This window comes from Garra rufa, chromosome 6 (genome assembly GCF_049309525.1).
Source record: "Garra rufa chromosome 6, GarRuf1.0, whole genome shotgun sequence".
Lineage (NCBI taxonomy): Eukaryota > Metazoa > Chordata > Actinopteri > Cypriniformes > Cyprinidae > Garra > Garra rufa.
The window spans coordinates 18,402,086-18,474,174 of NC_133366.1; the positions used below are offsets into that span (position 1 = coordinate 18,402,086).

The 72,089-nt window shown below is 37.5% G+C and overlaps 2 protein-coding genes across 2 annotated transcripts in view; both read left to right on the top strand.

Moving 5' to 3' along the window:
* Positions 1-6,210: 6,210 nt before the first annotated feature.
* Positions 6,211-58,035, top strand: htt (huntingtin). The gene is made up of 66 exons (XM_073841865.1): positions 6,211-6,505; positions 9,022-9,105; positions 10,402-10,522; positions 10,631-10,690; positions 11,418-11,497; positions 11,623-11,761; positions 12,729-12,870; positions 12,960-13,138; positions 15,190-15,394; positions 16,872-16,949; positions 17,155-17,522; positions 19,984-20,107; positions 20,212-20,330; positions 20,444-20,555; positions 20,699-20,836; positions 22,808-22,966; positions 23,051-23,148; positions 23,258-23,397; positions 23,546-23,609; positions 25,171-25,271; positions 26,400-26,546; positions 27,111-27,231; positions 27,432-27,577; positions 27,727-27,878; positions 29,022-29,224; positions 29,347-29,470; positions 29,578-29,702; positions 30,575-30,685; positions 30,783-30,860; positions 31,527-31,750; positions 31,866-31,944; positions 32,393-32,554; positions 32,649-32,704; positions 33,306-33,454; positions 33,710-33,846; positions 33,926-34,042; positions 34,156-34,278; positions 34,788-35,038; positions 35,935-36,077; positions 36,192-36,402; positions 36,679-36,814; positions 37,149-37,328; positions 37,429-37,605; positions 37,877-37,953; positions 38,042-38,180; positions 38,263-38,385; positions 38,464-38,674; positions 39,060-39,205; positions 42,030-42,207; positions 42,294-42,377; positions 42,458-42,639; positions 42,727-42,853; positions 43,798-43,901; positions 43,994-44,148; positions 44,227-44,366; positions 44,469-44,551; positions 48,023-48,153; positions 48,248-48,380; positions 48,483-48,638; positions 49,931-50,121; positions 50,644-50,758; positions 51,142-51,355; positions 52,237-52,342; positions 52,433-52,595; positions 53,865-54,025; positions 54,116-58,035. The coding sequence occupies exons 1-66, from the start codon at positions 6,408-6,410 to the stop codon at positions 54,327-54,329; spliced, it is 9,294 nt and encodes a 3,097-aa protein (XP_073697966.1). The 5' UTR covers positions 6,211-6,407; the 3' UTR covers positions 54,330-58,035.
* A 4,622-nt stretch (positions 58,036-62,657) lies between these two features.
* Positions 62,658-72,089, top strand: part of LOC141336855 (regulator of G-protein signaling 12-like) — a 20,179-nt gene continuing 10,747 nt past the window's right edge. Inside the window, exons 1-2 of the mRNA XM_073842582.1 lie at positions 62,658-62,717; positions 65,004-67,087. Of these exons, the coding sequence (XP_073698683.1) occupies positions 65,144-67,087 (1,944 nt within the window). The 5' untranslated portion in view covers positions 62,658-62,717; positions 65,004-65,143. The remainder of the gene's footprint in view (positions 62,718-65,003; positions 67,088-72,089) is intronic.

The window sequence follows — 72,089 nt, forward strand, 5'->3', positions numbered from 1 at the left end:
CCCGGGCTGCTCTCAAAAGCACCATGGCCCGTGCCACTGAGACGAGATCTCTTAACACAGGCGAACAGAACGATATGGCACCCCCAACCGGAATTGTGGGCGCTGCACGTTTGGGCTCTAGACGGGAGCCTTTAAGTCTCCCTGAGTCGGTTTTGAGTACTATTTCACAAGCTAGAGCACCCTCTACGAGGCGGCTCTACGATCTTAAGTGGTCTGTCTTTTCCGCCTGGTGTTCCACCCGCGGTGCGGACCCAATTTCATGTGACATATCTGCGATATTGTCCTTCTTGCAAGAGCTGTTGGATAAGGGGAGATCCCCTTCCACGCTCAAGGTCTATGTTGCAGCTATAGCGGTATTCCATGACCTTGTAAACGGTCAATCTGTGGGAAGGAACGACTTGGTCGTTCGTTTTTTAAAGGGGTCAAGGCGGCTTAATCCTCCTCGCCCCGTCACGGTTCCATCTTGGGACTTACCCACAGTGTTGAGGGCCTTGAAAGACCCTCCCTTTGAACCGCTTCAGTCCATAGGCCTTCGCCCCCTGACGTTGAAGACTGCCCTGCTATTGGCATTAGCATCAGTCAAACGCATGGGTGATTTACAGGCGCTCTCTGTGAGCCCCGTTTGCTTGGAATTCGGGCCAAATGACTCTAGGGTCATCCTGAAGCCAAGATGTGGGTATGTTCCCAAAAGTCTCTCTACACCTTTTAGAGACCAAATTATTTCCCTTTTGGCTCTTCCTCCTACGGAGCAAGACCAGGGATTTAACCCTCTCTGCCCCGTCAGGGCTCTGAGATGTTATATAGAGCGTTCTGCTCCTTTTAGGCAGTCAGAACAGCTGTTTGTGTGTTTTGGTGGCCGCACCAAGGGGTTTTCGGTCACAAAACAGAGATTATCCAAATGGATTGTGGAAGCCATCACGCTGGCTTACTCTTCTTTGGGCCTACAATGTCCCATGGGAGTAAGGGCCCATTCGACGAGGGGCATCGCCTCGTCCTGGGCGTGGTCTAGTGGGGTTTCTATTGCAGAAATTTGTGCGGCGGCAGGCTGGGCCTCACCGTCCACATTTGCTAGATTCTATAATCTGGACGTTCCAGTCTTACAGACTCGGGTCCTTTCCGCATAGTGGTATGTCTGTTACCAGTATGTTATGTATAGTGCACCTTGGCCTCTTTGGAGCTCCAAGTTGTACTTATTCCTTGGAACGGACGTTTATCAGGCTATCTGATGGAACAAATTGGCCCTTATTAGTCCTTTAGTGCTAGGGTCATGTCAGTCGTTCCTCTACCTTAGCAACGGCGGGATTGTACTGGTTCCCCATAAGCGTCTTTACGACGCAGTACGAGTGAAAGTATCGAAAGGGAACGTACACGGTTACTTTCGTAACCTCAGTTCCCTGAGATACGGGAACGAGTACTGCGTTGCTGGCCGTGCTAGGTAGCTGCACGACTCAGTCGTCGCTTCAGTCGAAGTACCTGAGTTCCCTATGGCGAAATGCTCGCTTATATAGCCAGATCCTCCGCCCCTTTTGGCGCGATCGGGCGCGAATCATCACCATAGGTTTGTGCATCTCCGCTGCCGAGCCATTGGTTCGTTTCTTTAACACTGCACGAACCAATGGCCGTGCAGTTACACTGCGTTATTGAAATGCTTCAGTCTCAGGAGAAAAGGAGCTTTTCCCATAAGCGTCTTTACGACGCAGTACTCGTTCCCGTATCTCAGGGAACCGAGGTTACGAAAGTAACCGAGTACGTTCTTTTCAAAGCTTAGCAAACAAATAAAGGGGAAATAAGAAAACTGAAATCTATATTTATTGAAGCTTTCATTTTTGATTTCTAGAAAGCAAAGAGGCTTGACATTGGGTTACAATGAATATTTGTTTGCTGTTACAGATAATCAAAATATATTGATCAGTTTGCTATTGTAATTTATTAATGAATTATTTGCAAAACATAATGTTGTCAGCACAACATTTGGTACAAAACAAATCCACAAACAATGGATTTATTTATTTCAATTGTGGAGGTCATGATTAATGTTTTCTAACAACAAAACAGGCTTCATCATGCCCATCAAAAGCAGCAGTATTTCAAATACATGCACTTTATAATCAGTTATTATTGTGATATTTTCCTTTGTTTACATATTGCTGGTCTACCACAGTTAATAACTAGTCACAAAATAGGCACTACTAAACTTATATATGTGATATATGTGACCCTGGACCACAAAACCAGTCATAAGTGTATATTTTTCGAAAATTAGTTATAAACAGAATCTGAAATATGAATAAATAAGCTTTCTATTGATTTATGGTTTGTTAGGATAGGACAGTATTTGGCCGAGAAAAAACTATTTGAAAATCTGGAATCCAGGTGTAAAATATTAAGAAAGTCACCTTTAAAGTTGTTTAATTAAGTTTTTAGCAATGCAGTTGTGATATCACGGTAAATAAACAAAATATCTTCCTGGAACATGATCTTTACCTAATATCCTAATGATTTTTGGCATAAAAGATTTTTTTTAAAATTTTGACCCATACAATGTATTTTTGGCTATTGCTACACATACCTGTGCTACTTAAGGCTGGTTTTGTGCTCCAGGGTCATATATTTGAAGAGATAGATGTTTAAACAGCTTGTCATTGGTATAGGGCAGCACTCAGCAACAGTTTCTAATTTGGTATCTGTTTGTCAAAGGATACAGTCAATTAAACATGTTTTCATGGTTTTGTAGTTTAGTGTGACAGAAAACAAAACCTAGTTACCACAGTTACTAATTTGTTCCTGTGAAGAGGAATGAGTATTTTATAGATGCTTTACCAAATAGCCATAAAGTTTCAAACTGCAGGCTGATTTTCACACAGGTATTAAACAGATATCAGTTTCAGTAGGTAAGATACAGAAATGAACAGAACAAACACAGTCGACTGTAGCAGCACATCTTTGGCTACATACAATCAAGAATTCACTGCTAGGAAGTCTCAAATCAGCCAGACCGAGCAGGAATCAGGTAAGATACAAAATAGAGTACATTTAATGAATATGGTATACTAAATGTAGACTAGCATATGTTTTCTTGTTCGTTTAGGCTCATCGCAGTTCTACAAAGTGGTGGTCGTGTGTCTGGCGTTGATGTTCGGTGTTCTGCTGGCTGGTCTTATAGCTCTAGCATTCAAGTACAGAACAGACACTGTTCAGTTAAAAACTGACTATGACCAGTGTATTGATGATCAGGACTATCTGAACAGACGTTACTACAATCTGACGATAGAGAGAGATCAGCTGCAGGCTAGTGAACAAATCCAAATAAAAAAAGTAGAGACTTTAGAAAAGCTGCTACTAATTGGTAAGTATTCAACTTAGACATTTAACTTGAATCAAATGCAATTACATTTAAATATTGTAGTTTTTTTCACCTCAGCATTACATATACAGTAATTTAACAAATATATTCTCTTAAGGATGCATGACAGGAATGAGCAACTTTTCTTCTCATCTTTATTGTGTCTCTGCAAAAATGTTGATGTGGAATGAGAGCAGACAGAGCTGTGCTGAGAACGGAGCTTATCTTGTGATCATAAATAGTCCAGAGGAACAGGTAAGTGAGAGAGCAAAAAGAAACAACCCTATTGTTTCACTAATCCAGATTTAATACAGAGTTTATATGTACCATTATCATTGGTTTCAAATAATTATGCCCACCTGGGTGCTAATTCTTTTTCTTTACATATGGGCTGCAACAGGAACTCAATTCTAATTTCCAAATGAATTTATGGATTGGCCTGTCTGAAAATATTACTGAGGGAGTGTGGAAATGGGTGGACAACACTGAAGTAATTAAAGAGTGAGGATCTGAGTTTGATTTCTTTTCAAATTCTAAAAATATATGCTCAATGTTTACAATGTTTATAGTGATTTCTTCTAATTAAAATTGTTATGTTTAGGTACTGGGCAATAGGAGAACCTAATGATTTAAATGGAAATGAAGATTGTGTGGAGATTGAAACTGGCTGGTCAAGCCAAAAAAACTGGAATGATTGTCCATGTGAAGACAAAAAACATTACATATGTGAATATGAATATTAAATGCTTATTTTTTAAGCCATGAAAGCATCACAGTATTATTATTCTGATGCATTTTTCCTCTATTTCTGACTCTGCTTTGTGTTGTGCCTAACAATGTTCTATAGCTGTGACTTATTCACAACACAGCACAGCCTCTTGTACCTTGTTGCTTGCATAAAGAAATATTCACATGGAGTTATATCATCTCACCTGTAAGATACACATTAGAGATTACTTCAATATTATATTTAGGGGTTCGAGCATCACAACTCTGTCACCAAAAATCACCATTCTGACAGAAAAAAAGATCAGGTAGACCACCCATAAAGCGTAGAGATTTGAAACTTTGAGGGTAGTACCCATCCCGTCTACAACGTCACCAATTGCTCATAACTCCTAAACCGCTTGTTGCATACTCAGGTGTCTTATATTATGGGAATCCGTGGCTCAGAATAAGCAAAAGCCATTTGATGGATTTGATAACAAAAATTTTGTCTATTTTAAATTGCAACCTACTTTTGCAGACTAGTGTTAGATTTGCCAAAGGGATGCCAAAACGTTTGAAAGAGGCAGGCAACTTTTAAATGGAATGAGATATGTGAGACCACAATCTGAGGTCACATTAAAGAAATTGCAGAGATTGGCTACTGTGTGGCACTATAATAGGAAAAAACATCAACATGGGTATAACTGCATCCGTTAGTCCGACTGAGAAGGAAATTCACATGCAGTATCTGTGTCCAAAGTGCCACGATTGTCTATGAGCATGCTTGTGTATTTCGAAAAACATGGAATAAGAAATAACCTATTAGATGGGGTTAATGAAGGCCCAATCAGAATGAAAATCGGTGGGCCTGTTTGACTTACGACCCCAAAGTGAGAAATGTGAAAGAAATCAGATAATATTGCATGTTTTTTCACACAGACATACAATATTCATAACATTTTATATAGATCTCCTCGTTCTGAACAACTTTGCCTCAAGATCCACTGCTGTATTCAATTTGTTTGTTAATTATTCTGGATTATTTAACTGACATGAAAAATGCCTTTTTCTGTGTTTAATTACTATAATCGTTGCATCTACCAACCCAAAAATGTGAAAAAGGACAACCCAGTAACTGTTTTGGTAAGTCTTTTTCTGCAAGCATGTGAAAAAAACAGATTTCATAAAAAATTTGCGAATAAATCAGTTTCCATCCAACAAGTCAAAGAGAATAAAATGGTCACTTACTAATAAACTGGCATTAAATATCAATATTTATTTAGCAAATGCATTTCCATATCATATTATGTTTGCACTTACGTCAAGTTTTGATGTAAAAAATTGCGAGTTTCGTTCGGTTCAGTGGCATTGTTTACGTTCAATATGGCTGATTGATGACGCGTCATGAAAACACTCTATTCAGATTAATTCTTTTTCACACAAGTCAAAAACCACCTTAGATAAACCTCGTTTGCGAATTAAGGGATCCCCCCACCCCACCCCAAAACTTGGTGTTTTGATTACTTGTTTCTGACTCAATACTTCAAAATGTGCATAAAACCAGGGTGATGAAAACACCCCAGTTAACCACACCAAATACTCTTTGACCACACCACATCAATTTGGGAGCAGCGTCATCTATTGGTCAAAAGTAATAAAACATTTAATAGTTTTACAGTGGTTTTTGTTTATGATTTTTCAGATATTTTGAGTACAATAATCTTGTCATCACTGTCTATAATTACTCAAAGGTCTTAAAACACTTGAATTATGAAGCGTAATAATTCAGACTTAGTATTGGTTTGCTGTCCAGCTCTTCCTATGGACTGAATACAGTTTTCAGAGCTGGTGGATAATTGCAAATGTGTTCTACTTTAGCCTGTATGGTTTTATGCTTTACATTCAAACAATAATAAAAAAAACATCACGAAAAAATACAGACATAACTAGGTGTATGTTTGTTCATTTTTTTTTGGAATCAAAATCGTCATAGATTTTATTATGACATAGAGGACTTTAATTTTGACAGGGGTTTTTATTAACCCGGAAATACAGCAGAACCGTTGCTCCCCTAACACTGCTTTAAGATGGCTTTCAGAACTGGACATATTTTCAACTACCTTCTGAATATTTTGTGTGAATACCGGTCATAAGCGGATGGTGTGTGGAAATTAGATCGGATTTAACGGGGTTTGGGCCACTGTGAGTGTTGTCCGATCTCGACGACACCTTCAGTTTCCCTTCGGCATTCTGCACAGCGCTCGACACCAGTGCTGTTACCCTGGCTGTGGTGTTGAGTTTGTAAATATTATCGGCTCTCCAATCAGACTCCATCTAGACCAGGTCGTCTGATAAAATGGCCACCATGGAGAAGCTGATGAAGGCGTTTGAATCACTTAAATCATTCCAGCAACAGCAAGGCCCGCTGTCGGCCGAGGAGCTCGTCCAGAAACAGTGAGTGTTGAACGGATGTTAATGCAGTTTTTAACGCTTTGATGCAGCCTCATCATCATCATCATCAGGGTGCTGACATCACCTGACACAGTCGCTATAGTAATGTTATCATCACATGCAGGAGGGCTGTGTGTTTTCTCTTATAAAGCTGGTTATTGTTGTTGTCTTGGGCTTAAAATCACATGACGCTCAACACGTTAGAAGTGTCACACAGCCTTGTTTGATTCTGCGTCAGTGTCGAGATAAAACAGAACGCACTTCTCTAGAAACCCTACGAGAAAGCTGTTGCATATAAAGAAAGCAAGGAAAAGCTGTATAATTCTTGATTACTGAAGCAAAAAAAGATACTCGGACATTTTCTATGAATCTGTTTGTCTCCTGATTTTTCTGTCTCTCCCAAAACGTATTTTTCCAACATCATCAGACACAAAAATGTCAGATTTTTGTTATACACCTTGACAAATCTAACATTTGAGTGAATGAAATGAGATTGTGGATGGCTCAAGCCGATTTTTAGCTCCATCTAATGAATTGTTACCATTGTCAGTCAAACTGAAAATCTTGGAATATTACCAACTTTTGTCTATGTATAAAATGCAAAAAACATTTAAATTGTCTGGTATGCCGTTCTTATTAGCTGATATATATATTATACAGTTACCAGTCAACATTTTTTGAACAGTATTTTTTTTAATGTTTATTAAAGAAGTCTCTTCAAACCTGCATTATTTAATTGAACAAAAACGGTAAAATTTTGAAATAATTTTGCTTTTTAAAATAACGTTTTTCTATTCGAATACATTTTAAAATGTAATTTATTCCTGCGATTTCAAAGCTGAAATTTTAGTATCATTACACCAGTCACTTGATCCATCAGAAATCATTCTAATATTGTTTTGCTGCTCAAAAACATTTATTCTTATTATTATGTTAAAAACAGCTGAGTAGAATTTTTTCAGGTTGCTTTGATGAATAGAAAGTTCCGAAGAGCAGCACTTGTAACATTATAAATGTCTTTATCATCAATTTGATGAATTTAAAGCATCCTTGCTAAATAAAAATATTAATTTCTATCATTTCTTCCCCCCAGAAATGATACTTGATAAAATTATAATGAATCCAAGCTTTTCAATGGTATATAGTGTATAATGTTACAAAAGTTTTTTTTTTTATTTCAGATAAATGCTTGTCTTTGAATCTTTCTATTCATAAAAGAATCCTAAGAAAAAATGTTCTCGACTGTGTTAAATATTGATAATAATAAAAAATGTTTCTTGAACAGCAAATCAGCATATTAGAATGATTTCTGAAGGATCATGTGACTCTAAAGACTGAAGTAATGATGCTGAAAATGTAGTTTTGATCACAGGAATAAATTACAGTTACATATATTCTAATATAAAGCAGTTATTTTAAACAGTATAAATATTTCACAATATTATTTATTTAGCTGTGTTTTACATCAAATAAATGCAGGTTTGGTGAACAGAAGAGACTTCTTTAAAAAACAATAAAAACTTAGTGTTCAAAAACTTTTGACTAGTAGTCTATATGATATATATTTTAATTCTTCTGAAGATATGGCCTGAGTAAAATCAGTTTTGAAGTATTTATTCTGCCCTCCAAAGGCAAAGCACAGTAACTACACATTTGGTCAAAATTGAGTTAAGGCTTAAAATGGACTTTGTGACAACTGTTTTGTCTTGTGGCAAAGTCTCCTGGTTCAATTGTGTCCCGTTTCAGAGAAACGAGAGTGTCAACATGTTTGACTAGCTGTTGTAAAAATTTTAAAGGCATTTTTCTCAGTTTCACTATTCACGTAGTTACTGCACTTTGCCTTTGGAGGGCAGTATTGATAGTGTGATATAATTTTGATAAAGAGAAACTTAAATGAACATTCTAGTGGTCATCGCTCGTTCATATTAAAGCGAAAGTGATATTTTAAAGTTTGTTAATTATTATTAACTACTTAATTTTAGATTAATGATACAGATTGACATTATTCTGGGTAAACATCCCATGATAAAATGTTTGGTACTCTTTTGGATGTTAATGCACCTGTTTGCCAAGGAGCCAAGTGATCATGAGTCAACCACTGTAATAGATGACCTATTACATATTTAGTTTTTCAAGGTTGAATGCTTATCTAAGTCTTTTGGTTGTGTTTAAATCAATTCAGATTTGTTGCAGATCCCCACTAGTGAGCAGTGATGTGGTGCAGAAGAACAGCTTTATTGCCGCATTGTTAGCAAGTTTACATTAACCTAATGGACTTAGGTAATCAGTATCGGAAAATAAACAGTATCCGGCTGACTACTGTGGTCCAACATGACTTTACGGATAAATGTTGGATTTTCAACCCAGTTTATTCATGTTAAATTGCGTGTTAGCAGCTCTTATGTGTTTTTTTGAAGACAGTATCTGCTGGAGATGTTATTCTTGTGTTAATCAAATGTTATAAGTTCTGTTTGTTTGTTTTTTTATGACATTCACAGTAATATTGTGTTCTCTTACAGGAAAAAAGACCTTGCTACAACCAAAAAGGACAGAGTGACGCATTGCCTGACGATATGTGAAAACATTGTGGCACAGTCGCTGAGGTATGCAGTAGTCAATAGATGGACACATCAGATTGAGGATAATCAGATCTGGTCACGTCTTATGAGTCATTGGCAAAAGCCTATTGATGCTGAGGCTAGACTGGCTTCTTTTTACCCTTACAATGCAAATTCAATGAAGGTATTCAAGATGAAAAATCCTAAATTAATATTAGATGCCTAGAAAATGTTAAGTTTAAGTTCTCAAAGTCAATTTCTTTTAGCTTGACTACACTTGAATACAAAAGAAGTGTGTTTGGAAATCAATGGCAAAATCTAAGATAATTGTAAGCTCCCAAAAGCCTGCAGAAATGTTTTGATTAGATCTTTTTGAATGTGCTGTCCTTTACCTGTAGCACTGTACACTACTGATCAAAAGTTTAGGGTCTATAACATTTTTGTTTTTTCATTGTTGGCTGAATATGTTCAATTAAAAATAGATTAAAATGACAGTTGTGTGAAATGTTATTACTATTTAAAATGACTGTTTTCTGTTATAATAAAAACCAAAACCACAAAACCAGTCATAAGGTTAAATTTTACAAAACTGAGATGTATACATCCCATGAAAGCTCAATAAATAAGCTTTCTATTGATGTATGGTTTGTTAGGATAGGACAATATTTGGCTGAGACACATCTATTTGAAAATCAGGAATCTGAGGGTGCAAAAAAATCAAAATACTGAGAAAATCACCTTTAGTTCTCCAAATGAAGTTCTTAACAATGCATATTACTAATCAAAAATTACATTTTGATATATTTATAGTAGGAATTTTACAAAAAATCTTCATGGAACATGATCTTTACTTAATTTCCTAATGATTTTTGGCTTAAAAGAAAAATCAATAATTTTGACCCATACAATGTATTTTTGGCTATTGCTACAAATATACCCCAGCGACTTAAGACTGGTTTTGTGGTCCAGGGTCACATATGTGAGGGCAAAGCTGAATTTGATGCTTACAAATCATTCCTTATTATTAGCAATGTTAAAAACTTCTTCATATTTTTGTGAAAATAGTGTTCCTTTGAGGAATACAAAGTTCAAAAGAACAGTATTTATTTAAAAATAGATTTATTGGTAACAATTTAAAAGTCTTTACTGTCACTTTTGATCAATTTAATGCGTCCTTTCTGGATACAAGATTAAAAAAAACCTTACTGACTCAAATCAAACCAGTCTTGTTTAACAATTATTAAAATACATAATTCATTATGCATTTGAAAGTTTTAGCCTAAACATTTTTAGCAAACTAGTGTTGTTATCACAGCTGTGTATGTCATGTGACTTTATCAGGACATCTCCAGAGTTCCAGAAACTTCTTGGAATCGCTATGGAAATGTTCTTGTTGTGCAGCGATGACAAGGAGTCTGATGTCAGGATGGTGGCAGATGAGTGCCTCAACAAAATCATCAAAGTAAGTCATGTACAGTTCATATGTCTGATATATATATTCATTTAGACTCTAATGATGATTACAATGGTAATTTATTGTAATATAATTTTGTTTTGTTTTACTTTGCAGGCATTGATGGATTCCAACTTGCCTAGACTGCAGCTTGAACTGTACAAAGAGATTAAAAAGGTGAATCAAATTGCATTCTCTTTATGTGATTTGGATGTATTTTCACAAAGAAGGCCAAAAGTTTACATACACCTTGCAGAATCTGCTAAATGTTAATTGTTTTACCAAAATAAAAGGAATTAAATTATAAAAATAACCCTGTTCAAAAGTTTACATACACTTGATTCTTAATACTGTGTTGTTACCTGAATTCGTGTTTTTTTTGTTTAGTGATAATTGTTTATGAGTCCCTTGTTTGTTCTGTTCTTCAGAAAAATCCTTCAGGTCCCACAAATTATTTGGTTTTTCAGCATTTCTTTGTATTTGAACCCTTTCCAACAATAACTGTATGATTTTGAGATCCATCTTTTCACACTGAGGACAACTGAGGGACTCATAAGCAACTATTACAGAAAGTTCAAACGCTCACTGATGAGTCAGAAGGAAACACGATGCATTAAGAGAAAGAAAAAATGGATACTTCATTAGGTTCAAAAGTTTACACCCCTGGCTCTTAATGCATCATTGTTCCTTCTGAAGGATCATTGGGTGTTTGAACCTTCTGTAATAGTTGCATATGAGTCCCTCAGTTGTCCTCAGTGTGAAAAGATGGATCTTAAAGTCATAGTCATTGTTTGGGGGAAAGTGTTTTTGGAAATGGTATACCGTATAGGTTTTGTAGGTAGGGTAGGGGTCTTGTTTTTTCTAGGGACATGTACAGATCACTAATGAAGCACTATTTTCACAGAACGCTGCCTCTCGGAGTCTGCGGGCAGCCTTGTGGAGGTTTGCTGAGCTTGCTCACCTGGTGCGACCCCAGAAATGCAGGTATGCTTATTGACTTAAAGTCAGTTACTTCTGTTGTTCTGCTCAGGAATAAGCAAAACTGATATTGGGTTAGTAAATACGAAATGAAACTCATGCTTCTCTTTTTTTTAATCTCTTTTTCTCAGGCCGTACCTTGTGAATCTGCTGCCATGTCTGACACGGATCACAAAACGTCAGGAGGAGACTGTGCAGGAAACTCTTTCTTCTTCAATTCCTAAAATTATGGCTGCCCTGGGACACTTTGCAAATGATGGAGAGATCAAGGTATTAACTGTGCTTCATGAGTTCAGTTCTATAAAGTCAAATATTAAAAACTACTGGAAACTAATCCAGTGATATCTATTGGTTTAGCTGAAATTAGTCACAATGAAAAGTTTTTAAAGAACACGTTGCTTTAAAAAACCACATCACCTGATTATCAGGTGGAAATGACTTGACTCATGAGTCATGATTAAAAGTCACACCATCGCAATCCTAACCTTGGCTCCTGGCCTGAATTCCGTGATTTGGCACCTCAGTGCAGGAATTCCCACACTGTTATCTTCTCTCACTGTCTAAAGCTGTGAATGCGCAGTGGTGACATCATCTTCTCAATATGGAATGTGACTCAGTCAGACTGGATTTAATTATCCATGAGCCTCCTCTCCCTCACATCAGTACGAGATGGAAAGAGTCTGATCCTTGCCAGGAACACATTTGCATTTAAAGACAGGAGAATTGTCAGTTTAGTGTTTAGTTTTCTTATGCTTAAAATTATCTAAAGTCATTAATACACAGATTTCTACATGCAAGGACAAGGGAAGGTCCTTAGAAAGACAGGATACAAAGACAAATCAATTTGTATAGCTATACGTACACTCCAGGAGATTATAAAGATTATAAATGTCTGTACTGTCACCTTTTTAAAATTACTGTACTCAAACCTTTGAATGCTAGTGTACCTCTTCAGATTATATCTGTATTTAGACAAACTGTTGCAGATGAGGGATCAAAAATTCGCAAGGAAAACACAAATTAAAAGTTCAAAGGGTTTGCATTAGCTGACCCTTCATGTTCCTAGATTTCTCTTTAGTCATTTTTGCTAAAAATAAAATTAAGTATTATTAATTAGAATTAGAATTAACAAAGCAAGTTAAACATTATCATTTCATAATCTCACTTCCTGTTTAAATGACTCTTATTCATATTCAATCAATTATTCTTATCACAATCACTGTGAATGTGTATTTAGATGCTGCTGAAGGCCTTTGTTGCCAACCTGAAATCCAGTTCTCCCACTATTCGTCGAACAGCGGCCAGCTCGGCTGTCAGTGTGTGTCAGCACTCACGCAGAGCACACTACTTCTACACCTGGCTTCTTAACGTGCTGCTTGGTAGGACTCTCACACACACAAACACTGGTAAAACAGACTTTTTTTTAAATGTCTTAACTCATCTTCCTGTTTTCATTTCTCTCTCTCAGGATTGGTAGTGCCGGTGGATGAGGAACATTCCAGTCACCTGATTCTGGGTGTATTATTGACATTGCGCTACCTGATGCCTCTTCTTCAGCAGCATGCTCCTAACACCAGCCTAAAGGGAAGCTTTGGGCTCGTTCGTAAAGAGGCAGACGTCACACCTACACCTGAGCAGCTCATTCAGGTATCAGAGCTAATAAAGTTCAGGATTTGACATATATATAATGGAAAACTGTATTTTCCTGACTGCCTCTTAAAGAAGTTCACTTCCAGAACAAAAATGTACGGATAATTTACTCACCCCCTTGTCATCCAAGATGTTCATGCCTTTCTTTCTTCAGTCGTAAAGAAATTAAGTTTTTTGATAAACTTTTCAGGATTTCTCTCCATATAGTGGACTTCTATGGTGCCCCAGAGTTTGAACATCTAAAATGCAGTTTAAATGCAGCTTCAAAGGGCTCTAAACGATCCCAGCCAAGGAAGAAGGGTCTTATCTTATATTTAGGGGTGGGAGAAAAAATCGATGCATCGATGCATCGCGATTCTCTCTTCAACGATTCTGAATCGATTCCTAATATTTCAGAATCGATTCTGAGCTTCTTCTTTTTTTTCTGCATATGGCACGTGTGCGCGCTAGAGACGCGGCTGGCTACAGCGCACAGAATCTGCACTGTGAGACACGTGCGCATTGCTTGACAGTGTGCTTCCATCCGCCGTGTTTTACTTTAGATATGCGTTCATTTCTGCCGTCTGGAACGCAAGAAACTGTTGCACTGACAGACTCACGTGCGCTTTGTGTTTGTTCGTCCTAAAGCTCGATTGCGGACGCGGTTAAATGCACTTGCATTTTGGAATAGTTTCAAACGAAACTGTACATACAGTCAGTTATGTTTTCAGAGCAGGACAAAACATCTGATATATTGAAATAGATCTGTGCATCAGTGGCGTTCCGTCCATATACAGTAAGCTGCTAATGCTCTGCATATCCAGGCTGTCAGAGAGAATGCGTTCACGTGTTAAATAATATAAACATGCTTATAAATGAATCCCTTATTTGAATCTTCTGGGCAAGCAGATTCTCCGCATCTTCCTTGACTCCTCAGAATGAATGCGCATTCTGTTTTGCTGTCATGCGCGTGATTACATTCGTGGGGTAAGCTGTCCGCGAAGCGCTCGCCCAAGCGGAAAAACGCGCTGTTGCTGCCAGATCCTGATTGCCAAAAATGTATTGTATTTTTGTATATTATATATAATATGTATATTTTCATTATTTCTCAACAATTCAAAAGTTTAAAGTCCACAGAAAAAAATAGCCTATATAAAATGGATATATATTTTTTAAAAATAATAATAAACAGGAAAAAGAGGAAATATTAAAATATGATTTCGTCTCTGATTTTATTGGTGTCTAAATAATGTAAAGATATTATTATTTTTGGTATTACTGGTGGTTTTAGCACTCAGCATACCTGGTAAATAAAAGTGTCACCTCTCGCCACTGCTGTGCATTAGTTTGAATGCAGCCTGTTAAAGTTCCCTTTCTATGATCTCATCAGTAATAATAAAATGGCAGTAATGCTGAGGAAAAAAGAAAATATTCTGTATTCTGGTTCATGACAGTTAGGGTATGTCGAAAAACTACCATCTCATTTTCTTTCATTTGTACTGATCAAGTGTTTACAAAGTGAACCTGCAAAGAAGATTAAACATCCTTTACCAAAAAAAAAAAGGTGAAACACAGATGTATCATGTAGGATGATTTTGAAGTTGGAGAATAAAATAAGATGGGAGTTTTTCGACATACCTTAACTGTCATGAGCTGGAATACACAGAGTTGATGCAGAGTTAGACAAGACAAGCATTATAGGTTTAAAAAGTATATAAACTGTCAATTTGGTTTTTTTTTAGAAAATAACCAATCATTTCACTAGATAAGACCCTTCTTCCTTTGCTAGGGTCATTTGGAGCCCTTTGAAGCTGCATTTAAACTGCATTTTGAAGTAAAAACTCAGGGGCACTATAGAAGTCTACTATATGGAGAGAGATCCTCAAAAAACATAATTTCTTTATGACTGAAGAAAGAACGACATGAAGATCTTGGATGACAACGGGTGAGTAAATTATCTGTACATTTTAGTTCTGGAAGTGAACTACTCCTTTAACCAAAGCAAAGCTGATATTTCAGCAGTTTTATTATGTTTCTGTATATATGTGTCTCTGATTTTCGTTTCTTAGGTCTATGAGCTGACCTTGCACTACACGCAGCACTGGGATCATAACGTGGTGACAGCATCTCTGGAGCTTTTGCAGCAGGTGTTTCGCACTCCTCCCCCTGAGCTCCTGAATGCACTCATCACACGTGGCAAAATATCATACACCAGTGTCTTCAGAGAAGAGACAGAGTTCCGCGCACGCAGTGGCAGCATTCTTGAGCTTATTGGTAAATAGTGCTTTTATTCAGTCTACTGCATTTATCCAATCCGTGGTCATGCCGTAATCGTTTGGTCAGTCGCCTCGGTTTTACTGCCACTGGAGAAACGTTCTGTGAGAAAATAAGGTTTGTGCTGGGTATGTAAGGAATTTAACTAGAGATTGACTGATTATACCTGATAGTGGCCGATAGCGGTAACTACAATAGGAAAACATGGTCAGTAAATCAGCCAATTGTATGACAAACATGGAGCGGTGTTGATTTTTACCGGTAACCTATTGATTTGGTAAAACTATATAGCTCAACCTCTGTAGTAATCTGTAGTTCTTTTTGATTGATCTGAAGTTGTTAAATTGTGAAAGTTTATTTTAGTGTAATTCAAATCTTTCTTACTCACTAATAACAAGCCCTCCTAAAATTCAGCCCTTAAAGGGATTGTTCACCCAAAAATAAAAATTCTGTTAATAATTACTCACTATTATGTCATTCCAAACCCGGATGACCTTTAGTTTATCTTCAGAACACAAATTAAGATATTTGATGAAATCTGAGAGCTTTCAGACCCTGTATAGACAGCAACGCAACTGACATGCTCGAGGCCCAGAAAGGTAGTAAGACATCAGTGGCCTAACCATCATTTTCTGAAGCTACTAGAATACTTTTTGTGTGCAAAGAAAGCAAAAATAATGACTTTGCGCATACGTCGTGACACTCTCATGAACGTGCGTCAAAGACTGACACCGAAGAGCAGAAATTTCTGGATGGTCATTATTTTTGTTTTCTTTGCGTGTAAAAAGTATTCTCATAGCTTCATAAAATTACAGTTGAACCATTGATGTCACATGGACCATTTTATCGATGTACTTACTAACTTTTGTGTCAATTGCATTGCTGTCTTACAAGGTCAGAAAGCTCTCGGATTTCATCAAAAATGTCTTAATTTGTGTTCCGAAGATGAACGAAGGTCTTAATGGTTGAAAGGACATGAGGGTCAGTAATTAAAGACAAAATTTAAATTTTTGGGTGAACTAACCCTTTAATATTTCCCACATTGCTTCTTAATATTATCTATTCTGTTTGAAAACTAATCATTAATCTGTAAAATTCACTGCAACACTGCAAACAATTTCACAATGCATGTGATCTTCATCCTCTGCTTCTTCCTTCCTTTAACCCTCAAAATGAATTTTTGGGCTTTTTCTGCTCTCTTCACTTCCCGTTTCCTGCGTACAGCTGGTGGGTCAACATGCAGTCCTCTCCTCCTCAGGAAGCAGAAAGGTGACGTCTTGCCTGCCCTTCTTTTGCGTCTAACCTACTGACATATTTCTGTGTTTCGAGGCCTGTCTATGGCACTTCAGTAAAACTATTTTTATATTTAATGTGCGGCTGGAGTTTTAGACTGTTAAAGAAGGTTAGAATGGTGTTTGGAATAGAACAATGCTTGTTGTATAGTAATGATATGCCTTGCATGATGTGCTTGTCCTAGGTAAGCTGTTGTCAGGTGAAGAAGAGGGTTTGGAGGATGACCCTGAGAGGGCAGAGGTCACCACAGGATCGTTCTCTGGTAAGTTGAGGAGAGGAGTACTGTTATGGTAAAAAATCAGGATAAAAAATTCATAAATTAACCTAAAAGGTGGACCAGAGCCACATTTAGGAACCAGAATATCATATACACTACTGTTCAAAAAATTTGAACGATAGATTTATTTAGCAAACAAATGCATTGCAACGTATGGCAGGAATAATGCTTTGTTTCATATTTCTTCAAGCCTCAGTTGGTGGCGACAGCTCCAGTGAAGCTCCCTCCTCATCAGGCGTTTCATCTCTTGGCACATCTGACATCATCACAGAGCAGCCGCGCTCTTCCCAGCATGCCTTGCAGCCGGGAGACTCAGTGGACCTGAGTGCATCAGAGCAGGGCGTAGGGCCTGATACTCCAGATGAGGAAGATGAGGAGGACATGCTAAGTCGGAGCTCAAGCGGGGGCGCCGGGGTCGTCAGCGCGTCCGGTGACTTGGTAACCGATGGCAACCAGATGTCGGTGGGAGCCGTGTCGTCGTCGCCCCCTAGTGACAGTTCCCAGACGACTACGGAGGGGCCGGACTCCGCCGTGACGCCTTCAGACTGCGCCGAGCTCGTAAGTGTCACCAACACCAGCAGACGCTATCGGAACTATTCACCACCTTCCCCAACTCCCACAGAAGGGCCGGACCCGCACTCCGACAGCGAGTCGTCTGTCTACAGGCCATCCTCTTCCTCTTCTACCTCGACTTCTTCCTCCTCCACCTTTTCTGCCATCTCTTCCTCTAGCAGTAGTGACCAGGTCAGCAGAGGACAGGGGGTGAGGCTATTGTTGCTCTTCCCCGCTCCAATAGGACCCCGTCCCTGATTTGCTCCGCCCCCACATGCACGACCTCTTTCCTGAGGTGTTCGAAAGCCTTTTATTTCCCTGATTTTGGACCAGTGATTAAAAACCCAGCCCCAACAATACTGATCTCAGACCAGTTTTAAGGGCTTAATTTGAAGCTGAATCAGTGTGTTATTGTTAACTAAAACTAAAACTGTTAAAGGAGACGCTCACTTCCAGAACTAAAAATTACAGATAATTTACTCACCCCCTTGTCATCCAAGATGTTCATGTCTTTCTTTTTTCAGTTGTAAATAAGCAGTTTTTTGAGGAAAACATTTCAGGATTTCTCTCTATATAGTGGAGTTCTATTGTGCCCCAGAGTTTTAATTTCCAAAATTAAGTGCAGCTTCAAAGGGCTCTAAAAAGGGCTCTAAATGATCCCAGCCAAGGAAGAAGGGTCTTATCTAGCAAAACGAACAGAATACACAGAGTACACGCAGAGCTAGACAAGTCAAGCTTTGGAGGTAAAAAAGTATATCATTTGTGAATTATTTTTTATTTATTTTTTATTTTTTTTTAAGAAAATAACTGATTGTTTCGCTAGATAAGACGCTTTTTCCTTGGCTGGGATTGTTTAGAACCCTTTGAAGCTGCATTTAAACTGCATTTTGGAAGTTCAAACTCACAGGCACCACAGAAATACACTATATGGAGAGAAATAATGAAATGTTTTCCTCAAAAAAACATAATTTCTTTACGACTTAAAAAAGAAATACATAACCATCTTGGATGACAAGGGGGTGAGTAAATTATCTGCAAATGTCTGTTCTGGAAGTGAACTTCTCTTTAAGATCGTTTTTGATAATTAAAATGAAGCTAAATAAAAATGTTGGATGAAAAACTTAAAAGGATAGTTCACCCAAAAATGAAAATTACCTCCTGATTTACTCAACCTCAAGCTATCCTAGGTGTATATGACTTTCTTCTTTCAGACGAATACGAGTTGTATTAAAAAATGTCCTGGCTCTTCCAATCTTTATAATGGCAGTCCAATAAAGTGCATCCATCCATCATAAATGTACTCCACATGGCTCAAGAGGGTTATTAAAGGCCTAGGCCAAGTTTTGTTTACAGCAAAGGAAAACCAGTTTCCTTTTGGCTTATATCAAAATCCTCAGATTTTTTCTGATTCTGATTTCTGATTCTAATTCATGACCGGTGTTTTGTTTTGCTCTCTCCACTGTACTTCCGCTTTCACCTATGTCATCTGCTGGAACGCCACTCTCTTGTGAACGCGTGTACGACAGTTAGCAGAAGCTAGAGATTATGGTTTATAAAGTTTTAAATATGGATATTTTTGTTAAACAAATGCACTAATTCGCTTCAGGAGGCCTTTTATTGACCCCCTGGAGCAGTGTGGAGCACTTTTTATGATGAAGGGATTGAAGGATATTTGAGGAATATCAGTGAATATCAATATCATCCATTCACTGCTATTATTAAGCTAGAAAGAGCCAGGACATTTTTTTTTAAAATAACTCTGAATATTGTCGTCTGAAAGAAAAAGGTTTTATACAGCCAGGACAGCTTGAGGGTGCGTAAATCGGGGTAGTTTTCATTTTTGAGTGAACCAAATTGAAAATTAGGAATTTTGATTTGTCAGTTATCTTAAGTTTAAGTGTTACAAATACTAAAACTGAAACATAATTAAATTAAAGCTAAATGGAATTTTTTACAGGAACAAGGAAAACTGTCAATATAAAAATTTAAAGCTAAATAAAAATGTTAAATACTAATAAATGCTAAAATGGCGTTGAATTGAATTGGAGCCATTTCTCTGTTTGTCTCTGAGAAAAGCAATGATCTCTGGCCACAAGCTCCCTTCTGCCAAATTAGAAGACTAAAATGTATAAATTAATATCTAATGAGTCAGTCGTCAAATCCTCAATATTTTCTGGTAGTGCAGCTGGCCGTAGATTATCCTCCTACTTTTGGTTTTTGTGAGGCCCAAAATTGTCTTGACATGCATATTATTATGCAAAAGCAAGCTGCGATCAAGCAATATTTGTCTGAGTTCCTAAAGTGGTACTGCATGTCTGACTGTTGACTGTTACTGTTCTTTGTGTGCATTTGCATGAATGAGTTGACATGAATGTTTATGCTTGTTTGTGAGTTTTGTCCATTCTGTTATGTATGTATTGATGCGTGTGTATGTATGTAAGTGTATATATATTTGTGTGATGTGTAGGTGTTGGACGGCAGTGAGAGTCAGTACTCAGGGATGCAGATCGGCACACTGCAAGATGAGGAAGAGGAGGTCGCAGCTCCACCACCTGACAAACCTCCAGAGCCCTTCTCTCAGTCAGCACTGGGTACATGTTCATTTTGTACACAGCAATACACTCTGTTCTGATGGTCTAACTTGGATTTGAAGGTAATCCTTTTAGCTCACAGTTCTGTTTTCTCTTGTCATCAGCTTTGAGTAAGCCCCATCTTCTGGAGGGAAAAGGTCACAACAGGCAATCATCTGATAGCAGTGTGGATCGATTCATACCAAAGGAAGAGGTTCTGGAACCCGCAGAACTCGACAACAAGGTGAACACACACACAGTCTTTATAGTCCAAATGAATAATGTTGTGCATCTCAGAGATCTAAGAGTTAAACTGCACAGTTTGTGAATATTTTGTATGTGTTCTGTGTGTTTTAGCCATCTAGGATTAAAGGAGATATTGGTCATTATACTGACCCACAGGAAGAGCCTCTGGTGCACTGTGTCCGGCTGTTGGCTGCCTCCTTTCTGCTCACTGGTCAAAGAAATGGTGAGAAACAAGATATTAACTCTTGTGTGTTGCTTGACTTTGTATTGTCACAATAACATACAAGTGCTTTTGTGTGTTGGTGTTTGCTAGTTGAACATTAAACTCTTTCTTCATTAAATAATAAATCTATGTGTGTATTATAGGGCTGGTTCCTGATAATGAGATCCGTGTGAGCGTTAAGGCGTTAGCCGTCAGCTGTGTGGGCACTGCAGCAACTCTTCTACCTGAAGCCTTCTTCAACAAACTCTATCTGCAGCCACTGGAGGGACAACAACCAGATGGTGAGAAAAACACTGACCACTATCCAAGGATTCTGTTTATTCAGGGATCCATAGAATCATACTGTTGCTTTTTTTACAAATTTTATTTTTGCTTTTATTTTTTGTTTTGACATGTTTTTTTGTCTTTAGGTTAGTTTTTATTTATATTTTTGTTTTTGTACATATGCACTACCAGTCCAGTTTTTGTGCTGAATTTTTAGCCTCATTACTTCAGTCACATGATCCTTCAGAAATCATTGTAATATTCTGATTTGCTGATCAAAAATATTGATTATTATTATTATGTTGAAAACAGCTAGTACATTTTTTTCAGGTTTCTTTGATGAAAATAAAGTTCAGAAAAACAGCATTTATGTGAAACTGAAATAGAAATCTTTATAAATGTCTTTATCATCACTTTTGATCAATTTGAAGCATCCTTGCTAAATAAAAGTATTAATTTCTATAATTTCTTTCCCCATAAAAAAATTATATATAGTGTATAATGTTACTAAAGCTTTTTTATTTCAGATAAATGTTGATCTTTGCATCTTTATATTCATCAAAAATTCCTAAAAAATGTATTCAACTGTTTTAAATATTGATAATAATAATAAAATGTTTTTGAACAGCAAATCAGCATATTAGAATGATTTCTGAAGGATCCTGTGACACTGAAGACTGGAGTAATGATGCTGAAAATGTAACTTTGATCACAGGAATACATTTCTTTGTAAAATATATTTAAATAGAAAAACTGTTATTTTAAATGTTAAAAATTTGCTTTATTTTTGATCAAATAAATGCAGGCTTGGCGAGCAGCAAAAAAACAAAACAAAAAAAAAAAACATTGAAAATCTTACCATTTAAAAAAACTGGTAGTGTATGTGTTTTATTTTTTTGTAGGGAAGAGTCAAGGACTTAGCTCAACAGGCTTTATCATAATTCGAAAATAAAATGGAAATAAACCAAAACTAACCCATAGGGGAAAATACTTAGCCACAGCAAGGTAAGACAGGATGTGGCAGGGCAGGGACACAGTAGGAACGAATAGGACCATAGTAACATTAGATGACGATCTGGCATAAAACAGAGAGCACAGGGAGAATAAATGCCATGTTCTGTCGTGAATAGAGGTGCAACGGTTCAACTTACTCACGGTTTTAGAGCCACGGTTTTGGTACGGTTCGGTACATGTGCTATGTTAAGGGAAAAACATTTAAAAGTAAAGAAATAAGAATTATCTAAGAACAAGCAACATCACAAATTAATACTATAAAGTAAAGATACAAATAAAATAAACTGATTTTTCGTTTTTTTAGGTAGGTCTAACATTACTTTTTAGTTACAAGGCAGTTACAAAACCTATTCCATAAAGAGCAGTGAGTGATTTCCTTGTTGTTGCTGTTTAGTAAATGTTAAGAAATTGCTGTCAATTTAAGAGAATACACTGAATAATCAGAATCAGAATGAGCTTTATTGCCAGGTATGTTTACACATACTAGGAATTTGTTTTAGTGACAGAAGCTCCACAGTGCTACAGAATGACAGTGACAAGACGGTACATATTATAAAAAGTATACAAGACAGACAATGTGCAAAAATAGCAAAGACATTTGAATGGAAGTTAGTATGTGCGTTAAATAAATAACTGAAAAATGACGCACACACTCACTTCCATTCAAATGTGGATAATTCGCTAGAGCATTTGGCAGCGCACTTTCAGATTTCCTCTGAAATCCTCCACCTCCCCACTTCCACCTGTAGATTTGCTATATGTTATTATATAAGCTATTTGTGCAGCAGCAGTATGTCTTAAATACTCACAACACCATATCTATGTATGTATTTGCAGTAGCAAGTTCCCGTAGCAGCAATAATCTACAACAACAGCAATAACCAACAGCAGCAGCAGTGTAGCAGATCTATTCCGCCAATATACATTAACATTGTCAAACTAGACAACCAAACTTCTTGCATTTGTGTGAGCAGAGCAACAGTACATCAGTGATGTACTGCAGTACATTGAACATGGGGATCCTCAGATCAGAGGAGCCACAGCCATCCTGTGTGGGGCTTTAATCCAAGCCATCCAGCTCAAGACACGCTACAACATGGAGACATGGCTGTCCCAGGTCCACTCTGTCACAGGTGAGAACTACAGCCACAGCTCGATCAAATAAATCACACACTCGAAGGCTTGTCTTCACATTCTCTGTCTTTCTGTTTTCTCAGGAAGCTCTGTGACACTCGGAAACTTTGTGCCTCTGCTGCAGCGAAGTCTAAAAGATGAATCTTCAGTCACATGTAAAATGGGCTGTGCTGCTGTTAGGGTGAGGATATATATGTATACATGATCATTTTTAAACGTGAAGAATGCTAGTTTGAGTCTGTTAGTTATAGAAGATTATAGAAATATTGTGTGTTTTTCCACAACTACAGGCCTGTATCATGGCGTTGTGCAATGGCAGTCTAAGTGAACTTGGCCTGCAGCTGCTCATTGATCTACTGACCCTGAAGGACTGCTCCTATTGGCTGGTTCGCACTGAGCTTTTGGAGACGCTTGCTGAGATAGATTTCCGGTAGGTTGACACAAACTTTACTTGTATTTGAATATGTTGTAAAGAACATTTTGATACAGTCTTTTATAAGGGCAAATATATTTGTAATAACTATACAACTGCTGAACTTCTAATCGTTAAAATCACCTACTGTTTCTGTGTTTGTCAGGTTAGTATGTTTTTTGGAGAGAAAAACTGAGAAGTTGCACAAAGGAGAGCATCACTATACTGGGGTTTGTCATATTTCTTTCTCTTTTTATTCAATTTAAAATAAAGGATTCATTTGGTGCATTAAATAATGATTAAAAGAATAATAATAAAATAATAGTTCTGTCATAATGTATTCCATTTTTAGTGTTCCTATTTGACTTTCTTTTGTGTAACACACAAAGATACATTTTTGAAGAATATATTGATCATGATTTTATGTCTAAAAACCTGTTCATGAAAAAGCATCTTACACACTTTACCCAAAAATTCAGAAAAAATTGTATTACAGTGTAAAATAATTGATTTCTTTGTGAATGTATTTTAAAATGTAATTTATTCCTGTGATGCAAAGCTGAATTTTCATCATCATTACTCTAGTCTTCAGTGTCACATGATCCTTCAGAAATCATTCTAATATGCAGATTTATTATCAATGTTGAAAACATTGCTGCTTGATATTTAGTTGTAACCTGTGATACTTTTTTCAGGATTCTTTAATAAATAAAAAGTTAAAAAGAACAGCATTTATTTAAAAAAGAAACCCTTTGTTACAATATAAACCACCATTTAAAAGTTTGTGGTCAATATATTTATATTTTATTTTGTTTTTTAAAAGTAATACTTTTATTCACCAAGGATGTGTTAAATTGATCAACTGTGATAGCAAAGATTTGTATTGTTAGAAAAGATTTCTATTTTGAATAAATGCTGTTATTTTTAACATTTTATTCATCAAAGAATCCTAAAAAAATAATCACTTGTTCCAAAAAATATTAAGCAGCATGACTGTTTCCAATATTGATAATAAAAGTAATAAGTCAGCATATTAGAATGATTTCTAAAGGATCATGTAACACCAAAAAGTAGAGTAATGCCTGATGAAAACCATTATTTTAATGTGTAATAATATTTCACAATATTAACGTTTTTTTTCTGTACCTTTGATCAAGAAAATGCAGCCTTGATGAGCATAAGAGAATTCTTTAAAAATATTAAAAATCTTACTGATCCCAGTAAAACACAATGTGTTTGTGTATATATATATATATATATGTGACCCTGGACCACAAAACCAGTCTTAAGTCGCTGGGGTATATTTGTAGCAGTAGCCAAAAATACTTTGTATGGGTCAAAATTATTGATTTTTCTTTTATGCTAAAAATCATTAGGAAATTATGTAAAGATCATGTTCCATGAATAATTTTTGTAAAATTCCTACTGTAAATATATCAAAATGTAATTTTTGATTAGTTATATGCATTAAGAACTTAATTTGGAGAACTTTAAAGGTGATTTTCTCAGTTTTTTAATTTTTTTGCACCCTCAGATTCCGGATTTTCAAATAGATGCATCTCGACCAAATATGGTCCTATCCTAACAAACCATACATCAATAGAAAGCTTATTTATTGAACTTTCATACGATGTATACATCTCAGTTTTGTAAAATTTAACCTTATGACTGGTTTTGTGGTCCAGGGTCACATATAATAATGAATATGTTTTATGATTAATGTTTTAATGTATTTAAAAATGTATGTACTGTAATGTATAATTAATTTTTTATTTATTTTAATATTATTAGTTGTTGAGACTTCAGGACCGGGTTCTGAATGATGTTGTGCTTTATCTACTGGCCGATGAGGACCCACGTGTGAGACATGTGGCGGCAAACACCATCGGCAGGTATTCAGATGTTTTTATTCCTGACTGATCATGCTAGCCTGGAAAAATCCAGACCCTAATCTATTAAGATTATGGGTCTGGGATCGAGCAATGAAAACTGCCTAACTCGAGGGGTGGCAGCAAGCATGCATTTGAAACTCTAACTGCACGCAATTGGATAACGCCACGACCAATCACAACAATACACGCTTAGCTACCAGCAGAGCTAAATGATGTTTCATTAACAAAGTTCGGCAGAAGCGAGTCAGATGCTTAGCGTAAACATCACAAGGCAATCAGCGCCATAGGTTTAAATACAGCTGACTCCCCTCAATTCACTCGATGGTTTATCAGTAAACCTCCACCACCCCATCTCATCACTCCGAGTTCTCGCTACTCCTATTGGGGGGTAACGTACTCTGGGTTCGGGCCACTCCCGAGCTCGGAGCCCTTCACCGGACAGCACGCCAAACATGCACTACTATTCTCCGGCTAATTATATGTAAGCGTGAACTCGTGAACTGATAGATTAAACTCTTGCTGTATCCAGTCGGCAAAACAGCAAAAACGTCCTTCTTGCAGAGGAATGATTTGAGTTTTCAGTTTTCTGTTCCTCTTTTATATGGAAAGCCAAGTCTAACTCGTTCATTGTAGCGGCCAAAGCCGTTTCAAACAACTTGTTGTTCATCTGTAGCGACAGCGATCTTTCAAAGTTTACTATATGATTCGGACGTCGCAGCGCTGTCATCATCAGCTTAGCTCGCCTCTGGCCCGCCTACATCAGATACACCGATTTGATTGGTTCCCACAATTGCTTACGTATTGCAGTAACCTGCATCATTGCTCGATGCCAGAGTGTCTTGCAGAGACAATTCAAATTGTGCTCTCGCGAGACCTCTGGATTTCCAGGGTATGATCATGCCTCAGTGAGCTCTAATTTGCTGCTTATTAATAGTTAGTAAGGTAGTTGTTAAGTTTAGGTATGGGGTGGTATTAGGAGATCTCATAATATGTGCTAAGTACTAACAAACGGCCAATATTCTAGTAGTACACCGTTAATAGTAAGAATTGATCCCTAAAATAAAGTTTTACCCACATCACAAATCTCACCCTTTCTCTCACAATTTTGATCGATCTTTCTCTGCTCAGGTTGGTGCCCAGGTTGTTCTATGACTGTGACCAGGCTCAGACAGACCCGGTTGTGGCCATCGCTCGAGATCAGAGCAGTGTGTACCTGCAACTGCTAATGCACGAGACCCAGCCTCCATCGCAGTTCACTGTCAGCACTATTACACGGTACACTACAGCCATTTTTCAGTTGCATGTGTTTAAATGGCAGCTTTCATTTGTATTTGTTTATTCATTGTGCTATTCATTTTTTTTTTTTGGTAAATTAATTAAAAAAAGTAAATATTATGTTACAAAAGGTATCTATTTCAAATGCATGCTGTTATTTTGAATTTTCTATTCATCAAGAGTCCTGAAAAAACAATTTCCACAAAAATATTAAGCAGCACATTGAAAACATTGAAAATAATAAGTAATGTTTCTTGAGCAGAAAATCAGCATATTAGAATGATTTCTAAAGGATCACGTGACACCGACTGGAGTAATTACCATCACAGAAATTAATTATATTTTATCATATATTCAAACAAAACATTTGTTTTAAATGGCAAGAATATTTAAAAACTGCTAATAATATTTCACAATAGCATTGCAATTTACAGCAGCCTTAGAGAGCATGAGAGACTTCTTTTAAAAACTTAATCAAAAAGTAATAATCTTACTGACACCAGAGTTTCCAATAATTGTGTGCTTGGTTTAAATCGAATTTTTATATGATCTGCTTCACTGCAGAACATACCGTGGCTACAATCTGGGTCAGAGCCCACCGGATGTTACAGTGGAGAACAACCTATCTCGGGTCATCACTGCCATCTCCCACGCCCTCTCCTCCTCCACTTCCAGAGCCATGACCGTGAGTGCTTTAACCTTCAAGAGATTTGTCTCGAGTAATCTCTTATTTTTTCTTGAAGTACCATAATGAAACGGGGCTTCTGTATGGTTGAAAGTAGTTCTGTTTGGTGGTACAGTAATAACAAACATCTGCTTTTATGCTGTTATGATAAGTGGTCTCATTTGAACCCAAGATCTAATCTCTTAATGTCATCTCTCTAGTTTGGCTGTTGTGAGGCTTTGTGCCTTTTGTCCAGCACATTCCCAGTGTGCACTTGGAGCACAGGCTGGCATTGTGGCTTTGTGAGCTCCTCTGTCTTTCATCTCAACCGCTCCAGCCAGTACCGCAGCCGAGGACGTTCTTTTAGGTACACATGTTTTTGTTTGGAAAAATATGAACCTTACAGCATTAACATCCCCCTTTTTTATTTAAAAAATATAAAAAGCCAATGTAAGTGCAATGTTTTTTCTGTCTTTTTTCACTCTGCAATAGTATAAATATTCTCTTCTTCTGTAGTCTCTCTCAGCCTGGTGGTAGTGAGGAGGTGCGCCGGTCTCTGACGGTCGGTGTGGCCAGCATAGTTTTGTCTCTCATCTCCTCTGCCTGGTTCCCTCTTGATCTCACCGCCCATCAGGCTGCTCTGCTACTTTCTGGAAACCTTCTCGCCGGTACAGAATCATTTAGATTAGAGTAGCTACAGTCACACCTTGGCTGTTTGCAGTCATTTTGTAATGTAATGTGACGTTTAATGCAAGCCCTTAAAGGAGTATTTCACTTTCAGAACGAAAATTTACAGATAATGTACTCACCCCCTTGTCATCCAAGATGTTCATGTCTTTCTTTCTTCAGTTGTAAAAAAAATTATGTTTTTAGAGTAAAACATTTCAAGATTTCTCTCTGTATAATGGACTTCTATGGTGCCCCCGAGTTTGAACTATTTTCTAAAAAAAAAAAAAAAAAAAAAAATATATATATTTATATGCTTTTTAACCTCAAATTAAATAGCGTTTGAGATTAAAAAGTATATAAGTTGTAAATGTTTTTTGAAAATAACCGATCATTTCGCTAGATAAGACCCTTCTTCCTCGGCTGGGTTCATTTAGAGCCCTTTGAAGCTGCATTTATACTGCATTTTGGAAGTTCAAACTTGGGGGCACCATAGAAGTCCATTATATGGAGAGAAATCCTGAGATGTTTTTCTTAAAAAAAAAAAACCCACCATTTCTTTACGATTGAAGAAAGAAAGACATAAACATCTTGGATGACAAGGGGTGAGTACATTATCTGTAAATTTTTGTTCTGAAAGTGAACTACTCCTTAAGGGGTAGTTCACCCAAAAATATAAATTCTCTCATTAATTACTCACCCTCATGTCGTTCCAAACCCGTAAGGCCATCGTTCATCTTCGGAAGACAAATTCGGATATTTTGTTTTAAATCCAAGAGCTTTCTGACCCTCCATAGATAGCAACGCAACTAAACCGTTTAAGTCCCAGGAAGGTAGTAAGGACATGGTTAAAATAGCATGTGACATCAGTGATTCAAGCTTAATTTTATGATGCTATGATAATACTTATTGTGCACAAAGAAAACAAGTAACTTTATTTAGCAATTTCTTCTCTTCCAAGCTCTCGGATTTCATCAAAAATATCTTAATTTGTGTTCAGAAGATGAATGGAAGTCTCACGGGTTTGGAACATAATTTTTGGGAGAACTATCTCTTTAAGTGTGATTCTCTTCTGTTCATCCAAGGCTAATGAAAGTCTCATTCTAATAATTTATTTATTTTAATTTTTTACTTTGTTTTTGTAGCTGTTGCACCAAAGTGCATGAAGAGTCCGTGGGCAGGTGAGGAAGAGTCTAACCCCGCCCCCTCGAAGGCGGAGGAGGCGTGGCCTGCTCTTAACGATCGCTGTCTGGTTGTGATGGTGGAGCAGCTGTTCTCACACTTGCTGAAGATCCTCAACATCTGCGCCCATGTACTGGATGACACACCCCCAGGCCCTGCAGTCAAGGTAAAGGAAGCATTCAGTAGATACTGATTACAATAATGCTTTAAGTGTACATCACATCAACTGTACTTAGTAGTTACAAACCATATTTAAAGCTTTGTCATTTCTGTTAATCTTTCCTTCAGGCTTCTTTGCCCTCATTGGGCAACACTCCATCTCTCAGTCCAATCAGACGAAAGGGTAAAGAGAAGGATATGACTGAGCCAAGCAGTACCCCCATGAGCCCAAAGAAAGGAGAAGCCAACACAGGTACAGTCACTTGTTGACCATACACGTGAATAATTCTACTGTGAGTATGTTTTTTGTATTTTTTTAGTTGAATATTTACAGATATCTTGCACTGTTTTTCTATACAGGCAGAGCAGCGGACAGCACAGCGACACCAGCAGTTAACAAATCCACCACTCTGGGCAGCTTTTATCACCTCCCTCCTTATCTGAAGCTTTATGATGCACTGAGAGCTACACATGCTAATTACAAAGTCAGTTTGCAGTCAAAAGTTTGTCTTTTATATACAGTAGTCAACATTCGAAGTGGATCAAAACCTTTCATCAAATTTGTCCTAAAACCAAAAAGAATACCCATTCTTATCTTAGGACAACTTTTGATTAACTTTTTTGATCCACTTCGAATGTTGACTACTGTATAGCGACTACTGTTGAAAAGTTTGGGTTCAGTACAATTTTTATTATTTTTTTATTTTTTGGAAGAAATTAATACTTTTATTCAGCAAGGGTGCAATTAAAGGGATAGTTAACCAAAAAAATGACCAACTTTGGAACACAAATTAATTATTTTTGATGTGATCCAAGAGCCTTCTGACCCTGCATAGACATCTACGCAACTGACACATTCAAGGCCTAGAAAGGTAGTAAGAACACGGAAGAGAAGAAATTGTTGAATAAAGTAGTTTTTTTTTCTTGTAGCCACATAAAATTAAAATTGAACCACTGATGTCATATGGACTATTTTAACAATGTCCTTACTACCTTTCTGGGCCTTGAATGTATCAGTTGCATTGCTGTCTATGCAGGGTAAGAAAGCTCTTGGATTTCAACAAAAATATCTTAATTTGTGTTCTGTAGATCAACAAAGGTGTTACGGGATTGGAACGACATGGTGATGAATAATTAATGACAGAATTTTCATTTTTGGGTAAACTATACCTTTAAATTAATGAAAAGTAACAGTAAAAACATTCATAATGTTATAGAAAATCTATTTAAAATAAAATTTGTTTATGATTGTTCTTATATACCTAATTCAAAGTACTTAATTCAGGTGGACAAGATAAACCAAATGCCCATCCCTGCTGGATTTATCATGCTTACAGTTTCTATTTTCTTTTCCAAGGTTACATTAGACCTTCACAACACCAATGAGAAGTTTGGGAGTTTCCTGAGGTCGGCGCTTGATGTCCTTTCGCAGCTGCTTGAGTTGGCCACCCTGCACGATATTGGCAAAGTATGATGTCAAAGCTTAATTCCATCTTGTCAGTAAGTGAAGCATAATTAATGTCAAGAACAAAATTCAACCCTGTTTTTTTTTTTTATCTATATAGTGTGTTGAAGAGATCCTGGGTTACCTCAAGTCCTGTTTTTCACGGGAACCCACTATGGCCACTGTGTGTGTTCAGCAGGTTAGACATTTAGTTATTTAGAACATCAAGTTCTTATCCAGAATGAAAATTTTTGGATAATTTACTCACCCCCTTGTCATCCATCTTCATCTCTTTCTTTCATCAGTCGAAAAGAAATTAAGGTTTTTGAGGAAAATATTCCAGGATTTTTCTCCATGTAGTGGACTTCAGTGGTGGCCAACGAGTCCAAATTGCAGTTTGAATGCAGCTTCAAAAGGCTCACAGACAAAGAATAAGGGTCTTGTCTAGTAAAATGATTGTTAATTTTCTTAAAAAAAATAAAAGGGGGCTCATGAGGTTAAGCTAGTGCAAGACGAGCCTTTGTGGTTAAAAATTACATCAATTTAATTTTTTTTTTTTTTTTTAAATGACAGTTTTACTAGATAAGATCCTTATTCCTCAGGGCTAGAGCCTTTTGAAGCTGCATTCAAACTGCAATTTGCAACCCGTTGATCTCCACTGAAGTCCACTATATGGAGAAAAATCCTGGAATATTTTCCTCAAAAACCTTAATTTCTTTTCGACTGAAGAAAGAATCACATGAACGTCTTGGATGACAAGGGGGGTAAGTAAATTACCAAGAAATTTTCCTTCTGGAAGTGAACTTCTCCTTTAATCCATGACATTACAAAGTCCTGGTCTTCACCGTGAGCTCTGTGCTTACAGCTTTTGAAGGCGTTGTTTGGAACCAATCTTGCATCTCAGTATGAGGGGGCTTCGTCTCACCCATGTCGGTCCCAGGGCAAGGCCCTTCGGCTTGGCTCGAGCAGTGTCAGACCCGGCCTCTACCATTACTGCTTCATGGCCCCATACACTCACTTTACCCAGGCCCTCGCAGATGCCAGCCTCAGAAACATGGTGCAAGCTGAACAAGAACAGGACGCCTCTGGGTGAGTAAGAGAATCCTTGTGTATAATATTGCCTCATGAAGATGTATCTATAAATATAATAAACAAAATTAAGAGACACGTAATGACTTAACATGTCGTCGCTGTGATCCTATAGGTGGTTTGATGTCATGCAAAAAGTCTCGAATCAGCTGAGGTCAAGTATCACCAATGTCACTCGGCACAGAGGAGACAAGGTAGGTCGCCTCATAACTCATGACTATAATTAAAAAACATTAAAATGTAATTAAAGGGAAAAATGAAAATTCTGTCAGTAATTACTCACCCTTATGGCGTTCCAAACCTGTAAGACCTTCATTTGTCTTTGGAACTCAAATTAACATATTTTTGATGAAACCACTGACGTCACATGGACTATTTTATGTCCTTACTGCCTTTCTGGGCCTTGAACGTGGTAGTTGCGTTGCTGTCTATGCAGGGTCAGAAAACTCTTGGATTTCATAAAAATATTTTAACTTGTGTTCTGAAGATGAACGAAGGTCTTACAGGTTTGGAGCAACTTGAAAGTGAGTAATTAATGGCAGAATTTTCATTTTTGGGTGAACTAACCTTTTTACATTATGATGACATCTTGACTAACTAAAGTTTTAGTGTTTAATAGTAGACTACTTGTTTGTGTTTCAGAATGCCATTCATAATCACATTCGTTTGTTTGAGCCGTTGGTGATAAAGGCCCTGAAGCAGTACACCACCAGCACCTCGGTTGCTCTGCAAAGACAGGTGCTGGACCTACTCGCCCAACTTGTGCAGCTTCGGGTTAACTACTGTTTGCTTGATTCAGACCAGGTGAGTCTTTTAGAGCTCCTACTGAGTAAAAATGCTACTTTACTCAACATTGGGCGTACACCATTGTAAAATTTTACTATCCTTTTGTTTTTAGGTATTCATTGGTTTCGTGCTGAAGCAGTTTGAGTATATTGAAGTGGGGCAGTTCAGGTAAGATCATCTCACATAGTCACACTAACATTAAAAAGTTTGGGGTCATTTTAGGGTAAGATTTTTTTTATTGTTTTTGAAATAAGTCTCTTATGTTCACCAATGCTGCATTTATTTCATCAAAAATTCAGTAAAACACTTATATTGTAAAATATTATTACAAAACAGTTTTTTATTTGAATAGATTTTAAAATGTAATTTATATCTGTGATTCTGGATATTGATATTGAATTTTCAACAGCCATTATAGTCTTTAATGATCCTTTAGAAATCATGTTAATATGCTGATTTGGTTCATAAGTTATCATATCATTATCAATGTAGAAAACAGTTGTGCTGAATAATATTTTTGTGGAAATTGTGATACATAAAATAAATATAAATATAAAAGTGGAAAAGAACAACATTTGAAATATATGTGTATTTATATATATATATATATATATATTACTGTAACTTCATCATGTCATCCTTCTTGAATTAAAGTATTAAAAAAATCTTACTGGCCCCAAACTTTTGAACAGTAGTGTACAATCAAATGCACATGATTTTATTATATTAAGTTTGCACTAAACGGATTTTTAAAATTTTTGTTGTGCAGGGACTCGGAAGAGATTGTGCCCAACATTTTCTTTTTCCTGGTTCTGCTGTCCTATGAGCGCTACCACTCCAAACAGATAATCAGCATCCCAAAGATTATTCAGCTCTGTGATGGCATCATGGCCAGCGACAGAAAGGCAGTAACACACGGTGTGTAGAATCACAATACAAATACACACACACACACACATATTATTTTTTATTTTTTTTACGTCCTTAAACAGAAAATGTAACAACACTCCAATTTTTTAAGTTTGCTAATAGTGAACAAACAGTCTAAATTAAACAAAAAATATTTGCATATTCAGAAATATTTGCTTTAAAATATGACATAAACATTAATCATTAATATAATCATTAAAACAAGTTTGACTGTTTATTCTTATGCTTCTCTTTATTTCCCAGCAATCCCTGCACTGCAGCCTATAGTTCACGATCTCTTTGTCCTGCGGGGCTCCAATAAAGCAGATGCAGGGAAGGAGCTGGACACTCAAAAGGAAGTGGTGGTGTCCATGCTGCTACGCCTTATACAACACCATCAGGTAACGCTTTGTGCTGGTGCGTGTATTTTTATTGCATTCATGGATTTACATGTAAAATAATGGATGTTTGTGTGTGTAGGTGCTGGAAATGTTTATTCTAGTCCTACAGCAGTGCCATAAAGAGAATGAAGATAAATGGAAGAGGCTTTCACGGCAGATTGCTGACATCATACTGCCAATGATCGGCAAACAGCAAGTACGGCTCTATCTAATCACCTTTCTCTACTCAAATTCAGAATAAAATCGAATGAACAGTTTTGTGTTTTTAAATAAGTGTATTTTACAGATTTGCTTTTGTGTGAATAACAGATGCACCTGGACTCCCATGAGGCATTGGGAGTGTTAAACACACTGTTTGAAACAGTGGCTCCCTCCTCCCTGCGGCCGGTGGACATGCTACTGAAGAGCATGTTCATCACACCTTCTACACTTGTGAGAACTTTCAGTCGTTCATTGCTTAGATAACTTTCCTCATGCAGTAGATATTATTATTACTAGATGAATAGAATGAAGATTGACAGTCAAAAAGCATGTAAAGTTGTGGTCACATAAGCAAAATTTCGATCATAAAGGTTGCCAAATAGAGTGTGGAAGTGTGATTCGTCACTCCACAGAGCAGGTTTCAGCTGCTCCGGAGTCCAGTGTTAGCGTGCTTTACACTTACACTGCCAGTCAAAAGTTTGGACACACTTCCCCATTCTCTTTTGACTTTTGACTGGTTGTGTATACTTAAAATTTAGCAGGGATAAAATTTCACAATTCCACACTTGACTTCACTGAAGTCTTCAGAACAACCCCTTTTTTTTGTTTACAAATGTTTATAAATGCAGACTGCAAGGCTAGTTGCTTGATTTTCTACACCTGTTACAATGGGTCTAATTGAATGCAAGTTTACTTTCATCCTATTAATTGGAACATTGTTTCCCTGTTTTCTTCTGTAGGCATCAGTGGGTACAGTGCAGTTGTGGGTGTCTGGGATTCTCGCCATCCTGCGCGTCCTTATCTCACAATCCACAGAGGACATCATACTGTCTCGTATTCAGGAGCTTTCTTTGTCGCCGTACCTCCTCTCCTGTTCCACCATTCGTCGATTGCGAGAAGATGACCCCTCTCCTCCTGAAGCCCTGCCTACCACCATGGAAGACGCCCATGGAGAGCCACAGCGCATCCCTCCTGAGGAGACGTTTTCTAGGTAATTGCTGGTCACTGGAAATAAAGTTTGGAAAATTAGGGCTGAAGGATTAGTTCATTTCCATTCAATTTAAATTAAATTTTCCTGGTCATTGACACACCCCTATTTTATCCAAAATGTTCATGTTTTTCTTTCTTCAGTTCCATTCCAGGATTTTTCTCCATATCGTGGACTTCAATGGGGAACCAACAAGTTGAAGGTCCAAATTTTAGCTTCAATGCAGCTTCAAAGGGCACTACGTGATGCCAGCCGAGATATAAGGGTCTTATCTAGCAGAACAGTCAATCATTTTCTAAAAAACCCCCCAAAAAAAGAATTTATATAATTTTTTACCACAAATACTCAGCTTGCACTTGCTCGACCTCATGCATTACGTAATCATGCTAGGGTGACCTACCTTTTTGAACCAAAGAACACAGACAAAGAACTAACCACACATGACTTTTCCAACGTGTGGACATGAATGGCATAGCTAGTGCAAGACGAGCATTTTGTGGTTAAAAACTATATTTACTATATAAACTATTTTTATTAGGTTTTTTTTAGAAAATGACAGACTGTTTCGCTAAATAAGCCCCTTATTCCTCAGCTGGGATCGTGTAGAACCCTTTGAAGCTGCATTAAATCTCCAATTTGGACCTTCAACCCATTGATGCCCATAGAATGGGGAAAGTCCTGGAATGTTTTCCTCAAAATCCTTCATTTCTTGATGAAAGAAAGACATTAACATCTTGGATGACATGGGGGTAAATCAATTATCAGGACATTTTTTTCTGTTAGTGAACTAATCCTTAAATGATTAAATAATAAAATAAAATTGAAAACAGAAAACTAACAGCATAGCAACAAGGTAAACATGACAATAATATTTAATTTAATCTCATGTTGTTTCTCAGGTTCTTATTGCAGTTAGTGGGGGTGTTGCTGGATGATATTGCCACTAAGCAGGTGAAAGTTGACATGAGTGAACAACAGCACACGTTCTACTGTCAGCAGCTGGGCACACTGCTCATGTGTTTGATCCACATCTTCAAATCAGGTAGGCAACTCATATACAGTCACATGTCAGTGTGTAGGAACCAAACACATGCCCTTTACCAGCTCAGCAGACTTAATGTTCTCAGTAACTTCCTATTTCCCATATACTTTCTAGGAATGTTCCGACGGATCACGGCAGCGGGCAGCAGGCTACTGAAGGCAGAGGGAGGTGAAGGGGGTAGTTTTTATACTTTGGAGGGTTTGAACAGCCTGGTGCTCCAGCTCATCACTACACACCCGTCTTTGGTCCTGCTCTGGTGTCAGGTCCTTCTCATCATCAACTATACCAACTACACCTGGTGGTCCGAGGTGCATCAGACACCCAGGTCAGACTATATGCTAGCAACCTGTTTAAAATTAAGCACTGTTACAGTCAGGCAAAGCAAAATTATTGGTAATTTCAGGAATAAACTGCTGTTTGTAAGGGCAAAAACAAATTAGCCTTCTACCGGTTGTGATTTATTACAGTTACATGCTGGTTAAGTGGAGCTTGAAATTGCTGTTTGTAGAAAACAAAGCTTGCAGTAGATCTGTTGTTGTTTATTCAGATTTTTTACTTTTTCTGTAATCGACTTGTTTTTCCTTTTCCCTAATTTCATCAGGAGGCACAGTCTGTCCAGCACTAAGCTGCTGAGCCCACACTCATCTGGAGAGGAGGAGAGCCCAGAGGGGAAGCTGGCGATGTGTAACAGAGAGATCGTCCGACGAGGAGCTCTTATCTTTTTCTGTGACTATGTGGTGAGATTTCTCAAGCAACGTGTGTGCTTTTTTAAAGCAGTGTTTGAGCTCTAGCAGTTTGAGATTTATTTTACCTACTCGAAGTGCCATAGCGCTGCTTTTTTGTGAATGAAAAAGAAAATTCTGTCAGTAATTACTTCAGTCCTTCCAAACCCGTAAGACCTTCGTTCATCTTTAGAACACAAGTTAAGATATTTTAAGTCCCAATGCTTTCTTACTCTGCATAGACAGCAATGGAACTGACACGTTCAAGGCCCAGAAAGGTAGTAATGGCATCGTTAAAATTATTTATCTGAAAAATGCCATGCAATGTTTTTTTCTCCTCTCATCTCAGTGTCAAAACCTGCATGACTCTGAGCATCTAACGTGGCTGACGGTAAATCACGTGAGCGATCTGATCAGTCTGTCCCATGAGCCTCCAGTGCAGGATCTCATCAGTGCGGTGCACCGAAATTCAGCAGCCAGTGGACTCTTCATACAGGCTATACAATCACGCTGCGACAACCTTTCTACTGTATGTACATTATATGCACATGCACTGCATCTTCCTTTAGTTCATGTTTTGCTTATCTTTTCATACTTACTGCTTACATATTAAATGTGTAAATCTCCAGCCGGTAATGCTGAAGAAGACCCTGCAGTGTCTGGAAGGCATTCATCTAAGTCAGTCTGGGGCTCTGCTCATGCTATACGTAGACAAGCTACTCAACACGCCGTTCCGTGTGCTGGCTCGCATGGTGGACACACTCGCCTGCAGACGTGTGGAGATGCTGCTTGCTGAGACTCTGCAGGTAAAATCTCACTTTTAAAATTGCCTCATATATCCAGATTTTCCAGGACTGTGAGAATCCTAGTTCGTAAATAGAGATGAATGTTGTTGTGAAAAACAAATTAAAATAATAAATAATATGTCAGTTTTACGTCTTAGCTCTTTTAGCTTATTTTATATCATATTAGCCCCCTTGGAAGTGTACTGAGGCCCCCTAGTGGGCTCTGCACCCCTGGATGAAAACCACTGCACTAAATAATTATTGAGGATAATGTTTTCTTTTCCTACTGTAGAATAGCATCGCTCAGCTGCCACTGGAGGAGCTGGACAGGATTCAGCAGTACCTGCAGACCAGTGGTCTTGCGCAAAGGTAAGGCGGCTCATCGGTTTACTTCTGAACTATTTGTTTTGTTGTTGTTGATAAGATTTCCCAACCTTTCCTTTTTCTCTAATGTCAGGCACCAGAGGTTCTACTCCCTGCTGGACAGGTTTAGAGCCACTATTGCTGAAGATACCACAAGCCCTGTCGCCCCAATTACCTCACACCCACTGGATGGAGACCCAGCCCCTCCCCCTGAAAATGTGGAACCCAATAAGGTCCGACCTACAACTGTGACTAATAGCTGAAAAACTCTTAGCAAAAACATAACATCATTACTTCTCTGTGTGTGTTTTGCAGGAGTGGTATGTTGCTCTGGTGAAATCTCAATGTTGTTTGAGAGGCGAAGGAGCTTTATATGAAACTACAGAGCTCCTGACTAAACTTCCTCAATCTGACCTAAACGAAATCATGACCTGCAAGGTAAAGAACGAGTACATGCGTATCTCTCGTTTTATGGCACAAACACACACTAATGTTGTGTTATTATTGCATTTGCAGGACTTCAACTTGTGTCTGCTGGCATCATGTCTGAGTGTTGGGGTACAGAGGGTGTGTAAGGATCACGGAGCGGTTTTATTTGACACGGCTCAACAGGTCGCCTTCGAACGATTGGCTGGTGTCATAGAGCTCCTCCCTTCTCCTCATCAGCCCCTCCTACTCTCCTCTAAAACATGTGCGGAATACTGGCAGAAGCTTAATCAAGTCTACAGTAAGTCACAATCAAAATTAAGCTTATTTACTCATGCACAAAAAATGAAACTAAATCTAACTAAATGACAACTACATTAGGTGGTGCTGATCAACATATAAAATGTGAACAATAATATTATCAAGGCAAAGGCAAATGCAAGCTGTTGACCATTACTGGTGGTCACTGCAAAATTCCCATTCTTACGTTTGTGTTATCTCATTGTGTTGATGACATAATTATTATTATTCCATCATGGTGAAAATAGTAATAATAATATGAGTAGGTGCTTCCAAACTTTTGTAGGTGTAAGTACATAGGAATTATCCTTTGTGGCAAATACTGCAAATTATAGTGAAGTGGTAATGAACACACTGTCATTGCCTATGTTTGTTTGTGGTTACAGGTGAGCCTGGGTTTTATCAGACTGTGTTGAGTCTGTGTGGCGTGTTGAGTCAGTACCTGCTGTCTCTGTCCAAACTGCCGTCCTCACTGCACATTCCCAAAGACAGAGAGACACTAATTACCACCTTCAGCACCCTCGCCATAGAGGTAAGACTGATGCATAGTTCTTAAATAAGATGATTTTTTTATGAAACGTTCTAGTTGTTGATCGATATTGAAATCAGGGCAGCTATGGATTTTGCATGGAGAAAAATAATTTCTTAAAGGGATATTAAAAAATACTGTCATTAATTGCTTACCCTCATGTTGTTCTAAACCCATAAGACATTTGTTCATCTTCAGAATATATTAAAATATTTTTGATGAGAGCTTTCTGACCCTGTGTAGACAGCAACGGTACTACCACGTTCAAGGCCCAGAAAGGTAGTAAGGACATCATTAAAATAGTCCATCTGACATCAGTGGTTCAACTTAAATTTTATGAAGCTACGAGAATACTTTTGGCCACAAAGAAAACAAATTTCCAAATTCAGTTTTATTTTTGTCCAAATTCTTTTTTTTTATTTTAATTTAAATTTTTCTAAACTTCTTTTTAAGGCGAAACTAAAAAATATCAAAATCAAAAATAGTTTGTAATAATAATAATAATTGTATTATTATTATTAGTAGTAGTAGTAGTGGTAGTAGTAGTAGTATCATTACATTAAGCAATATATTTCTGTCACAGTTTCTGCAAGTCAAACCGAACCTTTATTATGACGGATTTCTGTGAAGACCAAAGTTTCTGTTTGTATATGATATGATAGTAGCCTGGCTATCACCAGACCACGTTATGACTTCGTCATGATTCGTGGTCTGGGAACCACGTTCATTTTCTCGTATTTGAGGCGTGGTTTACGAATGCCCAGAGCCTTTTATTGGGCGATACGAATGTCTATCAAATGCGCCTGTGCGTAGCTCATAGCCAATCGTTTCAATTATACCGGATGACGCATGTAGAGCGAACGCCAAAAGTTGCTTTAAACTTGCGTTCTAAACAACTTAGAACACTATACACCGTGGCTGTATCCGAAATCACCCCCTATACCCTCATTCACTATTCCCTACATTAGTCCACTCATTCAGTCCACTTGAAGGAGTGAGTGAAAACGAGTGAGTGAATTCGGACACTGAGTGCACCGGAAGGACTGCCGCTTTTGCATAGTATTGCTTACTGTTTAACAATCATTTAAAACGGACAGTTCGAGTAGTTAGATTAAAGGATTTATCTTGAACTATGTCAAGGAGTTTACATATAAACCCTGGTTAAACAATTTAATAATCAATTTACAACGAATTTGTACCCGTTGTATGCTGTATTATGCAGTGGACAAGCGAATGGATGGATGATTCAGCTGCGGGCGCCATCGTCTGGCGAGACGCGGGAATTCAGTCGGCGCGCGACTCTCACAGTGCATTATGGGTTATCTCTAGCTGTTGAGCGTACATCGGTTGTACACTCGTTTTTGCGGTGCATTGTGGGATTGAATGAGTGCACTCGGGAACGTTCACTATGGTTTCGAACACCACTTAAAATGGCTGTCCCCTCAAATAGTGCACTATTTGAGGGTATAGGGGGCGATTTCGGATACAGCCCGTGTCTACACCGGACGCGACAGTTGCCGTGCCGCAACAGCTAAAGTATAATAGCTCAAAATCGTTCTAAGGCCCAGCATATTAGCGTTAGCCGCTTATGCTAACGATAAGCTAAGTTAATAACCAACTGCTAAGGTGAGTCGCATAGAAGGCGTCATCGTCTTGCTGCTCCCTCCCCGTTCTGTGATTGGTTCCCTATCTTAGGTGAAAATTAGGTCCATGGTTTCCAGACTGACTAGAAGCGTGAATAAAATCGCGCTGCGCAAGGCAGTATGGGGACACCCAGGCTAATATGATAGTTTTTCTCAAATTAAATGATAAATTGTTCATGAAGTGACTCTTAGAGGTGTTCTAGAGATTGTTTATGTCTTCATGTACTTATACATTAAGGTAGCAGAGGCTGAAAACACCACAAGCTTCACGCACGCTTTAATGTGTGTAGAAAAAGCAAAAACGTGCATTGACGCCATTTATTCACACAGAGACATGCAGAACATGCAGGATTCATATTTAAATAGTATTAAATACTATTAATTTGATTTATATCAGAACACAGTGTCTCTAGCGGTTTGTGCATTATTTCGCGAATTGAATGATTAAAATCAAATGATTCGCGATACAGGATTTGAAGTCCCAATCTAAATCAAATGATTTGTACACTTAATACACTGTACCTTAGTAGTATTACTTTGCATGTGCTTCACTTTATTTTTGCCATTTCGTTTTATTAGTATATTGTTATTTATCTATTTATCTAATTTTAGAATTTGAAAGAGTTGTTTGAATTGTTTGATAAGTGCGAACTCTGATTTTTTTTTTTTTTTTAGTCTAGTAAAATTGATAGCTCTCAATTATACTGTAATGTTACATGGCTATAGTCAATGGTTAAATATTAGGGAAAAAAGAACAATTTCCTAGAGACATCAGTAGTATTGGTATCAGTGATACTCAGTCATGAAAAAATTAAACAGATATTTAAAAGATACTTTTTGTCTTTATGTTGCTTCTACATTTATTTTGATTTTCATTAATCCACCAAAAAATAAAATTAATTGATCACACATTTTTCTAAAAGTAGTAACGACTAATCTCAATTAATCACGATTAATCTCAGACAAATGTGTGATTTAATTATTTATTTTTATTTGATTGACTGCACTAATAAATATTAGTCTTTTTGTGGTATAATATCCCTAACCAAATTCCATGATGTACCATGTTATATAGTACATTTCTATGACTAATTCCGTGACTACATCTGTGCTTTCAGAATTGCCCATAGAGTCCTACATAAGTAAAAGCCACTCAGCTCATGTATCTCTTTCTCTATTTGTAGGTGGTGGTTTGGCGTTTGCTGCAGGATCAGCTGCCTCTGAGTGTGGACATGCAGATGAGTCTGTCGTGTCTGTGTCTGGCTCTCCAGCAGCCGGCGGTGTGGACACACTTTGCCTCCCACACTTACCTCACACACACCTGCTCCATCATCCACTGTATACAGCTCCTCATACATGCAGGTCTGTGTTAAAAATATCAGCCTAATAAAACATTATAAAAGAGCAATCAAAATGCATATTCATTTTGTGATATTGATGTTATGTAGTCGCTGTTGGTCCTGGTGACCAGCTTCTGAGGCCGGAGCGGAAAACATTAGAGCAGTCAGAAGATGAGCTGGACTCTGCAGATAGTAAGTTAACTCATACATTTTATACACTGATTCAGGATGACCTCTACAACAAGTTTTAATCTAACTGTTTTTTTTTTAAGAACTTGAATGGAGGTGTTGTGAGATCATGGCTGAGCTGGTTGAAGGTCTGCAGAGTGTGCTGGCTCTGGGTCACCACAGAAACAGGAACATCCCAGCATTCCTTACACCTACCCTACGGAATGTCATCATCAGCCTGGCCAGGCTGCCCATTGTGAACAGCTACACCCGAATCCCACCACTAGTGAGAGAATGATCGACTGTTTATGCATTCATTGTGTTTATATGTGTTTAGAAGTGTGTGAAAGTATTCGTGTGTTTGATTTAACAGGTCTGGAAGCTGGGCTGGTCCCCCAGGCCAAGTGGAGAATTTGGCACAGCATTGCCAGAGATCCCTGTAGAGTTCCTGCAAGAGAAAGACGTCTTCAGAGAGTTCCTCTATCGAATTAACACTCTGGGTATGAGAGACTAGTTTTAGAGTTTGTGTCTTTTTAAAGGGTTAAAAATTCTGTTAATAATTACTCACCCTTATGTCGTTCCAAACCCGCAAGATCTTTGTTCATCTTTGGAACACAAATTAAGATATTTTTGATGCAATTTGAAAGCTTTCTGTCTCTGCATAGACACAAGTGCAACTGACACGTTCAAGGCCCAGAAGGGTAGCAAAGACATTGTTAAAGGAAAAGTTCATCTCCAGAACCAAAATTTACAGATAGATAATTTACTCACCCCCTTGTCATCCAAGATGTTTGTGTCTGTCTTTCTTCAGTCATAAAGGATTTCTCTCCATATAGTGGACTTCTATGATGCCTGTGAGTTTGAACTTTCAAAATTCAGATTAAATGCAGCTTCAAATGGCTCTAAATGATCCCAGCCAATGAACAAGGGTCTTATATAGCAAAACAATCGTATAGTATTGTATTGTAATTGTATCTGATAGTTTCTCTAGATAAGGCCCTTATTCCTCGGCTGGGATCGTTCAGAGCCCTTTGAAGCTGCATTTAAACCACATTTTGGAATTTCAAACTCTGGGCCATCATTAAAGTCCGCTATATGGAGAGAAATCCTGAAATGTTTTCCTCAAAAAACATAATTTCTTTACGACCATCTTGGTTGTCAACGGGTGAGTAAATTATCAGTAAATTTTTGTTCTGGAAGTGAACTTCTCCTTTAAAATAGTCCATGTGAAAACAGTGGTTCAATAGTAAACCCTAGTTTAATGATGTCGTTACTACCTTGTTGTTACAAAAATAATTTAGTTTCACATAAAAGTTTCATTGATGATAATAATAAATGTTTCTTAAGCACAAAATCGGTATATTAGAATGATTTCAGAAGAATCATGTGACACTGAAGACTTGAGTAGTGATAATGGAAATTCAACTTTGCCATCATATTGCAGGTTGGAGCAGTCGGACACAGTTTGAGGAGACGTGGGCCACTCTGTTGGGAGTGCTGGTCACTCAGCCAATCACGATGGACCAAGAAGAGGAAACCCAGCAGGAGGTAAATCATTCAGCTACTGCCAAAAGTATAAACACTCGTCCAGGTTTTGGGCACTGTGAGTGATAGATAAGACGTGTTTGTTTGTGTCACAGGAGGATATGGAGAGGACTCAGATAAATGTACTGGCAGTTCAGGCCATCACCTCTCTGGTGCTGAGCGCCATGACTCTGCCGACAGCAGGAAATCCAGCCGTAAGCTGCCCTGAACAGCAGCCCCGCAATAAAATCCTTAAAGCTCTGGATACCAGGTATGTACACATTTATTTTATTCATGTGTTGGGCCTCTGGGTTTAGATGTGGATCATAAGTTTGTGTGTGCTTTGTAGGTTTGGTCGTAAGCTGAGTGTGATTAGAGGTATGGTTGAGCGTGAGATTCAGGCCATGGTGTCAAAGAGAGACAACATCGCCACACACTTCCCCTATCAAGCCTGGGACCCTGTGCCATCCTTATCATCCTCAACAGCAGGTCAGTGCTCAGCCGAAAGATCCTTTTACTCTATATGTTGTACACAGTTTTTGGTCACATTCATAACCTTTGTGTGTGTGTTTGTATGTCTGCAATGTTCAGGCACCCTCATCAGCCATGAGAAGCTCCTGCTGCAAATTAACACAGAGAGGGAGATGGGCAACATGGACTACAAACTGGGTCAAGTTAGTAAACTGACTAATCTACAAACCATGGTTTTATTAAAATTTATATGTATGTTTAATTCTAGGGGTGGGCGATATACCGGTAGACACGATTAACCGGTAGAAATTTGTCAAATGGTAGAGATTTTGGCCTATCGTCTCTATTGCAGTTACACGCTCCCACTTTATAGACCTTGAATGGTTAAAAACACACACATTTGTGTCAAAATGCCCGTCTTTGCAAGATACACGTAATCATAAACAGTAATTTAAGTCTTAAGTGAAATCAAACAGCTGAGAAAGAAAACACACGTGTAATAGCATATTTTTAATTTAGGCTAGTATTAGTTTTTTATGGTGACTCATTGCTGCCACACATTATTTGTTCCACTTTATTATGTTGTAATAACGACGTTATGTCATCTTTTCTCGTTAAAACTACATCTTTTTTCGTAATAACGAGATGTTGTTAAAACTTATACCAAGATGTTGTTAAAATAACATCTTTTTCTTTTTAAAACCACATTTAACAAGATTATTTAACGAGATGTTATGTTGTTAAAACTAGTGTTGTCAAAAATATCGATATTTCGATAAATATTGATACTGAAATATCTGAACGGTACCAATACTAATTTCCCGAAGTATCGATACTAGCCGAGCTTTCACTTCTCCTTAAAGGCGCGTGACCGCAGTGCCTGTCTCTCGTCTCATTCAAGTGAAGCGAATAGGAAGGCGAGTGCGGCGACCTCGCGACCGGCTTTGTTTGATAAAGAACACAGCAGGAGTGCTATCTGGAAATATTTCGGACATGAAGCAAATGAACATGGAAAGCCGAAGTACACAAGCAAGCCATCATATAAGAGTTGCTACAGAGCAGTGCTAACAAAAGGCGCTAACACCACTAATTTCGCAAAGCACCTGAAAGACAGACACCCGGATCTATATAAAAAATTTCGAGAGGTTGGTAACTGTGCTCATTTTAACCAAGCGGCAACCTCCCGCTCTATCTATTGAAACCAACACGGAAGTGGCTTAAACTGCAATTCATCGACTGGCCGCTAGAGACTGGCTGCAAAAGGGAGTCAGTCCCATTGACTCCCCATGTTAAAATGCCCAACTTTACAGCAGAAAAAAACATGTTTACAGCCTGGTTCAAAAAGTGGTTTTAGACTATAAAGCTAATTTCGGCCTTCATGTCAACTGTGAGGGGGTGATTTTTTTTATAAACTCATCCGTTTAAGTTATATTAAGCCGTAAAGTTCTGCATAATTAAGGGCGTGGCCATTTGAGTGACAGGAGGATTGCCGCTGCTGTCACCACTGGTGCGCTAAGTAGGCGTGGTTTCAGCACCCAGCTCCACCCACGTCCCGCCTCTTTGCCCATTTTCGATGATCCGGGAATGCACGCGATGACGAGATTCCAAGATGGCGACGGCGAATCCCGCCCACTATAGGCTTCAAAAACGCTCTTCAGAAATCTACGGATGACGTCATGGACACTACGTCCATATTTTTTACAGTCTATGATTTTAACATTACTGAATCATTAAATAAGATTGCCTATTATTGTTACTGATATGAGTGTTGTCCCGTTTTTTACCGTAGGTCGTTAATATAATCTGATTGAGGAATCTTAGACGAGTAAATACTTTAACTGCGGTCAAATGTAAATTAACTGCGCACATTTAACTTTATTTAAAAAAAAAGAAAATCATTACTTAAATTCTGCAATTTGTCTTAATGTCTATCCAGAGCATTGTTTTCGCGTGTGATGCACGCATGTTTGCTTGCATGGATTAGTGATTATGAAATCTGTTCATCAAATAATATTAATGTATTAACCAGCATTTATGAACGATGAGCAATGCATTTGTTACAGTAAGTTTTAATCTTTGATAACCGTAGGTAATAAAAATACATAATACATAATAAAAAATATTAACAAATAGAACTTTAGATTTTAATTAGTTAATGTATTAGTAAATGATAGTTTAAATTAACTTTTAACTGAGATTAATAAATGTTTTGGAAGTATTTTTCATTGTTTAGTCTTGTTAACTAATGTTAACATATCTTTTACCATTTAACTTAAGTTCTGAGATTAGTCAGTTAATTTTAAAAGTGTGGTCTAAAAAGAAAAAAAAAAGTTTACGACCTACACTACCAGTTGTATTTGAACAGCAAAGAAAGTATGAAGCAAACTCAAATGAAGCTAAGAAGATGAACAGGGCTGTAGCAGTGTACATATGCATATACTGTACCTCATTGTCATGTTCTAGACTTACTATATGTTATATTTATCTTTAAATTAAAAAAGAAATTTACCCCCTTAATACTGTGGCAGTTTTTTTTTTCTCTGTGGTATCGAAAATAGTATCGAATATCGATATATTTCAAGGTATCGTATCGAAGTTAGAAATTCCAGTATCGTGACAACCCTAGTTAAAACATCTTTTTCTTGTTAAATCTGCATGTTTTCTCCTAATAACAATGTTATGTAGTCAAAATGAAAAGTCGATTATCTTGTTAAAACAACATCTTTTCTCGTTGTAATGACGTTAACACTTGTGATACTGCGATGTTGTTAAAATCACTTCTTTTTGTTGTTAAAACATGTTTTTCATCTAATAACAAGATGTTATGTCACTAAAATGACAATTATCTAATTAAAACGACATCCTTTTTCAAAATAACAAGATGTTATGATGTTAAAAATTGTGATACCGAGATGTTATGTTGTTAAAATTACATATTTTTGTCGTTAAAACATCTTTTCTCCTTACAAGCAGATGTTGTTGTAAAAGTTGATACCAACATAACATTTTGTTATTATGAGAAAAAATGTAATTTTAACAATAAAAAGATGTCATTTTTAACAGCATAAGATCTTATTACGAGAAAAGATGTTTTAGTGACAACATCTCGTTATTACAAGAAAAGATATAATTTTAACGGAAAAAAGATGTCATTTAGGCAACATATCATCTCGTTATTACAAGAAAAGATGTTATTTTTATGATAACACCTTGTTATTACAAGAAAAGATGTAATTTTACCAAGAAACAATGTCGTTAAAAAGTAACGTTACAACATTGAGTGAACAAAAATGTAGAGAATTATGAAATTTCTATGGTATCAAAAATTCTGTTGTGATATATTGTTACAGTGAAATAAAATGACTCATATTGTGATATAAGATTTTGTTCATATTGTCCACCCCTGTTTGATTCCCACTTTCAGAGTGTGAGTTTAATGAGTTTACACTCATTGATGTCACAGTCATTATTGCAGATATTTTAGAGGTTAATGTATAATATTGTGCTATTCATTTAGCTTACCTGTTATCCAGCAAACACAAGGAGTGACACTGTATGCCAAATATTTTTTCTATATTTTGGTAGAATTCGTTATTCATTTTGAAGCCTCTGAAAAAGGTATTTGCTTTTTTGGCACATCTCTGCTTACAATATCAATCCTGTACACTTTGCAGGTGTCAATTCACTCAGTGTGGTTGGGAAATAACATCACCCCTCTGAGGGAGGAAGAGTGGGGTGAGGATGAGGAAGATGAAGCAGATGCTCCTGCACCTTCCTCACCACCAGTATCGCCAATCAACTCCAGGTCAGACTTGCAAAGTTACTAGCAAAACAGCTCTTTAAAACCAGCATCATCTAGACTTCACACTCTGCATTGTCTTTCTTCTCATCCTGTTCAGGAAGCACCGTGCTGGAGTTGACATCCATTCTTGCTCTCAGTTCCTTCTGGAGCTCTACAGTCAATGGATCCTCCCTGGCAGCCCCAGTAGCAAGAAGACTCCTGTTGTGCTCCTCAGTGAGGTGGTCAGATCGGTGAGTCTATGCTTAGGCGTTCTTTTATAGCATTTCATCAACATTTTTCTGCTCTTCCTATTACTTTAACACATATCCTTTCTCTGTCCTTGTGTCGTCAAGCTGCTGGCAGTGTCTGATCTCTTTACCGAGAGGAATCAGTTTGATATGATGTTCTCCACCCTGACTGAGCTGCAGAAAGTCCATCCACCAGAAGATGAGATTCTCAACCAGTACCTCGTGCCAGCTATCTGCAAAGCAGCTGCAGTGCTTGGCATGGTAAGCATGTATATGCACTGATGCAGTAGCTACAGTTGAGGTCAAAAGTTTATATACACCTTACAGAAACTGCAAAATGTTAATTATTGTACTAAAATAAGAGGGATCATACAAAATGCATGTTAGTTTTTATTTAGTACTGACCTGAATAAGATATTTCACATCAAAGATGTTTAAATAGTCCACGAGAGAATTTTTTTTTATAAAATTTATAATACTAACCCCCTTCAAAAGTTTACATACACTTGATTTTAATACTGTGTTGTTACCTGAATGATGTTTTTTTTTTTTTGTTTAGTGATAGTTGTTCATGAGAGTCCCTTGTTTGTCCTGAACAGTTAAACTGCCTGCTGTTCTCCAGAAAAATCCTTCTGGTCCCAGAAATTCTTTTTTTTTTTTTTTAGCATTTTTGTGTATTTAACTCTTTCCAGTAATGACTGTATGATTTTGAGATCCACATTTTCACACTGAGGTAAACTGAGAGATTCATATGCAACTATTAAAGAAAGTTCAAACGCTCACTGATGCATCATAAGGGAACACAATGCATTAAGAGCCTTTTGGAATTTGAAGATCAGGGTAAATTTAACTTATTTTCTGTTCTGGGAAACATGTAAGAATATTTTGTAACTTCTAAAGGGCAGTACTAAATGAAAACAAATAAGATATTTAGGCAAAATAAGAAAAATGTACACATCGTAATTCTGTTTTCACCCCCTAGCTCTTAATGCAATGTTTTTACTTCTGGAGCATTTAAACCTTCTATGAGTTCCTCAGTTTGTCCACAGTGTGAAAGGATGGATCTCAAAATTATACAGTCATTGTTGGAAAGAGTTCAAATACACAAAAATGGTGAAAAACCAAAGAATTAGTTTGACCTGAAAGATTTTTCTGATGGAAGGTGGGCAGTTTACCTGTTCAGGACAAACAATGGACTCATGAACAACTATCACTAAACAAAAAAACACAGCTGTGGATCATTCAGGTAATGACACAGTATTAAGAATCAAGTGTATGTAAACTTTTGAAAGGGATCTTTTTAATATTCAACTAATATTTTCTCTTGTGGACTATATGTAAATGTCTTTTATGCTAAATATCTTACTCAGGTCAGTACTAAATAAAAAATGACTTGCATTTTGTATGATCCCTCTTAAATTTGGTAAAATAATTACTAAATTACCTAACATTTTGCAGATTCTGCTAGGTGTATGTAAACTTTTAACCTCAACTGTATACAAATAAATGCAGTTACAGCTATTTAACAATGTGGACTGATATATTTATGTCAGGATAAAGCCATCGCAGAGCCTGTGTGCCGTCTCTTGGAGAGCACCTTGCGCAGCACTCATCTGCCCAGTCGAATTGGTGCTCTGCACGGAGTTCTGTACGTGCTGGAGTGCGACCTACTAGACGATACAGCACGCCAGCTTATACCAACCGTCAGTGAATACCTGCTCTCTAACCTTAAAGCTATAGCACAGTGAGTAACACTACAACCTGAATACATACACACACACACACACACACACACACACACACACACACACACACACATTATGGTCTGTCTTTTTAGCAATCTTCCTATTACCAGCTTTGAGCTTTAACCCCTACTCCACACCACTCATTAGTGTTACACTAGCTCTTAATGTTTGCTGTTTTATTTAAGAGAATATGGGATGAGAGGTTAACGGCTTGCATCCTGCACTGGATGAAAGACTTCACACTGTTAGCGTCTCTCTTAAGAGGTTATGCCCCATGCAGTCAAAGCTAATGCCAAAGTCTCTGTGGCATGCTGGGAGACTCAATAATAGGTTCACACTGGCAATCACAACATACGCTTGCACGCTGCATGGTCATCAGCTCCTCATTAGCTGTAATGTATGGTGTCTTACTGAGATCTGAGATCCCTCATTAAAGCCCAGGACTAGAATTAGAAGCAAATAACCTCACTGAAAATAGACAAGTGTGTTTATGCTCAACACTGTTTGTGTGTGTCTCTCAGCTGTGTGAATCTACACAACCAGCAGCATGTGTTGGTGATGTGTGCGGTGGCATTCTACATGATGGAGAACTACCCTCTGGATGTAGGGTCTGAGTTCAATGCTGGGATCATTCAGGTGATAAGAGGCCACAATTTGGAAAAAAAATGAAATATTAAAGGGATAGTTCACCCAAAAATGAAAATTCTGTTGTTAATTACTCACACTCATGTTGTTCCAAACCCAACCTTTGTTTATGTTCGAAACACAAATTAAGATTTTTTTTTTTATGAAATCGTTGCTGTCTACAGGGTCAGAAAGCTTAAATTGTGCTCTGAAGATGAACGAAGGTCTTACAGGTTTGGAACAACACGAGGGTGATTAATTTAATTACAGAATTTAGATTTTTGGGTGAACTGTCCCTTTAAGCTACCTTTTTAAAGCACTTGTCCTTTTCATGGACACTCTGATATGTCACTGATTCTTCTCTCTCTACTGTTGTACCTTCTCTACATCTCCAGCTGTGCTGTATGATGCTGTCTGCTAGTGAGGAGGCCACACCGTCCATCATCTACCACTGCATTCTGCGAGGTCTGGAGCGGCTGCTTCTGTCTGAGCAGTTGTCGCGCATGGATGCGGAGACGCTAGTCAAGCTGAGCGTTGAACGTGTGAACATGCCCAGCCCACACCGTGCCATGGCTGCCCTGGGTCTCATGCTCACCTGCATGTACACAGGTGTGGCTGGAGAGGAAGGCAGGACACATTTCAGCTTCATCTTTAATACTTACCCACCCTACTAACAAAAACAACTATAAGAACAGACTCATCTTAGATGCTCACCCTACTAACAGAGCACATAGTAGTCCAGTCCTCAATATGAATTCAGGAAGAACATGTCTTGTGCGAGACACTTTTGTTCCTGTGAAACCGAAGAGAAAATGTTAGATAAGAAGATTGCCATTCATAATGTCTATTATGTAATTTTTTTTTTTTAGTCAGGATTTATTCACCTTTTTCTTGCCATGAGAAATTTTATGGGTCTGGCTTCCAGTCTCATTCGCATCCAGCTATTTTTATCTATACAAAACGTCTCGTTTTCCTTCTTGAAACTGCAAATTTGTCAGTCGTGGCCTAAAGGTTAGAGAGTCGTACTTGTAACCCAAAGGTTGCGGGTTCGAGTCTCAGGTCCGGCAGGGATTGTAGGTGGGGGAAGTGAATTATCAGCACTCTCTCCACCCTCAATACCACGACTGAGGTGAGTCCCTTGAGCAAGGCACCGAACCCCCAACTGCTCCCCGGGCGCCGCAGCAATGGCTGCCCACTGCTCCGGGTGTGTGTTCACGGTGTGTGTGTTCACTACTGTGTGTGTGCACTTGGATGGGTTAAATGCAGAGCACAAATTCCTAGTATGGGTCACCATACATTGCCTCACGTCACCTCCTTTCCTTTCCTTTCCTTTCCTTTCCTTTCCTTTCCTTTCCTTTCCTTTCTTCTCGTTGTTATTAGTCTCACCCATAGGCTCACTTCCGTGTTAAAGAAAAAGGTGGATAGGAATATCTGAATGAATCCATTATGGAGCTGTTTCTCTTACTGGTGGCTGTGATTTTACCCAACAGGGAAGGAGAAGGGAAGTCCTGGGCGTCCTGCTGATGCAGACCCCGCAGCTCCTGACAGCGAATCGGTCATCGTTGCAATGGAGCGTGTATCCGTTCTGTTTGACAGGTACGTATGTATTTTTTGGAAGAAACTTGATGAAAACTTAATTTTAGCCCTGTATTCCACTGATTTGTCTATGGAAAATTCATGTTGCAGGATTCGCAAAGGCTTTCCAAGTGAGGCGCGTGTGGTAGCCCGGATACTTCCTCAGTTCCTGGATGACTTTTTCCCACTGCAGGATGTCATGAATAAAGTCATCGGGGAGTTCTTGTCCAATCAGCAGCCTTACCCGCAATTCATGGCTACAGTAGTATACAAGGCAAGTGGAAATTTTTGGGTGCAGAATTTTGCATAATCTTGCATAATGCTTCAGGTACTCTGCAGAGTCAGAAATGAACTTTTCCATTGAGGGGCAATATTTGCTCCCTAGAATTGACTTCCAGGGCCATTTTTTACATTCGTGGGGGCAATTTTTCTAATCAACTTATTATAAAAACCATATGTTGTCTTCAATGTCAAGTACTTAAATTTACTCAATTATCTTAACCAATATTCTAAACTGTTGTCAATAACAATAGACTGTTTAAAATTGTATCTAAATTATACAGGTAAAAAATAGGAGAAAGCTTTTCCTTTTGTTTGGAGTGTTCAGTGAGTTCTGTCACGAAATATACGTCATTCAACCCGGCCAATCAGGTTGTGAACGTACCACTATGCCTTTAGGTTTGGTATCTTTGGGTGCGTTGTCATAAAGGCCAATGTGAATACTAAGCGGACCAGGACCAAATGTATAATTTTCCTTTTGGGTCCGGACCAAATGAACCAAACTAACCAAACTAAATGTGTGAACACACCCTTAGAGGCATTTTTGCCCCTTTATCTTGAATTTATGGGTCATTTTTGTGGCACCTGTTGTGAAATCTGCAATTTTTCACTCTCACACTAAATTCACGATTGTGTGGATTCCAATCGTGAAAATTCAACATCTGTAAATGTTTTGGACCCTCTTGGCTTTCATTTTATGGACAAAACAGTTAAAACCTTAAAGGTATAGTTCACTCAAATATGAAAATTCTGTCTTTCTCACCCTCATGTCGTTCCAAAAACACCAGGCCTTCGTTCATCTTACAAAAACACAAATTAAGATATTTTTGATGAAATCTGAGAGCGTTCTGACCCTGCATAGACAGCGATGAAACTGACACGTTCAAGACTCATAAAGGCAGTAAAGACATCGTTAAAATAGTCTATGTGACATTAGTGGTTCAACCGTAATCCGTCATGGTCCGTCATAACATTACGGTTGAACCACTAATGTCACATGGACTATTTTAACGATGTCCTTACTACCTTTATGAGTCTTGAACGTGTCAGTTGTGTTGATGTCTATGCAGGGTCAGAAACCTCTCAAATTTCATCAAAAATATCGTAATTTGTGCTCCAAAGATGAACGAAGGTCTTACAGGTTTGGAACTACATGAGGATAAGTAATTGACAGAATTTTAATTTCTGGGTGAACTATTACTTTAGGTCAGTTAATAAACTGTGTAAAATATGGTCATTTAAATGCATGTATTTCTCACTAAAGGTATTTCAGACGCTTCATGCAACTGGGCAGTCCTCCATGGTGCGTGACTGGGTGCTACTCTCGCTGTCGAACTTCACACAGAGGACGCCTGTCGCCATGGCAATGTGGAGCCTGTCGTGTTTCTTTGTCAGTGCCTCGACCAGCCAGTGGATCTCTGCCCTGTATCCTTAAACGCATATGATTTTCAATTGGTAACAGCACACTTTCTTTCATTTTTCTCTTGTTTTCCTTAACGTCTTCCTTCTCTTCAGCCTGCCTCACGTCATCAGTCGCATGGGGAAGTCCGACACAGTGGACATTAGCCTCTTTTGTCTCGTAGCTATGGATTTCTACCGACACCAGATCGATGAGGAGCTAGACCGCAGGGCCTTCCAGTCGGTCTTTGAGATGGTGGCTTCACCTGGTAGTCCATATTACCAGCTACTGTGTTGTTTGCAAAGCATTCACCATGACACGTCACTATAATACAAAAAAAACAATAATGGATCATTAGGATCTCCATTGCATCAAAGATGGTAAACATTACCCAAGCAGAAAACATCACACTTATCAGAACGTAAACACCAGGATGCATGGCAGCGAGAAATAATTATCTCTGATTGGATGTATGGAGCAGTAGCGGTTGCTATGAAACTGTCTGTGATCCACCAGAGGACATTGCCCCAAGTAGTTCATAGTTATTAGAGACAGTGGGACCAATCCAAGCAAGGCTGCACATCCACTCAAGTTTGTGGACACAAGAACCACACTAGAATCTGTAATTAAAAAAAGAAAAGTAGTGTTACCATCAGAATATTTGACTGGTTATGTCACCTTAACGTCTCAAACTTCTATATGGATGCAAGCTTGTCTTCTCTGTATTTTGTATGTATAAATGCTCTTCATCCGGTATCAAAGAATGTATCTCAACTGTGAGGCTGGTCGCAAAGGTTATCGGAATGCGGTTAAAACCGACGATGCGTTTCATTAGTAATTCTAATATAGAGATTCTAATTTTCAGCTATAAACAAACTGACTAAAGAACATATTGTAGTGAATGTTCTTACAAACACGATGCAAACACTATTAAAATATCTCCCGCACTTCCGGAATTCAGCAGATCCAAGATCAGATCTTTTTGTCCGCAAACTTGGAGTTCAACTACTCCAACTTATTGTCCAACCTTGCTAAAATCAGTACATCCGGGTATTTTATACGATGCCTGTCTCTCCTTCAGTTAAAAATCATTCCTTTTGCATGGGCGACGCATTGCTTTGCTCTGTGTTTGCTGGCACTTGAAGCAAAAATAGATTGTAAATTGAATTTGTATATCCCCTCTAATGTGGGAGAGGTTGCGACTATTGGTATGATAAGAATTTTGTGTATTTAAATGTAAAAATGTGTTTGACTTACTGAGTAAGAGGGGTAAATTGCCTGGAACAAAGTTTATTTTTCCTCTTAAAATTTGGTTGTCTATATTTGTTGTTTTTAAGTTGATACTTTTTTTTAATGACGGAGAAAAACCAGATCACAAATGTGAATCTCTAAAGGTCCTTTTGTATGGACGAGGTTTGAAATAGCCATAGCGGTTAGTGTAGAGAAGTTTTTAGATGATGGTTTATGCATTTGAAAAGTACAGCTCAAATCTTCATACTGTGTCCCTTGAAACACATCATTAGTTTTTTGTTAAATTTCTTTTAAAAGCTCAGGACGTAAGATATGATTATTGATCTAGTGTAATGACTGGAAGTATGTATTTTAATCTATAGAGTGTTTACATCAATGTACAATTTGTGTAAAAGAAATACTATTTGTGATTAAATGAATAAACTGTGGTGCATGACAACACCTATCGGTGGACATGAGATGGTGTAAAGAGAACGGCTGTTGTATCCGAATGTGCGCAATAACTTGGACTAAAAAACAATCGTTTATCCATCTTTGGTGGCATCGAAACCTTCACTGTAAATACAAGTCTATTTGAGAAGCTGAGGATGTACATTAACTTGAAGCATGCTTTAATCTGCTTTCAATATTAAGTCAATATTTTGTGATAATGACAACATTTGAAACGGGGTGACTTGTGATTGTTAGTCAGCTCAGTCTACATGGAAATTGCATACATGGAGTTGAAGTCAAAAGTTTACATACACCTTGCAGAATCTGCAAAATGTTCATTATTTTACCAAAATAAGAGGGATCATACAAAATGCATGTCATTTTTTTTTATTTAGTACTGACCTGAATAAGATATTTAAATATAAGATGTTTTTTTGTTTAGTGATCGTTGTTCACGAGTCCCTTGTTTGTCCTCAACAGTTAAACTGCCTGCTTTTCTTCAAAAAAAAAAAAAAAAAAAAAAATCCTTCAGGTCTCACAAATTGTGTTTTTTAGCATTTTTGTGTATTTGAACCCTTTCCAACAATGACTGTATGATTTTGAGATCCATCTTTTCACACTGAGGACAACTGAGGGACTCATATGCAACTATTACAGAAGGTTCAAACGCTCACTGATGCTTCAGAACGAACACAATGCATTAAAAGCCAGGGGTGCAAACATTTGAACAGAATGAAGATGTGTACATTTTTCTTATTTTTCTACAGAAGATACTACAGAAGTTTCTCAGGAGTCAAAATAAGTTACATTTACCCCGATCTTCAAATTCAAAACGTTTTTTACCCCCCTGCTCTTAATGCATTGTTTCTTTATGCTTTATGGAGCATCAGTGAGCATTTGAACCTTCTATAATAGTTGCATATGAGTCCCTTAGTTGTCCACGGTGTGAAAAGGTGGATCTCAAAATCATACAGTCATTGTTGGAAAGGGTTCAAATACACAACCAAAGAATATTTGGGACCTAAAGGATTTTTCTGAAGAACAATGGCCAGTTCAACTGTTCAGGACATACAAGGGACTCATGAACAACTATCACTAAAAAAAACAGCTGTGAATCATTCAGGTACCAACACAGTATGAAGAATTAAGTGTATGCAAACTTTTGAACGGGGTCATTAAAAAAATCAACTATTAGTTCCTCTTGTGGACTATATGTAAAGATTTTTTATGTGAAATATCTTATTCAGGTCAGTACTAAATAAAAAATACCATACATTTTGCATGACCCTCCTTAGATTCTGCAGGGCGTATGTAAACTTTTGACTTCAACTGAAACTACTAATGACAGACGAATCTGGCAAACTATATGACTCATGGCTTGTTAGTTTTCTTCCATGGAGACAATTAGCTGGTCATGTCTAGTAGATATCTGTTTATGATGATTCCAATAAGATGTATGCTTTGTCTTAGTGAAGCAGAATATGTGCATAGCAGTTAATACTTAATGTCTTCACTGCTCAGTGAAAAGCCTTTCTTTCTCTGAAATGTATTGGCACAATCATGGCTACAGGATTTTTTGCAGATGTACAGATTGTAGAACTATTCAAAATATTGGATTTACATAATAGTCAAATCTACATACTGTGTCCTTTGAAACACATCGTTGGTGGGTTTGAAGATCTCTAAATCTCAGTCTTGTTGGGCTAAATAAGACAGTTGTGTTAGGGGTCTCTGTCAGCAGGAATAACTTGAATGCCTTTCGCAAAGACCACCAACGTGGTTGGACTAAACGTGAAATGCTCAGAATTAATGTTACTACTGCGCCTATCACAATTTTATGAGTATCAGATGGTAAATACCTTTTATCCTCTTTAGTTTGTTTGCTTTGCTTCATTTAAGACAGAGAGAAAAATCGTGACTGGTTTAATGCATCTCAGATGAGAATATTTTTAAGCCACTCCCCTTGCATTATATTGTTCTTTCTTTCTTTTAAATCAATTTTACATTCTTTTTACACTTCCCCCTATTTATATAGCGATCCTGCTATATTTCAGATCAGTGTTTACTTCAGCTTGTTTTATCTGAGGTAAAGAACATGAAGTTAAAACTTAGCTGGAGATAAGTGGATTGCAGCAGCATGTTGTAAATATCACAGTACGATGCCATGATGGTCAAGCACCGGAGCTTGTTTTAAGAAACCTATTTCCTTTATGTTATTAAGTTAGCTCAATTATAAAAACAATAGCTGGTAAAAAGGACAAAAAAACTGATGTATTTATTTTAATGGATTGTTTTAACGTCATAAATCATGAAAATTCTATAATATAGAAATGAATAAAAGATGTCAAATGTTCCGTTTGTTTAATTGCATTTTTCATTGTTTATCACATATTGTGGGGCTCGTCAACTAGTGCAAATTTAATCCAGCCTGTCAATTATTTTTGACTTTTGTATTGCACAAAGAATGGGAGTTTTAAAGGAGAAAGAAGAGAGACACTGTTCTTTTTTTATTGTCATTATTATTTTTGTAAAGTGACAGTTGGGTATTTGTTATGCACATGTTGGATTTTGAATAAAAAAGTGCTAAGATTGGCTAATTAAAATTATCCTACAGATAATATGGCCTTTAAAAGTTGAAGACACCTGGAATATTATGATTATTTCTATTTGTCATTATTATTTTTTTTTTTTATTAAAAAATAAATAAAAATAAAAATAATAATATATATGGACCATTCTACAGAATTGGTGCAAACTGCTGTCCCACAACCAAAAAACACATTTAAAAAGCATTAGATGTTTCCTTTTATTATCTATTGAAACCCACAATAATATTAAAATATCAGTAAGCTTAATATATAAAATCATCATTTAGTGGGTACTTTCAATTGGGAGGTGGCTGTCCCGAACCCTAACCCCTAAATTAAAATTTATGAAAATGATATTGAAGTAATTTTTGCATTTTATTCTGTTGGTGTTTTTAAAAAATGTTTACTTTTTAACTACACCCCTACATTTATGATCAGGAAATATAACACTGTGTGTAACTTTAAAGAAATTATTTCATAACATTTACTTTTTATATGTGTACAACTGTTCAGATCTGTGCTAGTTAACCATGTGTTAATTAGCATCTTTGAGCTAGGTTCAAAAGTATCTAAAATTGTCACGACCTAACATTTGGTGACGTTTCGGTAGTGTCAAAAGTACTAAAATTGTCACTACCGAGGCCGTCACGACCGAAACATTTGGTGAAGTTAAGGTAGTGTAAGACAGTCTCGGTAGTGACAAAAGGGAACGTACAATCCTTTATTTGGGGGAAATAAACAAAATTTTTGTACAGTTATGCAAATTTTTTGCACAGTCGTGGCCAAAAGTTATGAGAATTACATAAATATTGGAAATTGGAAAAGTTGCTGCTTAAGTTTTTATAATAGAAATTTGCATATACTCCAGAATGTTATGAAAAGTGATCAGATGAATTGCATAGTCCTTCTTTGCCATGAAAATTAACTTAATCCCGAAAAAACTTTCCACTGCATTGTTAAGAAGGCTTCAGGGCGTCCAAGAAAGTCCAGCAAGCGCCAGGATCGTCTCCTAAAGAGGATTCAGCTGTGTGATCGGAGTGCCACCAGTGCAGAGCTTGCTCAGGAATGGCAGCAGGCAGGTGTGAGCGCATCTGCACACACAGTGAGGCCAAGACTTTTGGAAGATGGCCTGGTGTCAAGAAGGGCAGCAAAGAAGCCACTTCTCTCAAAAAAAAAACATCAGGGACAGATTGATCTTCTGCAAAAGGTATGGCGAATGGACTGCTGAGGACTGGGGCAAAGTCATATTCTCCGATGAAGCCTCTTTCCGATTGTTTGGGGCATCTGGAAAAAGGCTTGTCCGGAGAAGAAAAGGTGAGCGCTACCATCAGTCCTGTGTCATGCCAACAGTAAAGCATCCTGAGACCATTCATGTGTGGGGTTGCTTCTCATCCAAGGGAGTGGGCTCACTCACAATTTTGCCCAAAAACACAGCCATGAATAAAGAATGGTACCAAAACACCCTCCAACAGCAACTTCTTCCAACAATCCAACAACAGTTTGGTGAAGAACAATGCATTTTCCAGCACGATGGAGCACCGTGCCATAAGGCAAAAGTGATAACTAAGTGGCTCGGGGATCAAAACGTTGAAATTTTGGGTCCATGGCCTGGAAACTCCCCAGATCTTAATCCCATTGAGAACTTGTGGTCAATCCTCAAGAGGCGGGTGGACAAACAAAAACCCACTAATTCTGACAAACTCCAAGAAGTGATTATGAAAGAATGGGTTGCTATCAGTCAGGATTTGGCCCAGAAGTTGATTGAGAGCATGCCCAGTCAAATTGCAGAGGTCCTGAAAAAGGACCAACACTGCAAATACTGACTCTTTGCATAAATGTCATGTAATTGTCAATAAAAGCCTTTGAAACGTATGAAGTGCTTGTAATTATATTTTAGTACATCACAGAAACAACTGAAACAAAGATCTAAAAGCAGTTGAGCAGCAAACTTTGTGAAAAGTAATATTTGTGTCATTCTCAAAACTTTTGGCCACGACTGTACTTTAGTATGTTTTAATGGTGTTTTAGTATGTGGTTTAAAATTCTGTAATGTGATGTAGTCGCTACCAAAGCATTATTGTCACTACTGAAAATGTGTCATTATTACCAAAACTTGGGATGTTTTGTCAAAAATAAATTATAGTGAATTATCAACTAAGTTGTTATGATAGTGTTCGATTCAATGTATATTCAAACTAATGAATCCTTAAGTTTGAAATCAGTATGATCAACTTTTTGCCTTTAACAAAGAAAAATTGGATACGAAATACAACAAATCTCATAACTCACAATTGAAATATTGTTACAATTGTAACTATTATTGATCTATTGATTTTTTTTAATAAAAAAGGAAAAAAAAAAATATATATATACACACACACACACACACACACACATATATATATATATATATATATATATATATATATATTTATACAGTCAAGCCCAAAATTATTCATACCTCTGGCAAATTCTGACTTAAAGTTACTTTTATTCAACCAGCAAGTTTTTTTTTTTGACCGGGAATGACACAGGCTTCTCCCAAAAGATAATAAGACGATGTACAAGAGGCATCATTGTGGAAAAAAATATTTCTCAGCTTTTATTTACATTTGAACAAAAAGTGTCACTGTCTATGGGAAAATACAAAGTTCTATACCATTCCAAATAGTCCAAGCTGTGCTAAAGCATCCATATTACCCTGAGTCATTGGGAACAGCTGTTTTAATCAACTCAACAGGTGAAAAACAGAAGCTCTCTGCTGTTGGTTTGTGAACAGTCATAAAAATACAAGATGTTTCGCACTGTGAAAAGGCAGACATTCCAACGGACACTGCACATAGCTGGGTTCCATGGACGCAGACCAAGGAGGACACCACTTCTCCAAATAGGGCACACAAAAGCCCGCTTGGCCTTTGCAAATGCTTATCTGGACAAAGAAGAAGACTTCTGGTCTTCTGTTTTATGGTCAGATGAATTAAAAATTGAATTGTTTGACCACAATGATGTAGCCTTCATTTGGTGTAAAAAAGGAGAAGCCTTCAACCCCAAGAACACCATCCCCACTGTCAAACATGGCACACAGCAAAAGTGGTGAAGAAATGGTTAGCAGACAAAAACAATATTTTTTTGCAGTGGCCCAGCCAGAGTCCTGACTTAAATCCAATTGAGAATCTGTGGAGGGAGCTAAAGATCAGGTTGATGGCAAGAAGACCCTCCAACCTGAAAGCTGGAGCTCATCGCTAAAATGAATGGGCAAAAATACCAGTGGAGACATGCAAAAAGCTGGTCAGCAATTATAGGAAGCGTTTGATTGCTGTAATAGCCAATAAAGGCTTTTTTATTGATTGTTGAGAAGGGTATGAATAATTTTGGACATGCCACTTTTTGTTCAAATGTAAATAAATGATGAGTAATATTTTTTTCCACAAAGAAGCCTCTTGTACATCGTCTTATCTTCTGGGAGACGTGTGTCATTTCTAATAAAAAAAAAAAAAACTTGCTGGTTGAATAAAAGTAACTTTAAGTCAGAATTTGCCAGAGGTATGAATAATTTCGGGCTTGACTGTATATTTACAATGTAAGCAAAATCTTAATAGGTAAATATATCCCTTCTAATTAAATTATTATTACTGTGTTTCGGTAGTAACACAGTAATAGAGAGGACAAATATTCCAAAACTTTCTGAAAATACAATATGAGAATTAACTGCACAATTACGAGAAATGTGTACCTTGGATATTATATGTTTTGGAACATACAAAATTTGTGAAAAATACAAAAAATACAAAAATAATGGCCCATATATAACCTTTAACCCAAGGCTTTGAACATTTTCTACTACAGATTTGGATGTTTTTGCTGGTAATTCCTCTGAAAACAGCAGGTTTTTACCTTTCTGAGCAGATTTCAAGCCCTTGGCTTGTGTGTGTTATATAAAATTTGACATTTATGTTTATGTCAGGTCAACAGCATCAGCTGTTAATTATTAACTACATTAACTACTACTAATAATCTGAAATAAGCCATATCTCTTGATAATTCCATGTTTTATGTGTTATGGAAAAACCTTGGGTGGAAAAATCTGACACTTTCTACAGACCTAGTAAAAGAGCAAGAACAATTTTTAAAATTACTTTAAATGGTTCTAGTGTGAACTTGGCAGGATATTTTACTTAATGCCATTCAAATAACCTTTAAACACCACATCTATATAACACTAAGGATAAACTGTATTACAACCATAAATCCAATGTCACGTGAAGGAAAACCCCTATACCGGTGCTGTCCTTAAAGAAGAAAAGAAAAAAACTGAGATGTAGTTTCCTCCTCCTCCTGCTTCTGCTGTCCACACACCAGCTGCCCTCTCCTTTTGTTTACTCCTTATGCAGCACTAAGGTTACCATGCCATTAAACTTCACATCAGGTTGGAACACATCCGTCACAAGTAAGAACACTAAATTACCTAATATATAACTATCATCTATGACTCAGTATTATCTGGACTGTAATGCTACGATTTTTTTTATTTCTTCCTCACAGGAAAGTTTTTGGGAAGTGGCGGCTAATGTTAGCAATGTAGCAATGGGAATTCCTTGTACTTTCTGCGGATATTAAAACTTTTAGACTTTTGAGGTACAAGCTACTGTTATTTAACTGCATGCGTGTTTATATAAGCTTATCGTTTTTTAGCCTTTTACGAGGTGTGTCTCAATATACGTTACTCTTGTCAGTATCTGGGTACTGATGCCGATAATTCAATACCGTTAGATGTTACTCACTGCCCAGCTGTTCCTCGCGAAAACCAATACTCGGGCAGCTCGGCTCTCTATTGATATTAATTATTAAGTTCATCTAGAAAGCAGTAAGTGTTCAGATGTGTACGGTGGTGTTTTACTTTCTGTCATTTTTCGCTCGTGTTGATTTGCACACCTGTAGCATTACTTTTGTGGTCTGTTGGCAAGTCTCCGTCAAACTGGGTTTGGGTCGTTGTGGAGATGAATGACAGCCGTGGAAACCAATGAGCTATGAGAAATATCTAAAGACCGTTCTATTGTCATGGTTACACGTGTTGACGCGTGGGCATTCCAACAATGGGGAAAAGAAGGCGGGACCGATAGCAAGAGTGGATGAGTCTTTTTCGCATCTGTAACTTTAGACGAGCCTTTGGGAAAAAATGTCGATGACAAACACAATTGAATGTGTGAGTTCATGTATCCTATCAGTTTTATATCCTATCGGTTTCATGTGTGTTATTACAAAATGCTAACTCCACGCCACTTTTCAAAAACACTTTCCCCCGCCATTAAAATGCATATTGCATACATTTGTATATGAATGTTCAGTACGATTTGTATTTTTTTTATTTGCTCAGCATATTGTAAGTTATATATTGTTATATTTTTCATACGTTATATATAACATTAAGTTATGCGGGTCAGAGTCAAATGACAGCATGTCAAAAAGACATTTTGAAAACACAGATTCCAAGCATCTAGAAATTGAATCCTTGTAGTCATGTTGGTTCCACACTAAAAAATAAACAAAATTAAAAAATAAAAATAAAAATAAAAATGTAAAATCATACACTTCTGGTATGAATTAGATTCATAATGTATTTTGAAATAGATCTGGATGAAAAAAAAGAGTCTTGTCATTAACCCATACATATCAATGCAGATGTTTATAAAAAGTCTGTATGAAAGCCTATTCTAAAGTAAAGCGATAATATTGACTAAGCAGTAATACAGTTGAGGTGAAAAGTTTACACACACCTTGCAGAATCTGCAAAATGTTAATTATTTTACCAAAATAAAAGAGATCATACAAAATGCATGTTTAGTACTGACCTGAGTAAGATATTTTACATAAAACACGTTTACATATAGTCCACAAGAGAAAATAATAGTTAAATTCATAAAAATGACGCTGTTCAAAAGTTTACATATGCTTAATTCTTAATACTGTGTTGTTACCTGAATGATCCACAGCTGTTTTTATTTTGTTTAGTGATAGTTGTTCATGAGTCCCTTGTTTGCCCTGAACAGTTAAAGTGCCCACTGTTCTTCATAAATATCTTTAAGGTTCCACAAATTCTGTTTTTTTTTCAGCATTTTTATGTATTTGAACCCTTTAAAACAATGACTGTATGACTTTGAGATCCATCTTTTCACACTGAGGACAACTGAGAGACTAATATGCAACTATTGCAGAAGGTTCAAATGCTCACTGATGCTTCAGAAGGAAACACAATGTATTAAGAGCTTGGGAGGGGGGTGAACACTTTGAAGATCATGTTAAATTGAACTTATTTCGTCTTCGAGGAAACATGTAAGTATCTTCTGTAGCTTCTGAAGGACACTACTAAATGAAAAATAAATATGATATTTAAGCAAAATAAGAAAAATATACACCTTCATTCTATTCAAAAGTTTACACCCCTGGCTCTTAATGCATCTTTTTTTCCTTCTGGAGCATCAGTAAGTGTTTGAACCTTCTGTAATGGCTGACGTTTTTCAGATTCTGCAAGGTGTATGTAAATTTTTGACCTCAACTGTACCTGTTTTACTGCAATTCTCAATGTTTTAATGAATCACTTATAATGTAATCAAATTCAAATGCATATTTTAATAACTGAAATTACCTGCTCACTACTTCCATATAATTTTCTTTTAATATGATGAATAATTTGTCAATGCATTAATGACCTTTTCCCCCTCTCTCCTTTGTGAAGGCATTGTTTGAATATTCAGCCATGCACCACTTTAGTGCCTTAGACTGGGGCTCTGGAGCTGGAAGGATGATACCACTAAACTCGCCATCTCTGCTATTGTGAGCCCTAATCAGAAGAGTGAAACAGGGACTGAATCAAGGATGTTCAGACAATCAGAACAAGGCAGGAGGCGTATGAATGCCCAGCCATCTGCACGCATAAGAGGGGTGGAGGTTGCAAGGGGAAGAACAGGTTATGGCTTCACACTATCTGGTCAGTCTCCATGTGTGCTGAATTGCATCCTAAAGGGTAGTCCAGCTGACTATGTGGGCCTTCGCACTGGAGATCAAATCTTGAGCGTGAACGACATCAATGTGTCCAAAGCATCTCATGAGGACGTTGTTAAGCTGATTGGCCGCTGCACAGGTGTCCTACACTTGGTCATCGCCGAAGGCAGTCATAACAATGCACATCTGGATTCATGCTCAAGCGATGAAGAATTAGGGTTCCACGACCACAAGAGCCACTGGCTGCGGCCAAAGATGGACTCAAAGACACTTGGTATAAACCGTGCAGAACGTGTGGTCGCAGAAATGCAGTCTGGAGGAATCTTTAACATGATTTTTGAAAATTCCAGTCATTCATCTAGCAGCTCGGAGAAAGCTGTAGCTTGCGCCTCTACTTCTAAAACAAGGGCTCTCTCAGAGCCAGATTTCCCGTATGGTAACGCCAGCACCCGACAGAGCGATCCCAACTTGCTCACTGAAGAGGAGATGGCCAAAGTGCTCAATGATGACTCTGTGTTTGTTGATATGTTTGAACAGCAAGATGAATTTGCCCTATTGCAAAATGCAGACTCTGCAGGGATACTTAACGTTGGGATGGTTGTGGGATACTTGGGATCTATTGAGCTAGCTTCAACAAGTGCCAATTTGGAAAGCGACAGCCTGCAAGCTATTCGTGGCTGTATGCGACGTCTGCGCGCAGAGCAAAAAGTGCACTCGTTGGTCCTGCTTAAAGTCATGCACGATTGCGTTCAGCTATGCAACGACCGAGGCGCTGTTCTAGCCACGTATCCTGCAGAGAAGTTAGCATTCAGTGCCGTGTGTCCAGACGACCGCCGCTTCTTTGGCCTTGTCACCATGCAAGCCACAAATGACCACTTTGCCATAAACAGACATGGTGAGGAGGAGCAAGGCTTGCGTACATCTTGTCACGTCTTTATTGTAGACCCGGAACTCTGCCATCATAAGATCCACCAAGGTGTAGCCCGACGCTTTGGCTTTGACTGCACTCCAGATCCAGATACCGGTGGCTGCTTGGAGTTTCCGCCAACCTCCCAACCACTTCTACAGTTTGTGTCGGTCCTGTACCGTGATATGGGAGAATCTATTGAGGGTATGCGAGCTCGAGCGTTTCTTGATGGTGATTTAGATGCTCAGCAGAACAACAGCACGAGCAGCAACAGTGACAGTGGCATTGGCAACTTCTTGCCGGAGGAGAAGAACAACCGAGTCATCTTGGTTGACTTGGGTGCGAACCCCAGTCGCCATGTTCCCACAGGACTATGGGAAAACCCACCAGGACCTCGTAGCCAGAGTGTCCTAGGAGGTCTTCCACCACCACCCCCTCCGCCGATCTCGCATCGCAATGGCTACCGCCCTGACCAGTTCGTAGATCAACCCCATCCACATTCCCATGGAGACCCACCTCTGCTTTCTGCCAGGCATCTGAACTCCTCCTCACGGCTAGATGTGTCACGCTCTCACTATTCCGCCCATGGCAAGAAGGTGACAGGGGCGTCAGGCCAACGTTGGCTGCCAGTTCACGTTATGAGAGACTGGCGTCAGGGACACAGCAGTGATCAGGAGTCTTATGCAGAGTCCACAGACGGATGGTCCAGTGCAAACTGTAGCACCCTGCCGCCACCCATGAGTAAGATTCCAGCTGACCGGTACCGTGCTGCAGGCGAGATCGCCTCGCAGCCTCACCGACTTCATGCGCAGAAGGACGAGTGGGCTAAGAAGCTGTTTGGGGAGAAGAACCTACGAGAGCATCAGCAGCAATCGAACGATTACAAGAGAATGAAAGATTCAGAGAAAAAGGTAAGAGAGTTTTTTAACATTAAAAAGGCCTCAATTCATGTTCTGAAAGTCTACCTCATTCCAGAGTAGTTGTTCAGAAATTGAAAAGCGTTCAGAATTACAACATTAGCTGATCCTCAGGATTAGGAAGAATTAATAAGTAATGATTTTAAATTTGATACAGAGAGAGAATGTGTTCAAACAACTGTTGTTTGTGCAAAAAGTCGTTGTAAACTTAAACTAATGTGCCTGGAAAGACTATAACTTTTTCCTTGTTCTTATTATCATGCACAGCATGATCTTTCACTTTGCTGTTTTCAATTGCGCTAGGAATTTTATCCTTTCCACCACAGAGTTTCTGCAAAAATGAATTGCAAAATGTCTCTCCAACTTACAGTCAAACCTAAATTTATTCAGGCACCTTCAGCATTTCTTACATCATCACAGTTTATTCGCTATACTTTAGAAAATGGTAGTAAAATATGACAAGAACTCAGAGTTAAACAGTGTCAGAACAAATTCTTCTTGATAATGTCAGATAACTTTGATACAAAGGTATGGATTACACTCATCCAAAAATTCACTTTTAGTGACAGTATTTATCAATTTATCAATACTTCCGTGAGCAATTACCAAGCGATGCTTAATTTTGTTCAGTCTGTGGTGTAAAAAGGTCACATTAGCAATTAAAGACAAACACTTAAGCAAAACATGATCAGGTCAAGGTGTCTGAATAATTTTTGGTCCCAAGTTTTTATCAGTTTTACTGATAGTCCACTGTATGAAAAATGTTTGGGTATAATATGTCACATTTCACATTTTATTTTGATATTAAAATATCAAAAATTATATCTGGTGTCTGAATAATTTTTGGTTTGACTGTATATTCTCACTTATTTTATGGTGTTGCTCATGTAATTTTTCATTGTCACTTAGTAAAACTGCACAAACACTTGACTGTCAAAAAGAATTCTGTCAGGTAGGTGACGTGCGTAGCCAGGCTGAAAATACCTCGTTCCCATTTGCTGCTTCAGCTGCTGCTTCTTGCTTGGAGGGAACATGTTAAAACTGACCCTGAGATGAGAAGATTGAGGTACAAAGCTGGGTTCGTATCATTCTCCCAGTGGAAAACTTTCTGTTCAAATCGCTGTGAGCTCCTGCTCTGATCTGACTGTCTTTGATGGGCCTCCAGCAGCTGACACCAGATCACTCATATTCATTCAAGTCTTGAATCTGGGTGGTAGATGTCAAACCGCTGAAATTAATCTCATCAAGATACTTTTAGAAATATGAAACTTCTGTCGTCGAACAATGTTGCTCCAAACCTGTATGATGTTGTTTCCTCTGTCGAACACAAAAGTAGAAGTTTAGTAAAAGGTAAATGCACTCTTGTCTATAAAATGAAAGCAGATAGATAAGGACCAGGGTTGTTAACATCCAAAAATGATGAAAGTAAATTGCCATGAAACTATACTTTCAAGAAATGGTTCTAAATGCTACCAGATTAGGGTTCTTTTGGTCCATCATCATGTCAGCATTTTGAGTGGCAGCTTCTCTCTGCAGATGTGACAGCATCTGCACAGAAACACACAAATGAGTTTAGAACTACAATCTGTCTGTGTAATTTAAGTTACTCTGCTGTTCAAAAGTTTGGGATCAGTAATATTTGAATGTTTTTAAAGAAGTTTCTTATGCTCATCAAGACTGTATTTATTTGATCAAAAATACAAGAAAATGATATTGTAAAATATTTTGATGTAAAATAAAGTTTTTCTGTTTTATATATACATTCAAATCTAATTTGTTCCTTTGATCAAAGCTGAATTTTCAGCATCATTACTCAGTATTCCGTGTCACATGATCCTTCAGAAATCATTCTAATATGCTGATTTATTATCAGTGCGGGAAACAGTTGTGCTGCTTAATATATATTTTTGGAATCTGTGATACTTGTTTCAGGATTCTTTGATTTAATTTTTTTTTTTTTTTAATTTAAAATAAAATAGTTTTCTAACAAGTTTTCTACACTACCGTTCAAAAGTTTGGGGTCAGTAAATTTTTATTCTTTCTTTTTTTGAAAGAAATTTATACTTTTATTTACCAAGGATGTGTTCAGTTGAATAAAAAGTGATAGTAAAGACTTTTTTAGTTTTAGTCACACTTACTTGTTTTGCTAAAATTAATTAGCAAGAAACAGTTACCAGTTACAATTTCTAAAATTTAACAGATTTTCTAATTTATAGACAATTTAAAGGGATAGTTTACCCAAAAATGAAAATTCTGTTATTGAATTACTCACCGTCATCTTCAGAACACAAATTAAGATATTTTTGATGAAATCTGAGAAATTTCTGACCCTGCATAACACAGAAGAGAAGAAATTGTTGAATAAAGAACCACAAGGACTATTTTAATGATTTTCTTACCACCTTTCTGGGCCTTGAATGTGGTATTTGCATTGGTGCCTATGCAGGGTCAGAAAGCTCTTGGATTTGATCAAAAAATACCTTAATTTGAAATGATATGATGGTAATTAATGACAGAATTTTTATTTTTGGGTGAACTGTCCCTTTAAGAGTGAAATCATTTTACCTGTTGAGAGTGTGTTAAAAGTCTGTGTAGTTGGATGGTTGAGCTCCAGAAAATCAAAAATGAGGTGATTTGACAGAGATTTGAAAAACAAAACCGCTGTAAACTCTAACAAAGAACCATTTCAAAAGGGTTTGTCATGATGATATGGTTGTAAATAAAACTGTTACTGCATAAACAACCTATAAAGAACCCAAAATAATCTTTTTGTATTGCAGATGACTCATATTGCAACTTTTAAGAAGCCATATGATACAATGTGTTCTATGGATGAAATTAAAGGAGTAGTTCACTTTCAGAACAAAAATGTACAGATTATTTACTCACCCCCTTGTCATCCAAGATGTTCATGTCTTTCTTTCTTCAGTCGTAAGGAAATGTTTTTTTGAGGAAAACATTTCAGGATTTCTCTCCATATAATGGACTTCTATGGTGCCCTCGAGTTTGAACTTCCACAATGCAGCTTCAAATGGCTCTAAATGACCACAGCCGAGGAAAGAAGGGTCTTATCTAGCAAAACGATTGGTTATTTTCTAAAAATAACCTCAAATGCTCATCTTGTCTAACTCTGAGTGTACTCTGTGTAGAGATTAAAAAGTATATAAATTGTAAATGTTTTTAGAAAATAACCGATTGTTTCACTAGATAAGACCCTTCTTCCTTGGCTGGGATCAATTAGAGCTCTTTGAAGCTGCATTTTGGAAGCTCAAACTCGGGGGCACCATAGAAGTCTATTATATGGAGAGAAATCCTAAAATGTTTTCCTCAAAAAACATAATTTCTTTACGCCTGAAGAAAGAAAGACATTAACATCTTGGATGACAGGTGGGTGAGTACATTATCTGTAAATTTTTGTTCTGAAAGTGAACGTTTCCTTTAAAGTCATGCAGGTTTGGATCAACATGAGGATGAAATTACAGTATTCTTTAACAGACTGTTGGCTGGACTATTTGTGAAGTAAGCTCTCTAAAACACAGTTTCTCAGTTAAAGTAACTCCCCAGAACTGCTCCACAGGAGCCAACGGGCCCAGCAGGCCCAAAGATGTCCACAGGCCCAAAGCAACAAAACAGACATTGATTGGATTTCTCAGAATAGAATTGTAGCTGTTATATGCATCATCTGTGACAATAGCTTCAGGGTCTACTAAAAACAGTAAGGCAAGTCAGACATCAATGGTCTGTGTTCACTGCTTTGAGGAATTGTTTTTTAGTTCATTCTCTGCTTCTCTTGTTTCATTCTAGCACTGCTTGTATAATGTGTGTTAAAGCATTTCTTTAAGATTTCCACACATTTTAGCCTGAACTAATGAATTAAATAGTGTGGCAGATGAATAATTTCCATGTAGTCTCTCATTTATTGAGGAAATAAAAACTGCATGCGTAAATGTAGTTGCTAAGGTGATTCCAGGATCTGTTAGACTGTATATTAATATGGGAGTACTCTTGTTGAGTGCTGTTGACATAGCCACCATGCCATATCTGTCTCACACAGGTGGTGGCAGCTATTACTGATGAAGAGGTGTGAGGTATCATGGCAGCATGAGTTTTAATAGTGTACAGTCAACCTGAATAAGGCTGATAAATTTATGTTAGTCAATGATAGGAAGTCATTTTGAAGTCTAAAGCAATTTTCTTTACTGCATTAGCTGCACAATCCTAACGCACAGGGATCTATTCACAGTGGTTCATTTCATTATGTTAAAATTTCTTTTTTGTTTTGTGAGACCTTGAAAAAGTCTAAACTTAATATTTGCTTGGCATTCACATGGGGTCATAAGTTGATCTCTTACTCACCAACAGGCGGCGCTGTTTCACTGTCTGTGTGTCAGTTTCAGGTCAAATACCTTGTTGCTGTATATGATGATGATTATTTAGATTAAGGAACATGTGAGACTGTTCCCCTCAATAAACTGCTAATTAATTGTAGTAGTTATGTTAAGAACATGGTAATGCAGAATAAGGCATTAATATGTGCTTTATAAGTACTAATAAACAGCCAATGTGCTAGTAATATGCATGCTAATAAGCAACTAGTTATTGGTAAATATGTTCCCTAATCTAAAGTGTTGCTAAAATATCTAACCAGTTGGCTTCATTTTATTGTTTTATTTTATTTAAAGTTTTAATATTTTTTTTCCTGTACTGTATAATTTATATTTATTGCACAAACAATTTTTTTTAAATGATTATACTATATTGTTTAAAATACAGATGAAATTCTTCATGTTATTGTTTTATTTACATTTTTAATTTTTTGTTTAACATGTCTTTATTGAGTTTTCACATTTTTAGGACAAAAACATTTCAATCCCCAGCCAAACCCCAGGCAGGCATATAGAAATACAAAATAGTAAGTTACAAAATTAGCTAGATTCTTCCTACGTATAAAACTTCACACATCTAATGCATCTTCAATATTTCCACTTTTAAGAAA

Excerpts from the sequence above, each read along its gene's own strand:
- htt (XM_073841865.1), top strand. The coding sequence starts at position 6,408 with ATGGCCACCATGGAGAAGCTGATGAAGGCGTTTGAATCACTTAAATCA. Across the intron at positions 10,523-10,630 it reads GCCTCAACAAAATCATCAAA|GCATTGATGGATTCCAACTT; the intron begins GTAAGTCATGTA and ends TTTACTTTGCAG. Across the intron at positions 48,381-48,482 it reads TCAGTGAGGTGGTCAGATCG|CTGCTGGCAGTGTCTGATCT; the intron begins GTGAGTCTATGC and ends TGTGTCGTCAAG.